This window comes from Paramacrobiotus metropolitanus, unplaced genomic scaffold, assembly GCF_019649055.1.
Source record: "Paramacrobiotus metropolitanus isolate TYO unplaced genomic scaffold, Prichtersi_v1.0 Parri_scaffold0000092, whole genome shotgun sequence".
NCBI classification, from domain to species: Eukaryota; Metazoa; Tardigrada; class Eutardigrada; order Parachela; family Macrobiotidae; genus Paramacrobiotus; species Paramacrobiotus metropolitanus.
In genome coordinates this window covers 509,136-580,057 of record NW_026570312.1, presented here as the reverse complement: position 1 = coordinate 580,057, position 70,922 = coordinate 509,136, and the positions used below count along the sequence as shown (strand labels likewise).

General features: G+C 44.7%; 6 protein-coding genes and 1 long non-coding RNA gene across 7 annotated transcripts; 2 read left to right on the top strand and 5 right to left on the bottom strand.

The window, feature by feature from the left end:
* Positions 1-13,197: 13,197 nt before the first annotated feature.
* On the bottom strand, positions 13,198-15,248 carry LOC129596563 (serpin B9-like). Its single transcript, XM_055493890.1, has 2 exons — positions 13,882-15,248; positions 13,198-13,671 (listed from the first exon to the last, which is right to left on the bottom strand). The coding sequence occupies exons 1-2, from the start codon at positions 14,978-14,980 to the stop codon at positions 13,490-13,492; spliced, it is 1,281 nt and encodes a 426-aa protein (XP_055349865.1). The 5' UTR covers positions 14,981-15,248; the 3' UTR covers positions 13,198-13,489.
* Positions 15,249-21,573: 6,325 nt separating this feature from the next.
* On the bottom strand, positions 21,574-22,344 carry LOC129596596 (uncharacterized). Its single transcript, XM_055493922.1, has one exon. It carries the CDS (start codon positions 22,342-22,344, stop codon positions 21,574-21,576), a length of 771 nt encoding a protein of 256 aa, XP_055349897.1.
* A 1,998-nt stretch (positions 22,345-24,342) lies between these two features.
* LOC129596560 (uncharacterized) lies at positions 24,343-27,600 on the bottom strand. The gene is made up of 5 exons (XR_008691454.1): positions 26,780-27,600; positions 25,703-26,161; positions 24,908-25,045; positions 24,731-24,851; positions 24,343-24,669 (listed from the first exon to the last, which is right to left on the bottom strand). It is a non-coding gene; the product is annotated as an uncharacterized LOC129596560 (long non-coding RNA).
* A 668-nt stretch (positions 27,601-28,268) lies between these two features.
* Positions 28,269-31,345, top strand: LOC129596594 (uncharacterized). Its single transcript, XM_055493921.1, has 2 exons — positions 28,269-28,368; positions 30,319-31,345. Exons 1-2 carry the CDS (start codon positions 28,269-28,271, stop codon positions 31,335-31,337), a joined length of 1,119 nt encoding a protein of 372 aa, XP_055349896.1. The 3' UTR covers positions 31,338-31,345.
* Positions 31,346-34,623: 3,278 nt separating this feature from the next.
* LOC129596555 (carboxylesterase 5A-like) lies at positions 34,624-37,792 on the bottom strand. The gene is made up of 10 exons (XM_055493874.1): positions 37,427-37,792; positions 36,798-37,362; positions 36,627-36,716; positions 36,296-36,481; positions 36,040-36,239; positions 35,797-35,944; positions 35,531-35,736; positions 35,207-35,342; positions 35,030-35,150; positions 34,624-34,968 (listed from the first exon to the last, which is right to left on the bottom strand). The coding sequence occupies exons 1-10, from the start codon at positions 37,613-37,615 to the stop codon at positions 34,791-34,793; spliced, it is 2,019 nt and encodes a 672-aa protein (XP_055349849.1). The 5' UTR covers positions 37,616-37,792; the 3' UTR covers positions 34,624-34,790.
* An 805-nt stretch (positions 37,793-38,597) lies between these two features.
* LOC129596603 (uncharacterized) lies at positions 38,598-40,095 on the top strand. The gene is made up of 3 exons (XM_055493928.1): positions 38,598-38,725; positions 38,945-39,358; positions 39,512-40,095. Exons 1-3 carry the CDS (start codon positions 38,667-38,669, stop codon positions 39,990-39,992), a joined length of 954 nt encoding a protein of 317 aa, XP_055349903.1. The 5' UTR covers positions 38,598-38,666; the 3' UTR covers positions 39,993-40,095.
* Positions 40,096-40,842: 747 nt separating this feature from the next.
* On the bottom strand, positions 40,843-69,669 carry LOC129596593 (nascent polypeptide-associated complex subunit alpha, muscle-specific form-like). Its single transcript, XM_055493920.1, has 11 exons — positions 69,233-69,669; positions 62,546-62,990; positions 57,190-57,708; positions 54,590-54,856; positions 44,926-45,410; positions 44,026-44,411; positions 43,800-43,960; positions 42,906-43,314; positions 42,205-42,345; positions 41,562-41,839; positions 40,843-41,484 (listed from the first exon to the last, which is right to left on the bottom strand). Exons 2-11 carry the CDS (start codon positions 62,954-62,956, stop codon positions 40,843-40,845), a joined length of 3,699 nt encoding a protein of 1,232 aa, XP_055349895.1. The 5' UTR covers positions 62,957-62,990; positions 69,233-69,669.
* Positions 69,670-70,922: the final 1,253 nt, after the last annotated feature.

Genomic DNA, 70,922 nt, shown 5'->3' with positions numbered 1-70,922 from the left:
AATACCGTTGCAAACAATGCCTGCGATTCGAATGTAATCCTGGAGAAGATAGAATATACTGTTCGGACTGCTGCCGAACATTTAACGGTGAAGAGTGTTTCAATCATCACCGCGCTGCTGGCTCGGGAGAAAACGGGATTACGGTATGTCAAACGCTATTTGTCTGTTCATCTTGCCAATCATTTGTCTCCAGAGCTTTTCGTACCACGGACCACGTGTGCGGTGAGATTTTTGCACGGTGTGCAAAGAACACGTAACAAATGACCATGTTTGCTACATTGAGCCCGAAGTCCTGACGGACCAGGATCTCGAAAAGCACGAACAGGCCCAGTTTCTCTATTTCGATTTTGAGACTTACCCGTGTCCGGAAACGGCACTTTTATTCGAACCTGGCCGTTATCCAAAACGACAACGGCCAGGAATGGATTTTTCCTGCCGACTCGTCCGATATCGGCCGGGATATAACAACAGAATTTTGCGAGTTTTTGTTTTCCGGATCATTTAAAACTTTTATGTCTTGGCCCACAACCTTCGGGCGTTCGACGGTTTTTTTGTTCTGAAATGGTTATTAAAAATGGGATAGTTCCAAAGCTCATAATGAACGGCTCAAAAATTATGCAACTGGATGTACCTGAATTTGGCATAAAATTTCGTGATACTTTAAATTACAATCCCCAATCGCTCGACGCTTGGGCTCAAGCGTTTGGAGCGACAGAGCAAAGGGTAAATTCCTCATCCGGTCAATCGCCCAGAAAATTTTGGCAAAATTATTCCCTATCCTAAAGGGAGGATTTCAACTATAGCTTGATGAATAACAAAGAAAGAAAAGACTTTATCAAAGGATTTTATCGAAAAGATCGGAGAAAAAGAAAGGGAAGTACAATGTCAACGAGGAGCTCGTCAAATACTGCAAACAGGATGTTAACACTCTACGCGTCTGCTCTCAAGAATTCCGAAAGTTGTTCATGGGTATTTCAGGCGGGCTTTGCCCATTTACTTCCGCGCTAACAATTGCGGGTATATGCCATTTTTCTGGCGCGCAGGATATTGGAAAAAACCTTATTGCTATTGTAAAAACCCTAGTCAGCGCATGCAATCAGTCAAATGTGGTAAATGGTTGTGCTACATTGAAGATGAAGGCAAAGCACTTGCAAGGAAAGAAGATTGGAAATTTTAGTGAGGCTATGACGAAGAAGCGGAAATTATTTACGAATTCTATGGCGACTTCTGGCACGGCAATCCCGCACCACGAACGCATATTTGTAAATCCTCATCTCACAAACGATGGAGGATTTGCATGCGGCAACCGTCCAACGGAAATTGCCCTTGAGCAAATGGGATACTCTGTTATTAAAATTTGGGAAAGCGAGTACGATCAGAAATTGGTAGACGATGAGGATTTTCGTGAAACAATAAAAGATATTCATGTTCACGCACCTTCAACCCCGCGATGCTCTATATGGCGGCCGGACCAACGGGACACGGTTGCATTATAAATGCGAGCCCGAGAACAAATACGGTACAACTAGTTAAGTAAAGATTATAATTTCAATTTTAATGAGAGTGTTTTTTTTAGGTTTGCCGATGTCATTTCGGAATATCCCTTGTGAATTCGCGGAAAAGATATCCAGTTGGCCCACACGTGCGAATTACTGCGGACTTTGATCCAAACTTGAAAATTATTGGACTATTTACCCGACCACTACCGCCCAAAAGTCTATGGTTACCTGTTCTACCTTACCGTACCGAAAATTAACTTTTCCGCTATGCCGGCTATGTGCTGAAACGCAATTTACGTCAGCACACAGACGCCGAAAGATCACTTACGGGCGTCTGGTGCTCTGTGGAAATCATTAAGGCACTATCCTGGGATATACGGTGGTAAAAGTCTACGAAATTTGGCATTTTCGAGTTCTCGCGAAGGTTTATTTAAAAGTACATCCAGCATTTCTTGAAATTAAAAACGGAAGCCAGCGGTTGGCCCTCTAATGTTAAAACAGAAGAGAAAAGCAGTATATGGAAGAATTTTTACTTCGAGAAGGTGCATCTATTGACGCCGAGAGTGGAACCTGGCTTCGCGCCCTTGCAAAGTTATTTTAAACAAGTATGTCTTCTGTTTCATTAGGTATACATTAGCTGAAATTGCTTAACGTTTCTATTCTCTTGTAGTTTTGGGCCGACTCGATGCGCGAGGATAGATTGTCTACACAGTTCATTTCCGAGCCCAAAGATTTTACGAACTTTTATTAAATGATGCGTTGAAATTCACAATATCGAATCTTCAGTGACACCGTTATTCAAGTTGCGTACAAGTCCAAGGAAGACTTTATTCCAGTTAACCCAAAGACTAATGTTATCCTTGCGGCGTAAGGTAATTAAATATAATAAATATGTTCTTTTAAAAATATTTATTGGTTGGATGATTTAGGTTCACGACGGCCCATGCCCGCCTTCACTTATACAATTATATGTCCGTTGACGTAACCTGATATATTTTGATACTGATTCCTTAATGTGGATTCATCGGCAAGGAGATCCTGAAGTTCCATTGGGAAACTACATGGGGACTTGACAAACGAATTAAATGATGGTGAATTCATCACAGAGGTCACCGTCTGCGCTCCTAAATCTTATGCTTATGTGACGAACAAAGGAAAGCATGTCTGCAAAGTTAAAGGTTTTACACTCAATCGAACTATCAAGAAAACACTTAATTTAAATACTTTCACTTCACTCTGGACGACCCTGACCTCAAGTGTACCCCTTACGGTATTCTTCCGTGATACGGCGTAATAAACGGACCCTTGAAATTGATGCTGTGGACCAGGTAAAGCGCTTTAAGCTTACCTATGATAAACGAAGGATACTGCCGACTTGACGACGCTCCCGTTCGGGTACGTCGACGAAAATAACGTTCCTGTTTGATTTTATCAAGCCTGCTGCTGCTGTTGTTGTTGCTGTATTGTCGCTATTGCGATAGGCAGAATAATATCGCCTACTAGAATTATTATCACCAGGATAATTATACAAGCCGCAGCAAGCGCTGAGAGCTGGCTTGTGTTTTCTTGCTGCCCATTTTGCAAATAACCTGGCACGACATCACTGGCGGTTCTGCTGACTGATGACTTAAATAGTATCGATGTCTTTGAACTATTGAATAATTTTGATTTTACTGTATTTTTATTTTGCTTACACTTAAAATAAAATAAAGATAAACAGATGCAAGACTTGGTTGATTTGGTTGTACAGCAGATTGAATATTATTCAGTAGCAGTATATACGTGATAAATTTTGAAAACCGAAATTGATTATCATGAAAAGTAAAAATTATGCTATAGAAAAATGTTTTTGCTTCACTGAATATTTTACGAAATCAGCTTACTCTGTTGGTCCCATTTTCCGCTTGACTTTGCCCTGCCCAGCCATATAGACTTGCGTTGTGATGCTAGCACAGTCGTAATGTCAGCCTGCAAATGGTTACACTGATATTTACAGCAGATATAACTGATCAATTGCTATAATACATTAAAATTATAATAAATTATTCAAATAGTTGACAAACGATTATTTAAGGTGAATTTTACTTTGGCGCTTGATATAGCCGCAGTCCGTTGTAATTGTGGTAAATTATCTGCAATTAAGACAGTTTAATGATACTAAAAATAAAATGCGGTAAACTAAAGGTATAGCATTAATTCGGATGTAACAATATTAATATTATGCTAGAACACAGAATAATTTGGTTCCGAATATTAAATTGTACCGTCGTAGACGTTCACGCAATGCTGTGTGTGTGGTCAGATGGTGTTCCTAATAGTATCGCTATCCCGCATGTAATAACCTGTAAATAATTAATTTCAGTCATTAATTGCATTCGGACTCATAAAGTACCTATAATATAATGTTCAATAATAATTAACAAGTCTTATAGTATGAAACAGAGAGCAAAAGATTAAAAGTTGATTTTAGGCAGAAAGAAAAATTTCGTCTAGATCAGTGTTGAAAATTTTCCGATAGAGCCAGGCAAACTTTACAAGTCCCGAAACTGTTTACTGGATTACAAAATCCTAATTCTGCACAAGTACAACAAAACAGAAAGTATTTAGTGTAAGCCTTCGGAGTATTAGGTAAAAAAAGTTAATTAGTACATAGTAATTAGACATAGAACTTACGGTGGAGTTCGTGCGGAAAAATGTGTAGTGCCACCAGGAACTTTTTCTGGCCACAGACGTACACGCACACGCTAAACAGACGCCTAAAGGAAGAAACGATATCACAATGGAACGGCCAGCTAGATCACAAACATCACCATTATACTTCATTCACAAGCATATACAACTCATATTTGTACGTACCTGTTAAATTTTCTAACGTTTAAGCGTAAAATTAGAGATATTGTATTTTAGGAGAATCGCAATCGAAAACGTATGCATTCCAATGCGATTGTTCAACAGAAAGTGATGGAACATCACGTTCCATCGTGTTGACAGTTAAAGATTTTTCTAACCTCATAAGTCTGTGCTAGTGAGAATGAATTCAGTCAGTCATCTCCAGTCTGCAACTTCAAGATTTCCAACAACATGGCCAGCCAGCAAAGCAACGAGATTTCATCCACCATTCCGGAGGACAGCGATCTTCCAGAAGAAATCCGCAGATTGAATCTGGATGCGGACACCATCGCGTTTTTGCGTCGTAGCGCTCAGCAGGCAAATTGTAAGTCGTGTTTATAAATTTTCTTAGCTTTTAGGTAATTAAATCATTTTTTAGTGCCTTTGGCATTTTTGCCTCAAATTACGCCCCAGATGCATGAAGAAATGAAACAGGCGGCCAAATGGAAGGCCGACTTGGACGACGATCTTTACATAAAAGCAGTTTTGACAATATCCAGTGTTTTGGCTTTGCCAAATTAAACTAGATATATGAAATAGGATGGCAAAGTAATTTTAGTAATTTGTTACTTGAAAACTGTATACTTGGTGATTCTGTGGCAATTCTTTTAATACGAAGGTAATTAACTAAATAAAATTCTCAGACGATAATCGGGCGCAGTGTGGCTTTGTAACGCATATAGGTAGCGGTACAAACAGGGGCGTTATAGGTAACAGTACAACCAGGCTGCGCAGCGAGGGGCAGGGGTGGGGGGGAACCGAGGAATGGCAGGAAGCTGGGCTGCGGAGGCGCGGTTGTGACGGACGCAGAGCTGTAGCGGATGCGGGCTGTGACAGATGCGGGCTGTAATGGACGCGGGGCTGAGAAATTGCAGGCCACAACAACGGACGATGGGGAATAACGACAAAAGCAGAGACGACGGGGTACCCGAGGAGGATTTTGGGATAGGCCACGCTGAATGCGACGGTAGACGGGGAAGACGGAAGCGTTGACTGGCGGACTCACAGGTAAGCCTAGTGCAGACTAATAAATGATTTTGCTTAATTCAGCATTTTTTCTGTACTTTTCCCCGTATTTTCTGTATTCTTTATTCTGACGGCAGTCTGTATGGCACTAAGAATTTCACAGAAATCTGCTCAATTTTCTTGGCTTAATTTTAATTACTTGTATTCGATTCCTTTCTATATCGGCCCCATGAGTTGGTTGATTGACTGGGCCATCCGAGGAATTTCCCGATGGACAATTAGGATGATGGCTTTGATCAGTATGGGAAAACGGAGGATGACTTGGAGGCCGCGCTGTTCAACATTCAGAATGCTCCTTCCAAATGCGTGTCACCGATCGACTGGGTTTTCATTCCCACAGCCGGAGTACTCGATTTTCCGACGGTGACAATGTACTGGATGTCACTGTGGGCCGCCAGCGGAATGGAGGATCGGTGCGCTTTGTGATGATGCTGGCAGTAGTTTTGTACAGCCAGCGCCCACAGGTGCGAAGTGTTTTACCAAGGATTACGCGTCATACAAATATTTTACGAATCGCCCTGCTTATTTAATATTTGCTGTTTAGCATTGAGGCACCAATTCTAGAAGTACTTACTTAAATGATTTAATAATTTATTTGTGCTGCTTCTTTGTAATCAATAGATTGCAGTTGCCATTAAAAGCGAAATTATCATCAGTTTCAGTGCAGTTTTCTTCTGTTTTTATTCTCGATTTATCGGTTAAGCATACGAATACTGCATTGATTACAGTTCACAGAAAGTTTTAATATTTGCATATACTCTGGCCGATGAACTGTACATTGGTGCTTATTCTATATTTTGTTTGTTTTTGTACTTTTTATTTTGTTTTCTGTTGTGTCACGACTGAGGCCGTTATTGTGCTGCGGCGTTAGGGATTTACAGTTTAAACAATCCAATAAAATTAATGGGAGAAAAAATGTTGAAGTTGCTTAATATCATCTACAAGTGTAATACCTATAATTTGCAATAATAATACAGCAGTTCTGCTTTAAAAATGGTCGTTTATTTCGTGCACGTTGTTTGCACCGTGTGCGCCATCCAGTTTTCCTAAGTTGGCTGTCGAACCGTTCTTACCTACGACTGCGATGCCGACACGTTGCTTCGATCATTTATTTGCCTAGATGCATTGAAATGCTGATTTTAAACGTGCCGAACTATATCGTAGCCGGAAATCAAAGTTGACATAACACTGATAGCAGTTCTCATGCGTGCTTCTTCTGCTTGACAGATCTTCGTCATAAAATCAATGCCCAACATAAACCGGACGATCTGCGTAGCCATCTGAACCATGCCCCATGAGAATGCAAAAGTTTCGCTGGAGGATACCGCGACGGCGGTGCGCCGGGTGAATGCCGACATCGCCAACGCACCACTGCTAGATGAGCCAACAAACAGCCACGGCTTTCGTCCCATTAAAAATAACGTGGCGTTCCCCGGATGAGGAGCGTCACATTCGGATACAGGACAATCCAGATTCCCCGGCTAGTATCAACATGGGGGAAGGCGGCGAAGCAGACGATTAAGTTGACCATGATCAACCGGCTGGGACCTGTACCCAACGCTTCCACGTCCAACGCACCGAGCAGTCCTCCCGCTCCGTGAGGATGGAAGCGACACGCTGCAAAATCGCCCGAAGCCGTTGGTTTTGCGCCAGTTTTACGGCCGCCCGCCGAATTTATTTGTTTATAATTTGTTTGTATTTTTTTTATTTTTTTATATTATTATGACGTCAATAACTGCAGTCAGGAAGTCCAGTGGATAACTGGAATACAAAATCGCTTTGCGGGACGCCCTTTACTACTCTACTACCATGTTCTTCAGCAAGCAACTGCCACTGTTCAAAGCTTCTCCTATTGCCAGAATCATTTCCCTGATATGTACGAGAGAAACCTTTGTACTAACGACACCGTCTACCCTGCTGATGGTGACAGTGGCGGACCGCTGTTATGTCGCACGTTCTTCGAAGGGTATAAAGTTTTCGGAAGCATTTCTTGGACGTAAGTGACACTATGTCCAGACTTATCAACTCACATTCTTTGTAGAATGGTTGCAGAATAATTTTCTTATGGCAGCCGTTTATAGCAAGGTGTCTTACCGCTTTAATCCAAAAGTGAACGCTTCAAGTTCAGAACTTTTACATCCGAAAATCAATTCTAATTCATTTAGTTGCCTATATTTGTTAAGCCCTTTTTCTGTATCACAGGGAGGAAGAAGGCGTGCCACTAGATATATCCTGGCGGTTCGCTTTATATCCCAAACTGAAACGGTATACGGAATTCATCAGAAGCCGACCTTCAGTGCCGAATATGTGCCTTTCCCGTAAGCAGTTCAAACGTCTTTATTACAAACCTAGTTAACCAACTATAATAAACTGAGAAATATTAAGGTGTACAGCATCCATTCATTCACAGCTCGTTATGTTGCTTGCTATTCCGAAATAAAATCATTGTGTTATGTTGTAGAAGATGGACGAATGTCGTAAAATCCACACCAGTAATTGGGATACTGATCAGTTACCATACCGCTGATGTCCTTTCGCAAAGCGGATGACAGATTTAATTTAATTAATTAGCCCATTGGACAAATGCGTAATAAGCCCAATGCGTTGAGAATCCACAGACCGTCTTTTTTACGATCTAGCATGGGATTTCATGGACTAACATCTTTTATGGACCTTATTATAATGTTCGGCCCATTTTATGTTGGTCAATTATCACTCAAATGCTTGACAGCTGTTTCTGCTTTAAGCTGATGACCTATTCAAAACAATTGTTGGTACTTCGGTTTCTTTACTGCGAGCAGAATTAACAAACAATAACTTCGACTTTTTTTCGTTAATTACGAGATGGTTGCTGTTGAACCACTCTGTAATAGCCGGCAGTGCACTTTGTAGTTTGCTAGCAGCCATCGCTTTCGTATCCGCTATGACATAGCAGATGGTGTCGTCGGCAAAACTTTCTAGTTGCACGCCTTTAAAGTCGGTTTGGAGAAAATCATTAATGTAAATGGAAAACAAGTTCGGACCGAAAATGGACCCTTGCGGGACCCCAGTTCGCACTTCCACCCAACGGGAAAAATGTTTGCCGGCCCGTACTCGCTGCATTCTGCCGGTTAAATATGAGTGAAACCATGACAGCGCCGATGATTTAACTCCGATATTTCGTAGCTTTTTCAACAGTGTGTCGTGGCAGACAGATGGAAAGGCCGCCTTTAAGTCGAGAAACAAAATCGCGACTGCTTTTTTTTGGTCAATGGCCGTTTTCCATGCTTCCGTCACTTTTAAAAGTAAAGTTTCGCACGAATGGCCGTTGCGAAAACCCGATTGATTAGGAGATAAAATACTATGTTCTTTAAGAAATTTAACCAGTTGGCTTTGTGCGGCTTTTTCAAAAACTTTCGAAAGGTTACAGCAGAGAAATCGGCCGCAAATCATTCAGACTGTTGGGTTGTTGCACTTTGGTAAAAGCAACTACCTCAGCCATTTTAAATATTTTCGGAAACGTGTTTCTCTTAAAGCACTGGTTAATTAGGTTAGCAGTCGGCACAACCAAAAGCGGGAAAATTTGTTGTAGAAGTTTATGCGGTACTCCATGAGGCCCTGCACACTTCTTTTTCCCGAGCATCTTAACAAAAATCTCGTTAACAACTTCAGCAGTTACGTATTCAAATTCAAATGATGCCGAGGTGTTTTCTTCAGGTACCCTAGCCGGCGGGTGCTGTGCACCATGTTCACCCATGGTAGCAAAATGGTTATTTAATTCCTCAAGATCGAACGGTACGTCATTATTCGGCTTACTTCTGTTCAACAGCTTGTTCAGCTCTCGCCAAACCAATGCCGAATTTTTGCGATTTTCGGAAAAGTACTTCTGTTTAGCGTCCTTGATAGCTAGACACAGTTCGCGCTTCAAACGTTTATAATGTCGATTATTACCCTGGTATTCCGGAGTATTTTTCGACATTTTTTTACGTTTATACGCGTCATCTTTTTCTTTGGCTAGCTTTTTAACTTTATCATTGAACCACGACTCTTCTTTCTGAGAAATCCTTTTTGATCGAATCGGAAAACATCTGTCGATTATTGCAAACAAACCACTAACAAAACGGCCCACTTCTTCATCGACATCGCTGTATTCAACAAAATCAGCGTACTTGCTGGTAAACGCGGCGACTTCACTTCGAAAATTTTCAATTTTCGTGTGTTTCCAGTCGCGAAAAAAAACAAATTTGTGCTCCGGTTTTTTGCAAGAGTATGCTGAAACCGTTTTGCACAGTCGATGATCTGAAAAATCGACGTCTTCTGCGTAACAGGACTTGTACAGATTTTTAGGGCTGCATAAAACATAATCAATTTTACTGGTACTTGTCAAAATGGTATTATCAGACTTTCTCAAGCGTTGAGCAACTCGAGTATTTCCGATTACCTTGTCTTCAAAAGAGAATTCAGCAACAAATTCCGTTAACACTTTCAGATACGGGCTGCTAGACATCGGCGAACTGTCGATGTTGAAATCGCCCATAAGAATGTGATCGCTATCCGGGTACTTCAAAAGTACTTCACGCATATGTTCAAACAAAACTTTCGTATCATCTGCATTACAATCGGGCTGGCGATAAACAGTTCCAACGATGATTTTTCTTTTCGAAATTTTAAGTTTTAGCCATAAACACTCAAACCCTTTACTGCGAAATTTTATTTCAATACGCTCAGCTGGGATATATTCAGGAACATAGCTTATAATACCCCCGCCACCAGCTTTGCCGTGAATGGCAGTCCTATCACTTCGGTACATACAATATCCAGGGATGAAGTATAATTGATCAGGATCACAGGAGCTAAGATGAGTCTCAGTTAAGGAAAAGAACTTGGACGAACCATCATCGGAGCACAGATACTTAGTAATTAGGTCAAGCTTAGCATAGCCGAAACCCTGAACGTTTAAGTGAAGAAACTCCACCGCATGATTAACTGCTAACGCCATGTCTCCTGCGCAACCGATTCCGCTATGTTTGATACCAGACGATAGAGAAAAACTTAATTGTTAATTCAGAACTGATTTCGAAAGAGTACAACTACTATAAAACGAGGAAAACCGACAAAACTTCTCTGGCTGGCCGGATTAAATTTAATCCACCAGCCAGCCAGCCAGATGCATTGTCTTGTCCTTTAATTCATGCTCACTGTTAAAACAATGCTTCCGAAAATAAACATGACGGAGCTATAACTACTTGAAGCACGACTTATTTGGCTAAGGCTGAATTTACCTTTTCATGCGCTGAAACTTATGGCATCAGAGCTCGCCTGCCTGTATTACGGAATCGAGCAGTCTTTAGACTAAATCTTTTATTAGCATCATTAAGCAAATCCGGTTTTATCGTCTCGTCTGGAAATGCTCTCGTTGCACCATTTTTTGTCTGAAGTCCATAGAGTAAGCAGTATCCAATAAAAGTACCGCTATTTGCACGTGTGTGAGTTCTTCGAATGCTGCGGTCAAAACGACACAATACGTGAGTAGTTTTAAAAATCAGCAAAAGGTGGGGGAAAGGATTAAGGAATAATAGCCAAGGGTATGCCAGGTGATATTTCTACAAACGATAGTTACTAATATTTTTCAACACAGCATGCAGTAATATGAAAGCGCCTCGGTGCTAACATATAAAAACCGCTACTGTGTGTCGCTGAGAATATCCATCCTAGCGCTGCAAGACAAACCATCCTGACTTACTTATTCGGACATTGGGGCATAAGGTACAAAAAAGCATTGATCGTTCAGTCCGGCGAGAACAATGATACGCACAATGAACCATAATAAATACAAGGGTGTTATACTCGTATCAATGGAGCCCGCCAGGAAACTGGTGGGATTGCTCGGGAGGAAGGTACACGAAGTTCGGCAGAAAGGTAGATGACCTTTGACAAAATGGTGGACGACTCGTTCACCTTTCTGCCGACCTTCGGCAGAATGGTGGATGCGATTTTATTGAACAACTACCGTCCTGCCGGCAGCATGCGCTGTCTGTTAATAATCACGGTTTCTTATTGCAACCACGGATTACGAAATAAATCTTTATTACTCGTACTATCGCCCGGTACGCCCGCCCGGACGGCTGGTAGTCGACTCACTGATGCTGTCGTGCAGGGGACCTTATGTATGGTCCCGGTCGGGGTGCGCTCGATGGTTCCGGGCAAGCTGATGTTGGGGCGAACCCGTGACAGGGTGCATGATGCCATGGTGATGTAATATTTCACCATCATGATGTAACATGACCGCACAGGAATGTGCAGTGCATACCGGCACGCCGACTTTCGGTGACTAATGGGCGGTGGTGCCAGTAATGATAGTGCCGTCACATCTTTCCTTTTGTTTTAATCAGAATAAGAAATTTAAAAATTATTGTCATGCAGCATCGGCATCCAGCAGGACGAGATGACTATATTACTACGTGTTACCCCCGCAGCAAGATAGATTCTGGTTCCTTCCTTTAATGCTCAAATTTTGTTCATTAAGAAGTAATGATGCCACCGGGCGGGCGTTTTTGAAAACCAGTATGGTTTTATTAAGGAACGACCGTCCAGGGAAAATGGAATTCCACGGATGGAATCCAATTTCCAAATCCGCGCTCCATGCGAGCGGCACGGATTTGGAAAATGGAAAATAGGAAATCCGTGGAATTCCAATTTTTGCTTGGAATTCCAGATTTCCTGTATTTGGAATTCCAAACGCACAGAAATGTTGGGGAAAAGAATTCAAACTGAATATTTTTAGTGTTTTTCAACGGGTAATTACAATTTTTTCTGCTTAAAAAAGTCGTCCTTGTTCTGGTACTACCCGGTAAAGAAAACAACGCACCAAAGATTTCGAAAAACGCAAGATTGCAACAAGGATACGCATGCATGACTCGTATAGTATCGGCCACAAGTTACCTGTGTCGATACTCGTTTAACCGCAATACATCAATGCTATACTGGTACTTGGTACTTGAAGTATGGTTTTACCATTTCGAAAGTAAGCAGAAAACAAACATGCATATCGAAAGTTAATAACTTCATACGTTGTTTTATTGTAGTCGCCAAAACTATCCCTCTTGGTTTTTTTTTGAATAGGTCAAGAAGTCTTCTTGATCTATGTGATAGTTTACAATACATGTATTCAAAAAGATAATTTGATTTCATTGTTCTATAGAAAAGATAATGGGTATTGCGAGATAATTATATCGAACAACCCCGTTCAGTAGCTAACTATCTGCAGTTGCCGAATCTGTACTACGAGTATACTGTATCTGTACTATACTCTAGACCGGTGCCGGTGGTATCATTCTGTACTATCTTCTAATACAAATAGTAAGATATTACTGCCTTGTTTACCCGTAGGAAAAGCAGATAGTTCTGTGCCCTTTTACTCTATTTAGAAGCTTGAATAAATTTCCAAGTGATGGAAGCGCAGTTATTGAGCAGCTGACGATAACTGAAATGGTGTTTTGTAAATATATACGTAAATAGATAGCTAAATAATGGTATTCCAACGAAAATAATGAAATCCTTGGATTTACGGAATTCCATTTGGATTTCCGTAAATCCACGGATTCCATGGAATTCCATGGCAATTTCCTTTCCAAATCCTTTCCACGGGCTCGCGCCCGTGGATTTGTCCTCCTTAGGTTTTATATAACGCAGTAACTAGATGCACTGACAAAATTAAACAGTGTGAATCAAGAACTTCACATTTTATTTTCAAGAATACTGTACATGTAGTTTTTATGTTTATTTTCCAGTGTGCTTTACATTTATTTTTACATTTATTTTCCAGTGTGTTTTACAGTTGCAATCATAAGCTCTGTGTCTTTTACAAATTAAGTTTTTCTGTGATGCGAGCAAACACCATTGTATGCAGCATACAACGAGATGGTACCGAGACACAACGGAGAAGAGAGATGACACAGAGATACAACAATTCAGAAGAATGGAGGAAAAGATATCATACGCAGTTTCCGGCCATAAAGAAGCAAATACACGATGAGCACAGATGTTTGTCCACAATTCGGACTAGCAGTTGCACTTTACTATCTGCAGGCTGCAACCTAATACAAGGAGGAAGCCGGATCCGCCACGCGTGCAATAAGAAGAGGAACATTGGCGATCTCGTTCCAGATGATCACTAAGAATGGTCTATCTACCACGAAATCTGGACCGGTTCCCGCAATGAGTGGCGCCAGGCGATTCCATTTAAACGCTGAAGTTGCAACGCCGTACTCACTGATGTCTGCAGAACAAACCGGCAAATTACTCAGAAACTGTTCAAGAATTTTGTTTGAGACTCCTTGTACAGTGAGAAATTCAATAAAATTTTATTTTAAATACAGTTTACTGTCAGCAAGGCTCATATGCGCAGAAGTGGATAACGCATCTACTGCAAAATATGCATATAATGCCGTATAGCGTTTGGTACTTGGGTAATAATTTTTTTACATACCTAAAACAATTTGCTCTCTAAATTCACTGATCGGCAGCGAGCCGTTTGCTGACGCATCGAGCCCATGGTCAACGCTTTCTGCCGCTGACTCATCGTACAACACACCCAATCCCATCGCGGTGAGCATCGGCTGCAGGTCGATACTGCAGCTGATGCGGAATTTCGGGAAAACAATGTGCAGCGGCAGCTCGCTGCTCTTCTCGCGCCAGCGCAGCAGCCGCTCCACCGTCAGCCGCTCTTCCAGCAAGCCTATCGTCTCGCCGCTGTCCGGGGGCGGTAGGAGCAGCATGACGCTGGACTGTCGGCCCTCCACGTTGAGGATGATCATCTGCGGGTCGCTCGGCTCGGCGTTTTCACGATTAACGCTGACGTTGTGGCAGCGCACGCCTAGCGTGAACTTGCAGACCATAAAATCCACCGTCTTCTGCACATTGCCGGGGCAGGTGAAAATTCTCGGTCCACCGTGAAACAACGGCCGCTCAAAGGCGCCGGTAAACTGGCAGATACTGGCCAGCTGAAGGTGTGGTGTGCGCCGTGTTGCTGCCTCGCGTATAACCAGATCAGCGTCTTCACTCTGCGCACTGTTGACGCCTTCTTCCGGAATTTTTTGAACCGACATTGCCAAATAATTCATTTTGGTCAACAACGTTCCTGATGGACAATATCGGTTGTCGTTATCGGCGCTAAGGTTTTCCTTCCGCAGTGAGAGTAGCTGGTACGTATCGTTGTAGAAAACAGCATTAACCATATTCAAAGCGCCGTTAGTGCTGGCAGTGTCCAGTGATGCTTGTAGATCATCGAGTGATCGCCCGTTGGGGCACAGGATATTGGTAAGTCCCAAGCGGACTTGCTCATCGACAATCGGCAGGATGGCCGTCAGAACAACCTGGACTGCGCACGGACACACCGCCAAATTCTCGTCATTAACGCGGGAACTGGCAGTGAGCGCTGTGAACATATTAACAGCGAAGCTATTCTCCAGGTTGACGGTGAAATCGTTGGTGTATGGTATCTCCCACGGGCGTTGTTTTGGCTCCTCTGATCCATGTGATGATTTCCGTTTGAAAAGCGATTTCGCGAACCTAACCAGCTTATCCATGAACGTCGGTTAGAGGAATTTTTTATAAGCACGGTATCACAGTGTTTAGTTTATAAACAAGATAACACGTCCAAAGTTTTAAAATCAGGAGGAAGCCTAATATTTCTATGTAAAGCAGGAAAATAAATCACTCCGTCTTATTCAATCAGCGCTGTTTGCTGCTACATAAAATATATCGTGCATGGGACTTGTGAAGAGGAGACGCCAGCGGAAGCACGAGTATGCTGCACGTCTCTTCGATACGTCTATGGCTTTCCTATGTGCATGCATAAAATTAATGCAGCCTGGCTATGTACTGTTTGTACTGTACTATGTACTGTAGCACCCGGTATTGATCGGTATTAACGATGTCTTAAATCCACGATCAATCCATGTGTATGAGTTATGTTGTCACTGGCTTTCAGTACAGAACCGTACGCGTACTCCGTACTTGTTGAACTACCGCTTAACTAACGCCGAGCAACATTTCCGGCGCAGTCAGTTTGCCATTTTTATACTGGCTGTTAGTACACAGAAAGCCCATGCGGCCATGCCTTCCAGCTGGCTGATACTCGTAGAAAGTTGTTTCATCTGTGAACAAGCACGCACTTTGCAGTCAAACGTACAAATTGTACGTTTGACTGGTTGAGTGTCACTAGGAAGTAAAAAATCATGCTGAGTTACTGAACAGTCAACACAGTCAGAGTACTTGTTAGTCATCACAGCTGAATTTTTTTGGTTTGTTTATAATTTTCTGCATGTTTTCCATGAATCGGATCGTTGTGTAATACGTTGTTTAACTTACCGCCCATCTGTAAATTCTTTCTTTACCCTTTCTGTAGCGGATGTGAGTGAGCTGTATCAGCCTGTATGTATGTATTCAAACTTTCTGTATGCACTCAGTACTTACTGCACTGCACTGCACATTTATTTTAAATCTGAGAATTGTAGGTGAATACACAGAAAAGCGCTTCTACATGTAAAACAAAGCTGGGAAGCCCAACCGAACCGAACAAATACAAAAACAAATGGGTTTACGGAACAAATAAGAAACCAATGTTGGTTGTATTACTGCAGCGAGAACCACAGACGAGGCCATCACACCCCCCCCCCCCGGCAGACAGCGGTTACTCTGCCCAGTAATCTGCGAGAGCTGGCGGTGTTGTTGGTGGAGATCATCCAGGCGTTGGATTCCATCCATCGCGTTCGTTGTCGCCGTCTATTCCAAGCATGGGACAATCTTCACCACGGGAGCCTACTTCCCTGGTGCGCGTGCGCGTATCCAGCGATTCGGCGGATTACGGTGCTGGGAAATTTCCTGGGCACGAGATGTACTGGGTGGCGGCATGCCTGCATGTTGAAATGCCGCAACAGCCGCACCAAACTGGTGGTAGTTAGGAAACTGCAACTGTATGGCGCTCGGCAGCTGTCCGCTGCTGCTTATCTTTGATAAGCAATGACCGTTTAGCACGGCCCTCTGTTTCAAACTTTTTGTGCAGCGACCAGAAACCGGCTTTAAGGACAGCAGTTCTAATTTAGCGATTATAAGTTGAAAAATTAGGGTTCTTTACATTGCATATTTACATCTCTTGACATTTAATGGAGTTTTGCTCATTTCATAACCCATTTCAGTCCGGCATTTCATCAGTCCTTTACCAATACAGAACGTTCCCCGAACAAATGCTGCATATCCTCGTTTCCCGTACCAATGCAATGCAAAGTTCCGCTTCTGAACTTGAGTGGACCGTTTCTCTTAATTGTGTTCGACCAAAGGAGCATTTTAGTACCGATGGCCTTACATTTAGCCCCCATACACCCATCGTTTCGCAACCTAGTGCGGAAAAAATAAAATCATCGCGCAAGTTGCGATGATTTCCGCCGCCATGGTAGAAATAAAGAACAAGCAGCAGTGCTTCTGGTCTTTCTTCGTTCCTCTCATGGCGGCGGCGCGATATAGAAGGCGTCCGGGCGTGATATGCATCAACGGCGCTACTACGTTTACGGCCCTGTGCGTTTATGGATATTTCATGTGAATTGTTTGTATTCCTTGCCTCGACGTGGCACGAAAAACTTTTGTACTATATGTGCTAGGATAGTATTTAGTTTCCGCTCCTGGGAATTTTCTACCTGGCCGTACTTTAGCGCAAGATCGGCGGTCTCATGCAGAGTCTGTACATTGGACTTGTATATTCTACAAGCTGCCGGTGATTAATTTCTTGCGTAAAGAGCGGGAGTAAGCAATAACCTCGATGTTGGCGGTCAGTACGATGGCCAAAGGCCACAACTTCACACAGGTATTGAATTGGCAAATTTAATACGATTCACCAATTCTAATGGTTTTTCCATCGTTATATGTTTGTATACGTTTTGATGCCTCCATTCTGCACCGCAGTATGTATACCATGAAGCTGTATTTTTCAATGCACCTTTGCGCAAAGAATTCATCACCGGGCTTGTGAACTCTGGTCAAATATAGCGGGCAAAACTAAGCGTGTGCCACGGTTCCCCTGTATTGCTGCCGTCACCCGCCTGGAGTGTGACGTTACGGAAATACATATGGTTAAATCTGGCGCGGTACATAAGTGCCATGTTTAGCCACAACGTAAAACTCCAGCCGGGTGACGGCAGCAATACAGGGTAACCGTGGAACACGTTTAGTTTTGCCCCCTATATGCATTTCAAATGTTGATTAAAATAAAAATATATTGCACAGTAAGTCGTAATTACTATGGTTAGTAAAGTACAGAATATGGACTTGTCAGACTAGGGTTGTTAATGGTGCGGTGCGGTGTACACCGGTGTGCTTTCGGTGCGGTTTTTACAAAAAACTGCACTTACCTTACCGGTGTAAGGCGAAAATCGCACCGGTCGGTGTGGTGAAAAACGAAAATTGCACCGCAATTTTTTACACCGCACCGCACCGGTACATACCGGTGTATCTGTAGCGCACGTCAGCTGAAAGTCCAAACAATTACCGACTTTATTATTCGTTAATCTCCACAACTTCTTGAAACTCCTTCACAATAGGATACCAAGATTTTAAACACATCAGCGCCTGCACTATGCCAGACATTAATCGGTTTCTGTCTTTCGTCAACAATTTCCCACTTCTAGAAAACCATCGCTCTGAGTCAACAGAAGACGCACAAACTCCAAGCACATCAATTGCTAAACCATGTAAACCAGGATAAAGTTTGCCGTTACGCTTCCAGTACTCCAGGACATCGCACTCTGGCTCTTTAGCAGCACCAAGGTATCTATCGACTTCGTTTCCTCCGTTCAGAGATCCGATGAAATTCTGTTCAGAAATTTCGAACGAACTGAGCCCGACAGTGACTGCACAGGAGCAACTGGCGCAACCGCTCTGCTGTAGTAGGCGTAGTATTTCTTTAACAAATCTAAAGAAATTACAATAAGCGAAAATCCAGTCTTCTTAAACCATTTGCATAAAAGTTACCTGTCGCTTCTTTGCGCTGCTCCGCGGTCTCATAAACTTCCAGCTTCACGCACGGGTCCAGCATCTGACACACAAATACGATCTCTTGATTCCAGCTATCCGCCTCGACTTCCAGTAACTTCTGACGCATTTTTTCAGCACAATCACGAATCCAAGACTTCTGCAAATCATTCCATTAGCGAGTAAAATTAAACTCATGGACCAGTCTGGTCCGTGGGTACGATGCCAAAATACGATGACAAAATAAGTAGTTATTACTGCTATGTAGTATAAAGAAATTATAGATACCGGTATCTAGCTGTGTGCTGGTAACAGCATGTACTATGCACGTTATTAATTCTGCTATATTTACTGTTTTAAATTCAAAGTTTATTTAGAATCAGTTATTGCTTACTAATGCAAAGTTGAATCGGCAGCTCTCAAAATGTAGGGATAGGGTTTGAAAACATGGTTTCGCAAAGTGAAAGGTTGGATACTTCGTCCCGGAGCAGTCACGCGTAACTTCGTCTAGCGGACTAAGCAGATCAATCAGACCTTTCACATCTTCCCACTCGGTTTCTGTTAGAATGTGCTTCTGTACGGCAGCCGATCCTTGGTTGGTCAAAAAGCGGCACAGATCATTTCTAGCAGCGTATGCTTCTACCAACATCTTTAGCGTACTGTTCCACCTTGTTTTTACGTCCATGGAGAGTTTGATATCTTTTCGCTTAATAAACGCACGGTACTGTTTCTTCGCTTTAGGCCTCTTTACGTATTTAATCATTTCGTGAATACGATGAACCAGTGATTCTTTGTCATTGAATCCTACATCCACAACGTTGTGAACAGCATGGCAGATGCATCTCAGGCGAAACTCCGACACTGTAAAATACAAACAAATTAGAAATTTACTGTCACATTCCGGACTAATCAAGTACCTAATGCCCACTATCATTGCTTCATATCAGCCTTTCATTTTCCAATATCATGTACCATTTTTTTATTTCGCTACCAAAAGTTCTGGATAACAATGATTATCTGCACCTGCACTTTGTTTTGAAAATCTTTTAGTGAAACTGTGATATTCTAATAATTAGCATTCAGAAATAATACGGCTAGAAACGACAGAGGCTTCAATTTATTTTTTTTCAATCAAAATAAGATAAGGAAATACGCATTCACTTATAACTGTAAAATTTAATTTTTTCATAAATAAACAAAAATTGCAGCTACAAATATTCCTACCTTGATCACCATTCCCCTGGTCCGCTCTCTCCAGACGCAGCGACAAATACAATTCCTCACAGAACGCTTTCATGTTTGCTGCTCCATCAACCGTAAAGCCGAAAGTCTTGTGAGCAATGCCGTAATCATTTAGTATGCCAAGTACAGCTGCCTTTAAGTTTGCCGCAGTGTGCTCAATGCCGGGATCTATAAAGTCGAGCAAAATCTGCGCAACAGTGTAGTCCGGTGTGATCCAGTGGGCAGTCACTGCCATAAATGCTTCCTGACCGACTGACGTCCACGTGTCCAGCGTGATACTGATTCTCCCAGGTGCGCTGATCAGTATCTTTTTAATCTAATAAAAATCAGCGTTGTAAGTATGCAGTTCTTTTTCATGATAATATTTTTTAAAAATATCGTCTAGTTATGCTAGAATTTAAAGCCACATACAAAGTCGCCATGTTGCATTTGCGTCGTGTAACACAAACAAATCATAAATCCAGTTAATCAGTGTCTTACCTTCTCTTTTATAATCTCATACTCACTGATCACATTTTCTTTTAACGTCTGACGGCAAGGCACTTTGTAAGCTGGGTTCAATTCACGGAACAGTTCTTCCAATTCTTCAGTTTCCACGATTCGGAAAGAAAGGTTTGCGGACACAATCAGGCGACGTAGCAGATTGTCAATTTTCTGCTGCTTTTTGCTGTCCAGTTTAGCAGGTTTAGCTAGAAATATTTCCGGAATGGTACGCTTCTTCCCTTTCTCTGCATCACACTTGCTCGGGTGCTTGGCTTTTACATGCGTCCATAAAACTGTCGTAGAGTTCGAGTCTTTGTAGTAAGTGGAGCAATATCGGCACACATACTTCTTCTTCTCATTATCCCGAATAAAATGTTGCCAAATCTCGGATTGCTTGCTCGAAGACGGTTTATGAGGTGTCCCGTCCGCAGAGACCGCGCTGGCAGGAGATGCTGGCACTTGAAGGCTTTCATCGTCCATCAGCTGATCACTACGGAGTGCAGCGCGCTCTGCGCTTTCCTCTCTATCGCGCCGGATTTCTTGGGATAGAGATAAGCCTCCTAAGGGCATCTTTGACGCCAACAGTATATATCGAGTGGTAAAAATTTTTATGAAGTGAAAGTTTCGAAACAGATTTCTTAAATCTAAAGATATTAATAACGAAAACAACTGTATAACGTAGAAAATTAACCCGTCAAACTCTTGCGCTTCACGTTTTCTTTCTTATGGCAGCCCGATTGTTGCAGCTGCGGCAATTACAGACATGCGCCCGTTGGTGTGAACCCAGCCCGCAGCTATATTTCATAACATTATTTGTTATAATTACAGTATCTTCGAATGACTTCGATTAACCGGTGGTTAACCGGTGTACATCAACGCGGTTACCCCAACGCACCGGTGTGTGCCGGTGTGGTTTTTTTCAAAAGCCGCACCGCCTGTACCAATTATTTTTCAAAATCGCACCGCAATTTTTCCAAATTGCACCGGTGCACTGGTAAAAAACCGCACCGTTAACAACCATATGTCAGACATAATCGCGCTGTAAGCGACAGACAGGATACATCAGGGCCGTAGCGAGGGTATAGGCGCACTGGCGCGCGCCTACCCCTCCTCGGCCAACTTTTGAATAATATTTGCGCCCGAAACTGGCGCACAGGCGCACGGGCGCGAAATTTCTAGATTTTTCAAAAGGCGCAGCGGGCGCCACTGGCCGTGCGCCCGTGGCGCAGATTGGATTTTGGCCGGATGTGCCTTGGTCTGACGTACGGCGATCAAGAACTATAATTGTCGTGTACGCTAAAACGATTTATTAATTTAGACTTTCAGCGCGCTATCCAACTGAGCAATTAATATTACAGAGGACAACATCATGAGTGTTGCTATGGCATACACTACACCTTCCTTTCTCAAAAAAAATAAGGAAAACGGCTCGTTAATCAAAAATATCGGTGTACTTGACTATCTCGTTAACATTATCCGGTTCTTCATAAACATAGTTGGATTTTCCACCACACATTCTTTGTAAGTGGCCCTTTACGCCACACTTATTACACGGCATATTTTTGTACCAACAATCTTTTACGAGGTGGCGTCCTCCGCATCCTGTGCACGTTACCCCTTTCGGTCCTTTGCCCCTTACGGCCATCACCCTTTCATCCTTCTCCTCCATTCTGCTTTCAAACTTTTGCGCATCGGCCAGCGCTCCCTCTATGCTGGTTGGCTCCCTGCTGTACAGGTGCTGTCGCGTCTTCTCCCGTTGGATTCCGCCCAGGAAAGCAGCTAGCAGCATCTCGTCCAATATCGTTCCAGTAAACTCACAGTTGATTGACTTCGCCCGGAGGCGGTTGCTGTATTCAACAAGGCTTTCTCCTTGTTGCTGGGTGAGACGGAAGAATTGTGACCTTTCGTAATGTTTTGATGTCTGCTTGACGTATAAGCGATCCAGCTTGTATATCAACTGCTCCACTGTAAACTCTTTAATCTTCTGCGGATAGCATACTTGGTACAGGGACTCGAAGGCTTTGCGCTCCAAACTTTCCACCAGTAAGTTGACTTTCTTATCATCCTGTACATCCAACAGGACGACGAAGTTGTCAAAACGCTGCTTCCATGCACCCCAGTCTGTGTTGTCTGGATCAAATCGCTCCATCGCAGAATGCGAAGGAACTGTCGCCAGAGCTGTCTGCGATCTCGTCGTAGGCATGGTGCAGTGCGTTATGGTATAACAATTCCCCTTTCCAATCTGACCGTAACTCAGAAATCTCTATCCATTCACGCCACTGTCGTGTACGCTAATACGATTTATTAATTTAGACTTTCAGCGCGCTATTCAACTGAGCAATTAATATTACAGAGGACAACATCATGAGTGTTGCTATGGCATACACTACAATAATAATTAAACTATTTATATTAATTAAAGCATTAAAGCCCCGCCTGTATATACGGGCGTAACGGGCGCAGGCTTCGAAATTTATGGGCACAGTGGGCTCAGACTGACCTTCGAAGCGGGCGCAAATGGCGCAGCCAAATTGCGCCTACCCCATCCCACGGACCTCGCTACGGCCCTGGGATACATAAATGAATGATTGAACATTTGTCCTGTTACCTGTAGCTGTATAATATTATGAGTAACCTCTATAACAACAGTGAGATAATCAGTAAAATAATATGTTTCCTGTTACGTCGTTATTAACAGTTAAACTAGCTATTATAGTATGAAGTAGACCGTAATAGATTAATACGAAAAACGCACACGGACTAATGCATGCCCCTGCTTTTAAAGTGAAGCGCTTTCGATAATATTAGTGCTTCTCATATGCCACTACCGCATACACGTAGCCGTCGTTGCCAGCGGCAGCAAGGCACCTTCGAGGTAAGGCATTTGTTGGTGCCGTAATCTTTTCCCGGGTTTAACCGGTGCTAGGTCTTGCATCCTCGATATTGTTATCATGTTTTTGAAGAATACAGGTAAATCAAAATACCGGCTACTATGGCTTTTGCTAAATAGGTAGGCGCTTGTATTCATTAAGCATTTATTCATCATTTATATATTATTATTTACTAAACATTCTTGATTATGATAGATCAGCATTTATGTATTTCCGCTTGCGATTGACAGCATAGTTTGTGCCTTAGTGGGGAACGCGATGAAGCTGTCCCTTAATACTTTCTGTATACCGTTTTCTTTATTTAATTTTTATTTTTTTCTAGCGACGCTGCTGACCACTACCAGTGATTGTACTCAAGCTGAATCAGGTGTGTTGCACAACTGCAAGTACAGAGTACAACACGTACAACGGAGTTGATACATATATGACTGTATATATATATGACTATATGACTGACTATATGACTGTATATGACTATATGATGACTATATGACTGTATATAACTATATGATGACTATATGATATATGATGACTGTATATGACTATATGATGACTATATGATATATGATGACTGTATATGACTATATGATGACTATATGATGACTGTATATAACTATATGATGACTATATGACTGTATATAACTATATGATGACTATATGATATATGATGACTGTATATGACTATATGATGACTATATGATGACTGTATATAACTATATGATGACTATATGACTGTATATAACTATATGATGACTATATGATATATGATGACTGTATATGACTATATGATGACTATATGATGACTGTATATAACTATATGATGACTATATGACTGTATATAACTATATGATGACTATATGATATATGATGACTGTATATGACTATATGATGACTATATGATATATGATGACTGTATATGACTATATGATGACTATATGATGACTGTATATAACTATATGATGACTGTATATGACTATATGATGACATATATGACTGACTATATGACTGTATATGACTATATGATGACTATATGACTGTATATAACTATATGATATATGATGACTGTATATGACTATATGATGACTATATGATGACTGTATATGACTATATAATGACTATATGATGACTGTATATAACTATATGATGACTGTATATGACTATATGATGACATATATGACTATATGACTGTATCTGTGTACCAGTAATTGCAAGACTGACTACAATAGGTGCATCGCTAGAAAAACTCAGCGCTGTCGCGTGACGCTTAACTTTTGAATATGTTAGTTCATATAATTATTATTATACGGGTATTATTAGCTCGTATTAACCATCCTCAAAGTCCAAGTAAAGTACTGTAACTTGCAATACTACGTAAAACTTCTTAGAAGTTTGGGATACGGATTCTCTATGTATTGTGACAATACACAGCGCATTGTGCTTTTCGCGTTAAGATGTTTCACTACGCTGCAGACGACCGGTTGAGTTGGCTGGTGTTGGTGGCGAGACAGGGCGTATTGGCCACCTCATCCCAGAAGCGGATCATCTCGACCATGTTGTGCGTCCCGAACTGCCACTGCGCCGCCTGGTTCAGCTCCATGTAGCGGCCGCCCTGGCTGAAGTCCGCGCCCGCCATCCGCCTGCATCATAATATGAACCTTTGTCAGGTTTTTCTCCTTCAAACGGAAGTTCAATACCTACCCGTTGTTAGCCATTTGCCGCAGCATCTGCCTCATACTGTTGGTCATCGCCGGGTTCAGTTGTACGCCAAAGGGCGACGGATTGCCGAAGATGTGCTGGATGTCCAGCGTGTGAAATGCCCCTGGAAGACAGCCCCGGTGACCTTTGCTGTGAATAGCAGTTAGCCAGGGAATTTACCTAGGCCGGTGTCGGCGTCGTATACGTGATGCGGAAAACCAGGCTGGACGGATACCAACCACCCGGCGGATGGCCGCGCTGAGTGTAGAACGCGGCCTCCTTGGCAGCGGGATAGCCGATTTGGGATTCACTGCCCAACTGCAAATTATCCAATACACTGATTCGGGATGATTGGAAAACGATCGAAATGGCTCATTTAGAGGAAGTAAAAGTCGCAGCAAAGTGTGGACAAATAACTCTGACTCCCTCTTCCGATCCTTTTGACCGAATTCATCTTTATACTAAAAGGAGAATATTTATATAGGGGGCAAAACCAGGCATCTTCCACGGTTCCCCTGTACTGCTGCCGTCACCCGCCTGGAGTTTGACGTTGTGGCTGAACACGGCGCTTATGTACCGCGCCAGATTTAACCGTATACTCCATACTCCAGGCGGGTGACGGCAGCAGTACAGGGGAACCGTGGAAGATGCCTAGTTTCGCCCCTTATATATTGATGCAAACAATGTACTTGGAAGAGCTTCCACAGAGCGGCTGGCGTGCGTCCCTGCTGGTCACGTTGAAGCGCTGCATGACACGCTGCGCCAGCGCGTAGTTGGGCTGACTGCACACCTGGCCGGAGCCGGTGCTGGTCAGCAGGAACTGCCGGGCAATCAAATCACACACCGATTCTAACGTCAGAGGCTGGTTTTGGTCGAACAAATTTGTAAAGGCCACGGGCGGCAATATACGGCTCGTAACTCTCAACGCTCGCACTTCTTCTTTACAGTTTTAACAATTATGGGGTGTTTACGTACACTGCAAAAGGAAAGAGGCCTCCTCTCGGAGCTATCCCGTTAGGATGCTGATCCCGGATGTGATCGTGGTCCACCACCAGTCCGTACATTTGCGTAATCTACGACGATCGATGGGAGACTATCAGCGTATCCGGGAAGTGACTGTGTCTTAGATTTCTTGGGTTTCTGGAGACGTGCGCTGATGCTAGGTCGTCGCATACACTCGCACGTCCGGCTAACTATGACACCGGCAGCATACAGGCGGCTTGCAACTGTTGCACAGACAAAATTACTCGCCAAGCTGGCTATTGGCTGAACAGCTAGCTCAAAATCACCGGCTGATGGTGTTTATCTACAAACGCCACCGTCAGTGTATTCAGCTGACGGACATCCACATCGACAATATTAGAGGCCGTCCACTCCCTGTGGCGGCAGCGCGTGGAATCACGAGGATCGGCACTCTTGGTACTGGTTCAGCGCCTGCAGACAGTAACGTGATCACCGGTCAATATGGGAAATTTTTACACTAGCACTCTGTTCACTACCTGGGCGGCGCATAGCTCCAAGCGTAAGTAGAGGATTTACACTTTTGGTAACCTACCTTCTTGTGGAAACCATTTTCACTATACCACAATTTGTGTTTTACGAAAACCTTGAAGCCGAACATTCTAACTGAAAGAAATTCAGGTACAGTACTTCCGGCGTTTGGAACCAATTGCAACCGCTCGGTGTGACAGCGTCATGGGAATTTTACAGTACATGTCTCTTTATTTTAAATCAAACTCAAACTGGCAGATTGTTGTATCTGTATGTTACTATCTAGCTAGGTTATAATAATGCGCTTGTGAAGCGAGAAGCGGCTCACGTACAGCGACAAAATCTTTCAAAGGATTTCAACGTATTGCGCCGTGGTGCAGTGGTACTGCCTACGCGGATCTACGACGTAGCCGGGGTTCGATTCCCCCATCGGCGCCTTTTTCAGCCGTTTCTCGGTTTCCCTCGGATTGCGCCCTGCTCAGACGCAGCTACTACATCACATCATGACAAAGATACACACGTGCCACAGTGGCCACCGCCATGGAGAATAACAGCTCGTACCTTCAAAATCATTTGATCGCCTTCCGAATCACCCTGACCATTCACCATTCGTGGAATGTATTCCGCAATCCAATCCTCAACGGGCTGACGATCCAGCGGCTTCTCCAGCACTAGATTCCTCTCGAACACATCCCACAGCTGTTGCTCCATCTGCTGACGCGACTGGACGTTGAGTGAGTGATGTGACACGAGCGCCGTCAAATTGTCATCTAGCGAGCCGGCAGTTTTTCCACACCACTCTGTCGCAGTCACACTGCACGACTAGATCAGCCGTTCGGCTGATCACCTCCTGGATACGATCCGTCCGTCCGCCGACGTCGCAGTCGTCGAACACCAGCACCGGCAGGCGTCCCGGTTTAAGGATGTGGTTGATCGGTGCGGAGAGTTGCCGAGCGTCGTACAGCTGCAGTTTGTGCACCACCACAAACTTAGTGGCGCTGCTGAGGCATTTCAGCAGGCACGCCGCCACCCAGTACATATCCCGATTGGGAAATTTCACCCCATAATTCGCGCCCTTGCCGGTCACGCGGACCTCGGGGAAGTAGGCATCCGTGGTGAGAAGAGCGTTCCACAGTGGACAGACGCGTCGACAGCGCCATCGCCCGATGGAGTCCAGCGACCGGAAGATCTCCACCAACAGCACGGGCGGCAGCCGCAGATTACTGCGCGCAGTAACCGCTGTTTGACGGGATGTGGTAGCATCGGCTTGAATTCTCGCTGCAGTGATGCAGATGCTCTCCTGTCAGAATCAACAGTAACTTACATTACCTCAGCCATCGCATCGCTCAATACCGAACGTTATACAAAGTACTTAACCGGATTACACATAATAAGCATGAGCCGTTTAGTTCCCATTCTTGTACCATTGTCTTGGGGATACCCACGCCCCACGTGAGTGATTTTATCATCACATAAAATATCACATTCAAGTTGATTCAATCATCTCTCATTTAATCGGATTTTAGCATTTAGCCACAAACCGGTGTAATTTTACCGGATTAATCATACTGATTATTGGGCCAGGTCAATTGCTCTGTGTAAGTCTTACGCGACGCGCAAGCGGCAGTCGGGTAAAAATTCATGACGTCACGGCGCGTAAGCAGGTAAACGATTTGATTGGTAGACCACAATTCTGGGATGGGTTTTCAGCTTACCCGTGCGTGTAACCGTTGCGCTTCGAAATCGAAGCGCAACCGTTACCCAAACTACGAGTAACTCGTAACTCTCCTGCACAGATCAACAAAATTTTTGTTTGTTTGAACCAAAAGTGCATCCAACGACCCAGATTGACACTCCTAAACTCAGAATTAACTTTTTTGATGTAGTACCACATTAAAGCATCAAAAATAAAATTTTCGGTTCCACTTCAGTTTTTCAGTTGTTCAGTTTCTTTCTTGCCACGGAAGCGTACTCGACTTACGATTGGACGATAAATTTTTCGCTGAGTCATGGACAGCTTTTTACGCGTTTCTCCGTTACCCGACGCGCAATGGTTACCCAGATGCAATTGACCTGGCCCATTAAATTATTACTATTATCCCTGCAAGCCGCCTGCATGCTGCCGGTGCCAGTTAGCCGGATGTGCGCGTGTGTGGTAGCGCGTGCCAGCCAGAGGCCGCATGGCGCGTGCCAGCCAAAGGCCGCAACAAGACGGCACCAGCCGTGTGGATCACTGATTCCCCCCATTCCAAGCTTACCTAATTCACATCTGCTTATGCGTTGTCATGTTTGCATGTTCTTGATGAGAACTCTTACGATGGTGCACATATGGAATGTGGCAATGGTTGTTCTCGTAGGCTATCATAGTTAGCGTTTACTGGTGGAGGTCAATTACATTTGGGTAAGCGTTGCGCGTCGAGTAACGGGGAAAAATGTGACGTAACAGCGCGTAAACAAGTAAACATTCTGATTCGCAGTCACAAAATCTGGGATGGGTTTTCAGCTTACTTGTCCGCGTAAGCGTTGCGCTTCGACGTCGAAGCGCAACCATTACCCAAACTACGAGTAACTCGTAACTCTTCTGCACAGATCAACAAAATTTGTGTGTGTTTGGGCCAAAAGTAAATCCAACGACCCAGAGTCACATTCCAAAACTCATAATTAACTTTTTTGACGTAATACCGCATTTACCACATTACAGCATTAAATATGAGCTTTTCAGTTTCACTTCGGTGTTCAATTTCTTTCTTGGCACGGAAGCGTACTCGACTTACGATTGGACGATAATTTTTTCGCTGAGTCATGGATAGTTTTTTACGCTTTTCTCCGTTACCCGACGCTCAACGGTTACCCAAATGTAATTGACCTCTACCACTGTGCGCTGTATGTGTTAGTCTACGAGTATGTTCGTTCAGGCGAGTGGAAGGATACGTGATTCCTGTCGGTCGTATTTAATCGCTTGTTAATGCTTTGCACATTATCATTACGATCATTACATTACACCGAATCTGGAGTTCAGTCTGTTATCCGTTATATATCATTAAAATGTTAACAACCAGTTATTGCACAGTGTACGGTTACGAGTCTATCTTCCCACTATTATCCCACTTATTGTCCAGTTAATATGTACTGTGAGGAGAGAAGCGGCTCGTGTACAGCGACAAAGCCTTTCAAGGATTTTCAACACTTTGCTCCGTGGTGCAGTGGTACTGCCTACGCGGATCTAACGACGTGTCACGTAGCCGTTCGATTACCCCATCGGTGCATTTTCGGTTTCTCGGTTTCCTTCGGATGCCGCTCGGCTGAGAGTACTATTCAACTAGTTATCCAATTATGACTACTTCGCTTACTCGCGTTCCGACCGCTTACACAGTATACTGTCTTTCACGTTCCGTCCGCCCGATCGCATTCGTAGCCCCTGCAGCGCGCGGCTACGTGGTAATTAGCAGCAGACTGCACTTTTCAGTTTATTTTTCCCCAGCATGTCAAATTACTAAATTTTAATCCTCCGAAGTATATTGTTACTTACCAGGACACATTTTACGGGTCCCAATTCAGAAAAATCTGATCTTTGGCATAAACATAGTATACCACCGTAGTACTTATATTTAAAAAATAATTTCAGCTGCTGACACTCAAAGGGCGTGGCCAAAACACAATTAAAAAGTAAGTAATACTGCATGTTATTACAATGCACTAGCGTTATATCCGCACAGGCTTTTTACAAAATAAGAGCGTATCAGGAAAGTTTCACCTCTTGCAGAAACGTGGTATTTTGCCACATTATGATTAATGAAAATTTTCATGTGCAGACGTTAAGACGACACAGTAGAAAAACCATTTTGTAGCTGCTATTCTTTGCAGTAGTGCAACAGTACAGTACGTACCACATACTGGCAATGTAACTGCATTCTCGATTTTGCTTTTTCTCACTGTGTGCAGTGTGCTCCCGAAACTTGTGATAAATATTAAAGTTCATTGTTTTTTGACTGTGCTGTAGTCGCACACTGTCATTTGGCAAAATATGAGAATTTCCTGATTTATTATTATTACATGTACTGATACAAAATTATTATTACATGTCCTTCCGGTTGCAAAAGGCGGTCTCGGAATAAGAAGTCTGGAGAAGCTTGCACTTCCGGCTTTCCTGGCCTCGGCTTACTCTGTGGCTACATTAACTTCAGAGATCGTTGATTTTCATCCGGAGACGTACTGCCTGGATGCCGCTGCAGAGTGGCAAGAAACAACCCAAAACGACCTCCCACCCCCTAATGCGAGAAAACTCCAGAAAGTATGGGATGAACCCATAGTCGAAAGCACCGTGCAACGGGTGCAAACGGCTATCGGGAATGACCTCTCCGGTCAAGCGCGGTTCTTGGGTGTCAGCACAAAGGAAAATGGAGCGTGGCTGGGAGCACTTCCAGCTGCCTCACTGGGCAATCTCCTCACCGATTCCGCGGTCAGAATCGCAGTGGGCTTACGCCTGGGAGCACCGGTCATTACCCCACACCGTTGTGTTTGCGGAGATTGGGCGGATGCCCGCGGCTACCACGCCCTCAGCTGCAAGAAAAGCCGTGGAAGAATTCCTACCCATAAATGTCTGAACGCTATTTGGAAGCGCAGTCTCGCCTCCGCCGGCTTCGAAAGCGAATTGGAGCCACTAGGTATCTGCCCAACAAATAACAAGCGCCCTGACGGCGTTACGCTGACACCATGGGAAAGAGGGCGAATGTTGGCATGGGATGCCACGTGTGTTAACACCATGGCCATTTCGCATATCGTGGCAACGTCTACACGTGCGGGAGCGGCGGCAGCACAGGCCGAGCAAAGCAAGGCGGAAAAATACCGGGACATCACTCCAAATTACCTTTTCAGCGCCTTGGGCTTCGAGACGGTTGGACCGCCCGGACCAGAAGCAACCCGCATGATGACAGTAGTTGGACAGAAGATTCAAGAGGAAACCGGCGAAAAGCGGGCCACAGAATTCCTGCGCCAGCGGATCAGCATCGAAATCCAACGAGGCAATGCGGCATCTATCCTGGGAACGGCACCGATGGGAGCAAATTTAGATCAAATGTTCTCTGTGATTAGGCCGCATGAGTCAGTTGATGCTGTGTAATAAGTGAACTCTCCTGAGGTTGTGTAAGAAATATATGTTAAGAAATTTGTAAAAAAAACTGATACAAACAGCTGTTAGAGTACTACGCTAGTGCAGTGCAGTACATACTACATAGTATGTAGTATGTATGCACTACTGCAAAGAATAGCAGCTACAAAATGGTTTTTCTACTGTGTCGTTTTAACGTTTGCACATGAAAATTTTCATTAATCATAATGTGGCAAAATACTACGTTTCTGCAAGAGGTGAAACTTTCCTGATACGCTCTTATTTTATAAAAAAGCCTGTGCGGGTATAACGCTAGGGCATTGTAATAACATGCAGTATTACTTAGTACTTACTAATATTAATTTTGTTTTGCCACACCCTTTAAGGTGAAAATTCGGTAAATAATTGCTTCGTCTCAGTATTGTATGTTATACTTTCATTTGATGTGTCACAGTATAACCTACTTTATAAAAAAGTCCGGTTGAAAAACAATCACCCATTCAAAAACTAACTGGGATAAACTGCTCCGGACCCGTGTCGTGAAAGTGTTTTCTTTCCCCTGAACAGGATGTATGGCTCGCAACTGCTCTCTACCCGTTCTGTCATGTCTGTCCAGAAGCACAAGTTGCACAACGCCGCACAAGACGTGGCCGCTTGCGCGCGCAGGCTGTAGTCAGGCAGACAGTCTTTGTGCGTTCACTTCAGTACTGTTAGCATGTTATTTATTTCAGGGTATTCATGTTTGTTCCATTACTGCATTAATATGGTTGTGTATGGTTCAATCATTAACGTCTTAAATGTTTCAAAATCACACCAAAGCAAAAGTGCAAAAAGAGCGACAGAAATCAGTCCACTCTGAGAGAAGATATAGCACTTTAAAAATTTTAAAATCGAATTAAGAAAAGCCGAAATTTTTTTCAAAAAATCTGTAACGTACACTTTTTACTTAATGTTATAACACGTAATATGTTCGCTCAGGGGGTATCGAAAATGTGAAGGAGTCGAATGCAGTTCGAAGAAAACCTTTTTGTTTACTGACCGGTGTTTACTGCGAGTCAATCGGTATTGTGCTGGTCATGGCACACCATTGGGTAGCAAAATCATTCTGCTCTTTGAAATCAGAAAGAATACCGTAATACACTGATGTGCCAAAGAATAAATGCGTCATAACCAACATGCTCTATAATTACCGTATTTTCACCTTAAGTGTCAGCAGCTGAAATTATTTCTTTAAATTTGAAGTGTGATGTAGTTGGCCCGCGCTTGCCTTTTTGTTATTTGATGGCTATTGCCTATTTCTTTAAATATGTATACTACGATGGCATACTGTGTTTCTGCAAAAGATCAGATTTTTCTGAATTTGGACCCGGAAAATGTGCATATAGTAGTTCATTAAAACCATAAAATGGTTAGTAGTTCATTTCTTTTTCGCAAACTGCTTATCGTTTTGCAAGTAAGTGGCCAGTAATTAAGTTACGAAAATTAAGTGACGAAGCGAAGTAAAGTATTACATGCAGTATTAGTACTGTAACCGTGAGTGTAACGGCATTACCAAACTGCATATTTCTGGCCTAACCAGGGCCCGATCTGACGATCCCCCCTCCCCCCGCTTACCAACAGTTTGGCTGGCACAGGAATACAGCTCTCACGCTGCAGGTACAGTATAGCTCCAGGTTACCCATGCCAAGGAACACTCCCCCATGGCGTTGATCCATTTCGCGATTGAAGACTTCACCCAGAACTGGACAATCGCTGGGCACAAACGTGGCCGGCAGCGGACACGAGCGGATGAGAAAATCACCTCGCTGCACCAGCCGCAGGCCGCCCTCCTTGCCCGCGGGCGGTGGGCGCACTTGCTCAAGGCCGACTAGTTCGCGGACGGTACCGTAGGGCCGTTGCACGTCCACCAATTCAAAATCCTCGTAGCGGTAGCTGTCAACGGGGACGACTGTCCCGGGATACCAGATCCAGACGCCGTCGGGATGACGCCGCAGCAGCACCTGCGCGTCCGCCGTCGGGCGCCTGAAGCACTGGTCGCAGCGGAAGATGCTCCCGTACGCTACCAGCTCCGAGCGCCGTTGCGGGCACTGGAAATCAATGATCAGCCCCGTCTCCGTCACGTTGATCACGCGGCCATAATGAAGCTGTCCGTTGATCAAGACATCCACGGCGTTCCATTCAATCACGTCGTCTCCGTAAGCCAGCATCGAAGTTGAAATTGTTTTCTTGCATGGAACTAGGCCCAGCTCGCGTGATTAACACAGACCGTCTAGTGCCGAGACTGCGAGTGTCCCGAAACCCTGGATAACGTCGTACATACTAGCCAAAGCCAGGCTGCTAAAATTTGTGGAGTTAAGATGTATGAAATGGTAAATACAAAGCCAAAACAACCCAGTTGTGATGATTTATGCCTGTGTTGGGTGAATCAGGGGATTCTGAGCGATAAGAAACTGACATTCCAACAGTTCACGTACTTTGCATGAGTAGCTGCCACATTGGTGTCATAGGTATTGCTAAGTACCTATAAGGCTATACCCTGTAAATCTACAATATGAACACGTTGGGTGGTAGTTTTTGACATAAAAGGGGATAAACGGGAGGAAATACATAAAAAGTAAACTGTAAACATTTAAACAAGATTGTAGCATTGCTGCTATTCCAGGAAAATCCATCAACAGGAACATTTTTGTAGCTAACCACCATCTTGGGCGGTTGCAGTATATAGTTGGAGCACGCTAACATAGCCACCGCTCGGGGCGAGCAGTGCACCTTCAAAAGGGCGCTTGTTGCTGTGCCGTGGCTTTAACCGGAACTGTTGAGTTTTGGTATTGTTATCACGTTTTTTGAAGGATAAAGATGGCTTAGGATGCCGGCTGCTGTGGTTAGGACGTATGTAGGTAGTAGGTAAGCGCTTTTCTTCGCTGATCATTTTGTTAAGCATTAATAATTTGGGATTGGGGACAGAGATTTTGGTTGTTTTTTCAATGTTTAAATTTTATCTGTGTAGTGTGCCCGCGCTTGCATATTGTTGTTTTGATGGCTATTGCCTATTAAGAAAATACCATTTATTATGCAATCCATGCAGAGATCGATCAGCAGTTTCGTATTTCCGTTTTTCCTGAGCACGCAGTAGCCCCGGCCTCCGCGGGATGAAGCTGAAAATTATTATTTATTTGTTTTTGTTTGTTTATTTGTTTTGCCGATGCTTTTCAGTTGGGAACCTTGATGTATCAAGTTTCTGTTTTTTTTGTGACGCTGTCACCAATGACGTTCTCAGGCTGCATAAACCGAAAAAATATTGACCCAGGTCAGAGCTGTAACGTAACGCTTGGCAAGGTCAATTTATATATTGCACCCCCACCCTCCCCCCTCTAAAATCAAACAGGGCAACTTGCATAAATTAAAACTTCTTAGAAGTTCAGAACGATTTAGTATACACTTCGCTTATCGCGTTAAGATGTTTCACTACGCTGCAGACGACCGCGTGAGCTGGCTGGTGTTGGTGGCGAGGCAGGGCGTATTGGCCACCTCATCCCAGAAGCGGATCATCTCTACCATGTTGTGTGTCCCGAGCTGCCACTGCGCCGCCTGGTTCAACTCCATGTAGCGGCCGCCCTGGCTGAAATCCGCGCCCTCCATTCGTCTGCAGCAGTACACACACCGCTGTCAGCCTGTTCTTTGTCAACCGGAAGTACAATACATACCCGTTGTAAGCTATTTGCCGCAGCATCTGCCGCATACTGTTGGTCATCGCCGGGTTGAGTTGTACGCCAAAGGGCGACGGATTGCCGAAGATATGCTGGATGTCCAACGTATGGAAGGCCCCTGAAAGACAACCTCGGTGACCTTTGAGGGGAACAGTAGGTGACAGATGGACCTACCTAGACCGGTGCCGGCGTCGTATGTGATCCGGAAAACCTGGCTGGACGGCTGCCAACCGCCCGGCGGGTGGCCGCGCTGGGTGTAGAAAGCTGCTTCCTTGGCGGCGGGATACCCGAACTGTGATTCACTGCCCAACTGCAAATTACCCAATACACTGATTCGGGGTGGTTGAAAAACGATCGAAATGGCTCATTTAAAGGAAGTAAAAATCGCAGCAAGGTTCTGACAAATAACGTTCTGACTCCCTCTTCCAATCATTTTGTCCGCATTCACCTTCATGATAAAAGAAGTATATTTATATAAGCAGATGCATGATAACATACCTGGAAGAGCTTCCATAGCAGCTGTTGGCGCGTATCGCTAATGGTCATGTTGAAGCGCTGCATAACACGCTGCGCCAGCGCGTAATTGGGTTGGCTACACACCTGGCCGGAACCGGTGCTGGTCAGCAGGAATTGCCGGGCGATCAAATCACACACCGTTTCTAGTGTCAGCGGCTGGTTTTGGTCGAAGAGATTCGGAAAGGTCACTGCCGATAAATGCAGCGGCGCTCACTTCAGAGTTCTCACAATTATGAGTGTTTACTTACACTGCAACAGGAAGGAGACGTCTTCCCGGAGATATCCTGTTAGGATGCTGACGGCGTTGGAGGGGTCTCGGGTTTCTCGTTGCAGTGCGCGGACCGGCAGATCCCGGATGTGATCGTGATCCACCACCAAGCCGTACTTTTGCGTAATCTACGACAATCGGTGGAAGATTGTTAGCATGCCCGGAAACTGACTATTTCTTAGATTTCTTGGGTTTCTTAGATTTTTAAAGCGGCTCAACGTACCCTGCCTTGGGAGGCGACGGATGCCGCCTGCGTGATTTGCTCCGCCGGCAACTGCTTCAAGCAGGCCACCAGTTGCGCCGTGGTGCTGCTGGAGCAGCCCACCGCGTTCCCGAAGGCGAAGGCCTCAGAGCGCGGATCCCGGATGTACAGGGTGTCCACCATGACGCTTCCGCTCATCATCACCGCCCCGCGGACCTCTCCTGCACACACCAGGACCTTATTTTAGTTATAACAAATTAGAAACGTTCTCACGTACGTCGGACATTGGGATCAAGGAGAAGCGCCGAGACCATGGTGGCGCCGGCGCTCTCGCCGAAGATGGTGATTGCGTTCGGGTCACCGCCAAAGCGCAAGATGTTGGCGCGGATCCAGCGCAGCGCCAGCTTGCAGTCGGCCACGCCGTAGTTGCCGCTGGCCACCCCGTCGGCGGTGCTCAGAAATCCTGTTTAAATTAAATTCCCGTCGTCAAAAAAATGCGGAAAAAAAATTATAATTAACTATTACTGTAGTACGAAAAAATTAAAAAGGAACTGTTTTAAATAAATTATATTCACACTAAGCATATTTAATAAATAGTTCCGACTCACCGAAAACGTTGACGCGATAATTGATGGTGACGATCACCGCGTTGATACTGTCGGCCAACGCGGAACTATTAAACGAGTCCTTGTCACCGGCTGTAAATAAATGAACAACGCAGAATTAAGTAGCAGTAAAATCCACATATCCAATGCCGGTAACAAGGAAATTATCATTACATTGCAATGCGCCGCCGTAAATGTACACCATCACCGGCAGCGGCGGCAGGCGTTCACCCCGGGGACCGTGCCCCGTGGGCGGGACGTACACGTCCAGATACAAGCAGTCCTCGTTCATGACCTTCGGGGCCATCATCGGGGGGACCATTCCCGACGGGGTCGTTCCCGAAGAGGGCATTCCGGGGAAGGTCATTCCTGGCGTGGTCATTCCCGGTGGGAACATCCCAGACGGAAGCATTCCTGAGGACATCCCCGATGAGGACATTCCTTGTGGGAACATCCCAGACGAGGGCATTCCAGAGGACGTTCCCGGTGTGGTCATTCCCGGTTGGAACATTCCCGATGAGGACATTCCGGGCGGGAACATTCCCGACGAAGGCATTCCCGAGAAGTTGCCTGATGAGGACATTCCCGGGGGGACCATTCCAGAGGAGGGCATTCCCGACGACCCGGATCCCGACGGGGACAGTCCCGGCGGTCCCATGCTCGCCTGGGGACACACCGGACCCTGCCGCGGCCGGGATTGGTTGGATAAATATGTGAAGTCAAAGTTCTCCATGGGTGGCTGTCCAAACACCGAGAACGTCAGCCGTATAATCAGGGATAAGGGAAGAGAAGCTGCCACGTACCTCAAAGCGGCGGGCCACGCCGTAACGGATGCCCAGATAGGCGTAGCCATACCGGCCGGGTTGCGACTGCGACGGAACAGCGTCGCCGTAAAACGTGACGCCGGACGGGAGTGTCACGTGGCCCTCCTGACCGGAAGTAAGGGAAAGGAACGTCCCGAGGATCAAAACAGGAATGTACGGTAAATACATTTATAGAGCGGGTAAATAAATTTCTAATAGAAATTAAAATGATTATGCTGGGCTGGCGTGCAGCGATCAGCTGTAGAAATAAGAGAGCGACTGAATTATAATAGCACAGGAAGTTACCGGCAATGCTGTTATAAGCGGCTCAACAGGTAGGCACATGCGTCAAATGCCGGTTGGGGTGTTGTGTGTGGAGTGTCAACAGTGTGACCGCAGCACGTTTTGGATTGTTCTGTTTGGCGGGGATGTGTCAGTCGCCCGTATGGAAATCTGCTTGACTCAGCAGCCGGCTTTTTTCCCGCTGCCACGGCATTCGGCGTATTACAGCTGGAATCCGGCTGGAATGCGCTGGCTAATGGAAACAACGTGCCAAGCCGGCAGTTTGGATGTTAATGTGGAAAACTCGAAAGTAGTTTGATATTACGCATCCATGTTGTTTGCCGCTTTGCCGCGCCGGTGTTGTGCAATTATTATACATGCAGTTATACGCCGTCTGTTCCCACTATAGTATGTTGATTGCTATAGTGGTAAACGCCGCGTCCGGTCAGGATAATAAGCACGAAAGAAAACAGCAAAAACTTATTATAAATTCCCGGGTTACGCCCAAGTCAAAGCAGCCGTAGCATTTACAACTACCGAGATGAAACAGTGGTGCCCGCTTTTCTTTAAATCCCGGATTTACCGGGAGGTTTGGTATTCTGGGAGATTACGATTTACGAGGGAGTTAGCAACCTTTGCTCATTACCCGTGTACAACATTAGAGCCACGTGAAGAACTCATTAAACATTACACGAGTATCTCTACGTACAACCGTAGCAAGCGGATTACAACCGACATTAATTTTAATGGGATAAGGGTTCACTGACGATAAATTACTCACTCCAAGCGCTGTACCGGCATGGACTGTGCGTGCGAGTTGTGCGACAAACACACCGGCTTGTCAGTTGCGATGACGACGCTTATTTACTGCCCGAGCTGCGGGCTGGCTTCGTGTCATGCCAGTTATTACAAACATTATCCTGGTGGAATAATTAACCTGTTAAACATCCAGAGCAGCATGCATATTCCTGTGGTCGTCCAAGACCAACGTTGCCGCTGTGACGCCGCACGTGAGATGTACGCGTATTACTGTTGTTTAACGGAGTGCGGTGACTTGACTAGCCGTAGTATATTTGACGTTCTTCGTGAATAGCGCCGAATTGTCCCCGACTTGGCTACTCAATAAACAATCTTTCTATCAATCAATCAGGATGCAGCAGCTGGTTGGCGATGCTTTGCGTCCAGCTGCGCCACCCTCGCCTTCCCCGTCAGAATTCCTTTTCTTTTTTTTTTCAGCACCGCGGACCGGGATTCTACCGAGGCGTCCAACCTGCAGCTCTCCAGGTTCCACGCCACTTCCGGTGTCCTGGAGAGCCTCTCCCTTCCGAACAGCTTGACCACAACGCGATTTATGCCATCCTGCACCCGCTTGCCCACCGGGGAGATCCTCCGCAAAGCGCGCTTGAACGACGCCGGCGTCGGCTGGATGTCCATCGCCCTGGACGTCCACCGTACTACCGTGACCTTTCGCCAGGTCCCGGTCGTCAACGATCTCCGCTTTCTCCGTTCACACCGACCAATGTGCGTCGGGGGAGCCGTATACGGATTCACGAGGGGGAACGTCGCCGACACGCGGTTTGTACGTGTGGATTGGCGCAGCGGAGAAACGGAGGATTTGTCGAATCCTCCGACTAACGGAAGCGATGTCCGGTTAGTCAATCAGTCACTACAAAAATATTTGTGAAAAATATTGTATAAAACCTTGTTTAAAACCTTGTATAAAACCTTGTATAAAAATTGATTTAGAAAATATCTTTAAAATAAAAAGTATTTTTAAATAAAATAATTCATGCTTTGTTTTAGGGGCGATTACGCCAGTGTATGCACGAGTGAGGGAATTTTCTATTGCGGCGGCTGGCACTCATCGTCGACCGCCAGCCGGGCGGCGGAGTTATTTAATCTCACCACTAAACATTGGACTACGCTACCGGAAATGTTGATAGCGCGACGCGAACACGCAGCGACCGTGGTGGACGAATTTATCTACGTCACGGGCGGTTGGTCTGACGACTGCTTAAGCGCTTGCGAGCGGTTCAACCGGCAGACGCACAGATGGGAGCGGACCGCGGATGTGCTCCAGCCGCGGTGTTGTCATGCCGGTTTTGTCGTCGACGGTCAGCTGTATGTGTTCGGCGGACAGAGCGACCGCACCGTGACGCCGGTCGACACCATGGAAGCGTACGATGCGCGGGCGGATAAATGGCGGGAAGTTCCGCTTCGGGATGAAAGGGATAAGGAATGGGCGGGGCCATCGCGTCGCAATCAAGTGACCATATGTTGTTAGTTGCTGGTTATATCGTTTGCAATTTATTTACATTTTCTACTGGTATTTAATTTTTTTTTGCATTTTATTTGCTTACATTTCCATGCAATCGACTCTTTTACTTGCATTTATTTCATATAAGTATCCAATTTATTGGCATGTTTTTGTATTTAATTATTCGCATTTAATTTGTTTAATTATTCGTAAAAAAAACTGCCATTTGTATATTAATTCGCCGTCTTGTTTGTATTTATTTATTTTCTCAAAATATATAAATTCGCGAATGGATCGGCATCAATGGCATGTAAATTTTAGTCGCATTTTTAATTTCTCTCATTTCACTAAGATTTTAACAGCATTTTCGCTGCTTTTTGTTTGCCTGTTTTTCCCATTTGTATTCGCTTTTATCTCCTTTTTTCCTATTATTTGAGTTTTTTTTTGCGCTTTATTCCCATTTTTTTGATAACATTTAATTCTATGGAATATAATTCGTATATTTGCCGATAGGATACTGTGAATTTTACAGCTTTTTAATTTTTTACTGATTAAAAAAGACTATAATTATTACTGTATTACGCGTTTAACACAAGAAGCCAAACGCCGGATTTGATTGTCGAATTTACTGATCAATTTCTCTCCAGTGTAACATTCCATTAAAGTAATGCGTAAGTAACTGTGCAAGGTAATACAAAGGGGCCAACAAAAGACTCTCTACTATTCCCATAATCTGAAGATCGTTTATCAATGGCAACAAGTGCTTCAAAACAAAAAACAGAGAAAAACACTCTTCCCAGATCAACGCTGCGCACCACCGTCACTTCCCTGTTCCTCGTCCATACACAACAAAAAAAGCGCGCCAAAACCCTTCCATTCAACTTTTCTCGCGTTCCTTCGAGCCGGCGCCGTCCCGTTCGCGTTCCCGTTCGCGTTCCTTGCGTTTCTCCCGTTCCCGGTCGCGGTCGCGCTCCCGCTCCCGTGACTGACTAGACCCGGACTTCCCGCGGGATAAATCGGTGGCGGTGGCCGGGGACTCCTTCCCGGTGGCCCCGCCCCCCGTCCCGTTGACCGGGAGGGGCGCCGCGGGGCCCCCGGACATCCCCAGTCCCGGGGGGGTCGCCAGCACCCCGGGGGGCAGGGACATCCCGTACAGATCCGGGAAGGGCGCCCGCAGGAGACTGGCCATCATCGGAGGCCCGCCGCCGGCGCCCCCCGGGGGCGGGAGGCCGTTACGTAATCGCAGCATCTCCCGTTCCATCCGCTCGCGCTCCAACGCCACCCGCGACCGCCAGAAGACGTCGGCGGTGGCCGGGGGCGGCCACATGTTGGCGAAGGGCGGGAACATGGACGCGGCCGACGCGGCGTTCAGCTGCGAGGACAGGAACGTCGGGAAGCCCGGTCCGGGGCCCGGGAGGTCCGCCGGCGGCGGTTTCCGCTCCGGGGTGGGCGGATTGCGGGGGTTGCGGAGATCCATGGCTTTGGCGGAGGGGCCGGTGCTCGGCGGGTGTCCGGCGTCCTTTTTGGGGTCGGCGGGGGCCGGGGGCGGGGTGGGCGCCGGGGGTTTGTCGGAGGGGGGCGCCGGGGTGCGTTTGCGTTTGGGTTCCCGCAGGTCACGGGTGTCGGCGTCGGAGGGGCGCTTGTCGGGGCGCGGGGGGTCCTCGGGGGCCGCGGGGGGCTTCTTCTCGCCGTTCTCTTTGAGGGAGGAGGACTGGCTGGCCCCGTGTGCGGGGAGTGGCTGGCCAGGCCCCCGAAGGCCATGGGGCGCCGCCAGGCGTCTTGGAGGGCCGCCGCCGAGGGGCTGGACAGGCTGTTGGAGAGGCTGGACTGCAGCATGTTCATCTCGCGCCCGCCCATCAGCGGATTGGATGTCGCTGGAAGAAAATTAGCTTTTTACATTTTATTTTCAATTTTCTCGGTTTCAGTTATTTGTTTCCGAATATTTATCATTTTTTTCTGATTTCCTTTCCAATAATTTACTCGTTATTTAAATGTTTACTTTTTATTAATCTTTTCATCGTTTTAATTATTTCTGATTTTTTTGTCGGAGACTTTAATATGCAGATATTAATAGACTTTAATATGAGATTTTATTTTAATATTTATCTTAATATTTTTTCATACATTGATTTTCTTTTCCCGATTTTTTTCCGCTGTTTATTGTCATATATTTTTCCCAAAATTTTTCTTTTTTTTTAATGGAAAAAAAGCTCCAGTAAACGCGGAGAAAATGACTTACGGAATGGGAGTCCGCTGAGCTGCGGGGGAAGGCCGTAGAAGGGCGGCCTTACCGGCCATCCGCTGGGCATGCGGGCCGCACCGGGCTGCAACAGACTGGACGCCAGATCCGCGCCCGGCATTCCCGGCCGGGCGAAATAACCTGCGCAACCAAACACACCGTTTCATACGCGAAAAACAGCCAGCTAAGCGACTAATAATAACACATTATCATTTCTCTTTTAAATTTTTTTTCTGTTCATTAACACCTAATTCATCAACAATTATTCTAGTTTAATAAACCGCTTTACTAAACGAACAATTGCAAAACAGGTCGGCACTTTTATCTCGCAAAAATATAAAAAATTTTATAGAGTGATTATTTCTTATTTACGTCTCGAAGAAAGTTCCTCGTTCTTTATAAATTATCTTAGTCAATAAGAAAATTTTAAAAAATCATAACTATTTTTTTAATCTTAACCTTAACTAAATGATTTTTATTATTTCATAAATACGAGTACAGGACATGAACGAAAATAGTTAGTCACAAATTCACAGCAACAGAATCCATTAACTTATTATTTATTTATATGTTTTTATTTAAGTTGTCTAATAAAATAGGCTATATGCCTTTTCTAACTTTTCTAGTAAAACAAGCTACAGAAAATTTAGAAAAATATAAGGAAAACAACGTTAATCTTGTTCAATAAACGGCCAACGTACTGGATGCGAAAGTGGCGGGCGTGGGAAGACTCAGCGACAGGGAATGCGACGGCGGCGGCGGCAGGGCGCCCATGTGCAGGGCCAGGCCGCGCGCCGACAACGGCAGCTCCTGGCCGGGCCGACCGCTGGCCACGGCGGCCGACAGATCGCCCAGGCGCAGCGCCTCGGCGGCGTTGTCGTTCTGCTGCTGCTGCTTGCGCTGGTGGTTGTAGATCTCCCAGGCGATGCGCACGTGCATGGCGCACCACTTGCCCGGCTGTTTGGGCGGCGGCGGGGCCACGGCGCTGGGCGGCGGCGGCAGCGACAGACCGGGGATGCCGCCGCCCGTCAGGGGGTTAGGCGGGCTGGCCAGGCCGTGCGGAAGCCCCGGCACCGGGAATCCCGGCATCGAGCCCGGCAGTCCTGGCAACTGTCCAACAAAAAGCAATTAAATAAGCGAAAAAGGATAAAAAATCTACTTAATATACGAGTATATTTTCACAGTTTTTTTTAATAGATCTGATATTTTCCAGCGGGGATAATTTATTAAATTGACAAAAAAAGGAATTAATTTTTCCTTTTTAAAACTTTAAATGGTTTTAAACATTAAACCAAAATTTTTTTAACGTTTTAAATAATTTTGAAAATTTATGAATTCATTTGAATAAAAAAATTTTACTACTATTTTCCAATGAGATAAATTAAAAACCAGAATTTCTTCTTATTTCTCAATCTAAATAAAACTGTGAAACAAATACTGCTGAATTTTATTTTTCTTGGTAAATAAATCAGGATATTCGCTAAATGAAAAATAAGTTTATAAGATATAGAAAATAAGTTTATAAGAGTAGATATCAGTAATTTAAATAAACAAAAAACTGCTGTTACTGGATAAGATAATAAAAAACTGCTTACGCCTGATGAGAAGGAAGGCATGGATGTCGCCACTCCGGAAGTGCTGAGGAAGGAATGCCCGCCGCCCCCGGGGAAGGCCGGACCGGGCGTGCTGACGGCCAGACCGCCGGGGCCGCCGGGCAGCGAGGGGAACCCGAAGAAACCGGTCTGCCTGTCAAAACCTGCGAAAAGTATAAGAAAACATGAGAAAACATAAGAAAACGCTGCACAGTCAGTTTTCCCTTACCGGAAGCCAGCATGGCCATGGGATTGGCCGACATGGCGGCGGCGAAGCTCATATTGGATCCGAGCCCCATCAGCGGCGAGGAGAACATGCTCCAGCGCGAGGACGCCGCCGGTCCGCCACCACCGGCCGCCGAGAAGGCCACGGAGGACAGCGGGCCCAGGCCGTGGCTGTTGCCGCCGGGACCGCCGCCCTGCGGGGGGAAGGAGGGGGACAGGGGGGCCACCGGGGGCGAGTGGAAGATGTGCGGCGTCAGGGGGTTGACGGGGTTGGGCGAGTGCAGTAGCGGGTTGAAGAGGCTGCTGCTGGCGCTGCGCTGCGGCGTCAGCGACACCGGGGCGGGGGCCGCGCTCGAGACCTGCGGGCTGGCGTGCCGGAGGGGTTCCGCTCTGTGAAAAAAATCATCAGAACACTGCGCAACATACAAAGATTTTTATAAAGGTCACTGGTTTCTTGGATTTCTACTGATTCATCAAAAAAATCATCAGAACACTGCGCAACATACAAAGATTTTTATAAAGTTCACTGTTTTCTTAGGTTTTACAGCTCTTCAATTTCTCGGGTTTCTTATATGTCTTAGGTTTCTTAGATGCCTTCATTCAATTTTTCCTTTACAGATACCACTTAAAGTTTTCAAAAATTAATTTTTCAAAATATTTTAGGTTATATTTTTGAGTTTCTATATTTTCTTAAAATTAAAATTCTTTTTAATTGTTTTAAATAGATTTGCTTCCCTAGATTTTCTCACACATTTGTATTTTTAATCTAATTTTTGTATTTGGCTTTTTTATATTTTTGTTTATTCTTTATATTTCTTATATTTCCGAGATTCTATAAGGTATAGAAGATTTTCAGGTTTGCTCGGTTTTTTAGGTTTTCTTAGGTTATTCGTAGGTTTCTTACCGTGCTATGACGGAGACATGGGCCGGCGTCTCGCTCTTCTCCTTATGCTCACTCTTCCCGCTCTCCTTATGCTCCTTCTCTCGGCTCTCCCGTCGCTGCTCCCGTTCCCGATCGCGGGAGGCCTTCTTCTCCTTGTGCCGGTGGTGCTTGCTCTTCTCGCGGTCCCGCTCGCGTCCCTCGCCGAGTTTATCGCGCTGCGCCGGCGACGCCGAGGCAGCCGTGTTGACGGTGACGGGCGGGCTCACTTCCGGTTTCGTTACCGGGAAACTGTTGCTGGTGGGCGGCGCGACGGGGGCGACCGCGGGACTGCCGACCAGCGCACTGGTGTCGGGCTGTTGCGGCTTCTGGCTGGAGTCGGCCAGCACGCGATGCGGCTCCTGCGAGCTGGAGGGGAAGGGACTGGACTCGGGTTTCTTGGTAATGTTGACCTCCAGCGGGAGGATGCTGGGCGTCACGGAGGGGGACACGCTGTCCTTGTTCTCACGCTGCAAGGGAAACCAATGAGCCTTAGCAACGATTTCTTAGGTTTTCTTAGGTTTTCTTAATCTTCCCGCACAAATAAAGGGAAAATACAAAATATACGTAAATATGTGCTATCTGTACAGGGTAACAGGCATATTGGTACTTCTATATATATGCGCAGTGGCCATCGTTCTGAGCGCTAACATCGCGATCGCTGTACCGCCTGCAACGCAGCCCGAACGGGAATTACTCCCAGCGCAGCTGTCGCGTGCGCCCCCGCTCCACCGGGTCCCCCACTCCCGCGGGACTGGCCCCCCGGGCGGCCAGTCCCCGGCACGCAGCCTGCGCCGGCCCTTTCCGCGCAACAGCTCCCGCGGGACGCCGTGCGCGCTGCTCATCACCCACGCGCGCGCGCGCGGTGTGGACTCCGTTTGCACTTTCAATCAACCGGTGCCTTCCCATACCACTAATTATCCCAGATTGTCAGTGCGCGCGCGCCTTCGTGCCGATATTAGCCCGGCCCGTACATATGCCTTAATGTGCGCCGGATAAAAGCGTCGTTAGCGGAACTGCGTGGATAGCTGTGCGGGAGAGAATACGCGGACGACAGGCCACACCGGAAACTATTCATCACTCTCCACTGCACAATGCCGGCAGCAGCACACAGCCCCCCAGAGTCATCTGCTCCCATTCTCTCTCCCTCTCGCTTCATCTCTCTCTGGCGCTGTTTACAGCGCATTTTTCCCTTCCCGGAACAGCCGCCAACACAGCCTGCGCTGGAGAGCTTAAACGCTCAGCAGCGGCAGCCGCGTTTAGAGGAAACCAAGCGCATCCGGCTATGGATGCTTGGCTGACCAGGCTTCTATCATTCCGTCACGCCCGACTGCCGATTATTAATATACAGCCAGTTACGTGCCGCGGCTAACGTAGTCATTTACGCTAACACAGCCGCGCTGCCACACAGCTCATTTCCCCTTCACACACTCGCGTAATTAACCGGCAATCAAACGCCGCACTGCACAACACAACAACCAGCCCACGCTTCTATCATGATACACAAACAAAGATTTGATACATTTCATATTACAACCATTTTTCCGTCTAACATTCGCAACACTTTTATGGCCGGACAGGCGTCGCATCAAAAAAATATGCACATGAGCGATTTCCTTCAGAGTAACCTGCATTCCTGTGGAAATCACTTTCCTGTCTAACATTATTTAAATTCTACAAAAATCTCAAAGCTGAACGTTGCAAATGAAAGAAATTCAGGGACTTCCGGTGCGTGAAAGCAATTGCAACCGCCCTGTACGGCAGCGTAATTTTATCTCGAATTTTTTTGGAAAAATCCCAGTCTTTCCCTTCTGATTTTCGTCCCAAAAAATTTCTCTGAACTGAGTGTATTAAAAAATTAATATTAAATAGGAGTTCAACATGCGCAAGAGTTGTTGGTATTTGAAGCCCGCTTACAAAAAACCAACCGATAGAAGAAAAATGCAACGTCAGTCGAACGTGAAATACTGCGCGGCGGTCATTTTTACCTGGCAGCAATCACGCCGTGCGACACCGAACCCTCCCGGTTCCCGCGCAGTGACGATCATCGCATTCCGTATTCCACGCCAGCGCGTCAACAAAGGTCAGAGGTTGTACACAGGCCGGAACCGGCGTGCGGATAATCCCGCACCTGATGATTAGCCGGGCACTGCGGCCCGCCGGCACTTGACACTGATGAGCAGCACCGCGCGGAGAAATTCACGCAATCTTTCTCAACTGCCATGCCATCACGCGGACGGGGAAAACACACTGCTCCCGCGCTGCCACTACAGACTACAGTCCAGCTTAGTGCGGCGGTTGGCAGCGGGTGAATAACGGCAGGCACTTGTGCCGGCGCGCTGAGTGGCCTGGTTAAGCTGCACGCATGAGCCGACCCGGCTGTAATATCGATGATGCCTCTCGTGGCTCTGTGCTAGCACACTATACAGTCAGTGGCAGTGAATTAAGGATAAGATGCACCGAGAATGGAATCCTCGCCAGCCTAAGCTAAATGCAAATTTCAAGTGCCCTCGCTGAACAGTCCATTACTGACGCATACACGCTTTCAAGGGCCGCTGTACAGTACACACTCCACTCGAGTGCCGGAGCGCCGTTTTCTGTACCAGCGGTTCGCGCGGCTCGACAACACCGCCGGTCCGGTTCGGGCCGTTCTTGTCGCTGTCACCCGCAAGGCGGACTAATTACGCGCTAATGACTGGCACACTTCAGTGTGCACAAAGCGATGAAAACGCGACAAACAACACGATTCACGGTCGCCATCGTGATTGAGTGCGGGAGAACGGGCTTAGTTCCCGGGACAGCCGCGTCTTCACGGGCACAGCCAAACTAACGTTATTCTCAAATAAATTCAACATGCGCTGATGCGCAAATAAGCGATGGGACAGCGCCGGCTTCCGGTCAATCAGCAGATAAACGTGAAGGCGAGAAATCGTCCGCAGATTATTCAAGTCAGACCTCTAAGACCGCTCTTGCGACAATGAAAAGAGCGGAAATATTGATTGAGAATTTGCTGTTATAAATACTAGTATGTTTATTTTTGGACCGAAAAAATGCAGGGACTTTACTGGGTCGGGGTGTTGTAAGCCAGAAGAGCAACCATTATATGGCGATCTGTTGAGACTCAATCACAACCGGAACATTTGTCCCGACCTGGCGTCCCGTTAATCGGGTTGCCGGCTTTTGATGCAGTAATAGTAATTTCTGGATGGAAGGGATTCACCGTGAATTTTTAATTAAATTTTAAGGCCAAGGAGAACCGCCGGCCAGCCGCAGCCCGACCGCGGCTCACTATCACCCGCGCGTTTTCAGCTATGCACACTGCGTGTGACTGTACGAGGGGGAGCTCATATTATAGACGCGGCTATTGAGAGCACCACACAGCCAGGCCAGCAACAAAATCAACTCGAGTCAACAATTTTCATCAAGTGCCCGTACTTGAAAGGGGAGATTTTCCTTAGTTTCTCATTTGGAGACAGCACTTCATGGCAAATCCACTCGGCAAATGAACACCCCTTTCAAATAAACACTTGGCCACACTTGACAAAATACCTACTTGCGAGAGAGCGGCTGTCTGCCGGGGCCGCTGGCTCTGCCACGGCACTGTACACACACTGCACAGTGCGTGCAGTCCCTAGGACACTCAAGCCGGCCCGACGGCCCAACCGCTCTCCCATGCATCACGACAAGTGCGCCGGCTGCGCCGAACACGCATTCGCCGAAAATGCAAATCGCATCGATCGGGAGGCGCTAATCAGTTATAAGAAATCCATGGAATTAAAATCAGCCCAATGACACCAACGATTTTGGATGTTTTTTCAATGTTTAAAATTCAGTCATCTGAATTACTGCAAATCGGTGATCACACCAACCGACCAACGTACCGGGTAAATCGGAGCGAGCGAAGCGCGGACCGACAACGGATGCCGGCAGCTAATGAGGCAGCCTGCTCAATCGCGTCAAACTGTCAGCGATATTCACACATAACAAGCATCTCCTCCGCTCTGCATCTCCGCGCGCCACAGACAGCCAAATGTATCCGCCACTCTGAACATGCGGGGCTTATTTTAGCCAAAGAAAACATCCGGATATGTCAGCGCGATCATTTACCAGCCGCAGCCGCTAACTACACTGTATCTAATACCCGGCAATATATAGCGCGCGGGCCGGCTATCCAAACAAATATATTGCGGAATGCACAACACATCAGCCTTTCCTATATAGTCCGCACAACACGTACACGTCCGTCGCAGTGGCACTTGACGGAGCGGGAAAGCCAGGGATAAGATTGACGCGGCAGCGGAGAAAACTATAATTTGATTGCCGCGACAAAGGGAAGATAAAAGGCACTTGAATAACAAGAGCAAGAGGCAGCGCTCTCCACGCCGCAGCAGCAGCAACTGCACGCTCAGCGAGTGGCCCGTGTAACCTGCACACAACGCCAGCTGAATCACCCGGGCGCTTGTACGAAGCGGAGCAGCAGCAGCAGCTGCAGCTAAGCACTTCACTCCCATCGCACACACACTGAACGCGCGCAAACCGATCAGTTGACACGGCCAAACAATCACATCTTCAGCCAACTTTACAGCCGCAGACATGGCCCAGCACAGCACATGTTCGATCTGTGCCGCGAGACTGCGCTGCATCGGAAAGGAAAGGGAGCGAACCGTCGCATTATACATGCGACACATTAGCCCGGACCGATCACATTAAGATTAACCAACAACTCAACATCCTCCCGTCGCGCGTCGGATATCTGCTTAACATGCGCTCCGATGACAAGCGTCGTTCTTAATTACACCGACCCGACTCAAGTGCATGTAATGCCTAATTTCAGACGCGAGCGGGTCAATACGCCGATCTATCTATCGATGAATTAGCATTAGCGCTACAATCACACACTATGTCGATAATAATGTCGCATTGATTTCCCGCGATTACAGCGCCCCCTTCGCCCGTACGCGCTCCCCGCTTAATAAGAGCAAATACCTCATAAAAGGCTTCCATTCTCAGCCGGCGATAAGCGGCCGAGACTAGAGCCGCGCGATAGAGAGAGGGAGGGAGAGAGAACGAGAGAGAGCGACGGCAGTGGATCAGAGTTAATTTTGACAATTGATTACCTGATGTAAACTGACAAATTCCCCTCTCTCTAACCGGCCGAATCAATACGGGCATCAAATGGCGCATACACAGCGCGCAGCGCGTTTACCTTCTCATCCGCAGCCAGCGGACTGTGGTGCAGCTGGATGACACTGCCGCCCCGGGCGTCCGCCGACGGAGGCTCGCCCCTGAGCCCCTCCAAGGTAGCTGGTCGGGGGCCCAATCAATCAGGCCCACAATTGAATATATCCCGTTAACATGTCAATTAATTTGTGCATATCCGCTTCATGGAGAAAAAATTGGCAGATTTAGTTGGCGATTCGACCAGACTAGAAGTCCCCTTGAAGTCTGCTCTTGTGCCGTAATAATAATAAGAATAATAATAATAATAATAAATGTGATGATGATGGGCACACGATGGCTTAATCAGCAGCCACGGATAACAAATTAACCGCCGCAATACGTCGAAGTAATCGACCGGGTTATTTGTACGCGTTGTCACGTTACACACCAACGTCGATATCGAGCGCGGCGGCGGCGGCTGGCCGGAGCGACAGCGGCGGCCCTCTTAAGTAAAGAAGCCAAAATGGATAATCATGCGACGGCTCTCTCAAAAAAGCCACAACGCCGCATCATAATAAAACGATTACCCGAGCAGGTTTCGGCTGGCAAGGTGGGCTCGCCGTGTGGAAAATAATGCAAGTGTGTACGTATACGCTCTCTGGCAGTGAGGGCTCTATCAATTTACGCTCCGCGAAAGCGATGCGATATATCGGCCGGGGTGCACTGTACACTGACACTCTATTGCGCATGTGCCGTTTACCAAAATAAAGCCAATCAATAAAAGCAACCGCAGAAAATGATACTCGCCGATCGAACGGCGCACACACACTCACACACACATACACACACACTACGCCCAGCTGCGACGTCACAAAGACAGCGCAGATATCCGTACGTTTATCGCTCGGGCATGTTAATGGCCCGTACATGTTCCAGCTGGCAGTCAAACTACACGACTTTCAACTGGATATTCCCACCGACCCAGCCCATCAGCTAGGCTCCCTTCCGGTCTACACGCTGCGGATATATCACAACCAGCGCATGATGGACGTCATCGAGGGAGAGAGTGTTTAATACAGCATGTCTGCAGCCGGCTCGTGTATATCAATCAGCCATCAAACCAGCAACATAAACACCAACAAACGCCATCGTTACCTAACGCTCTTTCTCCCTCTCTCTTTACTTAATGGATTCGCCTGCCGGGCTAGCGTCTTTCCTCTGACACAGGAAGAGCACCGGCTCACGGCATCCTACACGCTCATGAAAAACGACGTTCACACAGTCCTGCAATTCACGTCCACCATCTCCTCCAGCTTTTTTCCCTGTACCCTCGGCTAACGAACACAGCGCCTTTCTTCTTCCCCGCGCTTCCGTTCCACTGGCCCGGCCAGACAAAGGAAACGCCGGGTAAACGTCTATTTTTTCCCCTGTATCCCTGGCGCGAGGGGATGCAAGAGGGAGAGGCAAAGCCGGCCGGATAAGTAGCCAAATCATGGCGGCACGTAGCAGACCTCGGGGTCAATTCCCCGCTGATCGTTTGAGCCGCGGTCCATCCCGAGCGCCCGGCATGGTCCCGCTACGATCGATGCGTGTGTGCATGCACTGCACAGCGTTCATCGATGGCAATCGCGGCGATCGATAAAGGAAAGAGATCAATTGAATAAGCCATCATGTGCGGGCGCTGCTGCTGCTGCTATACAGCCATTACGGGGCCGGCCCGTAATGGCTGATAACTGTGCAATGATGCTAAGTGCGGAAGCTGCGTGGAAAAGTAGTACAATAACAGCGACGCAGCACAGGAAGCGGATACAGACAAATACAGCGCGCTCTCCCCTCCTCTCTCCTCTTTCTCTCCCCATCACCAACTTAACCGACCGACCCATGCCACCGACAGAAACGAGGGAACCCCGGCTAATGCCCGATCGATTTACAGCACAGGAAACACTTCCTGTCGCTGCGCACACGGATAATGTGTGTGCGCTGTGTGACTGGCCATAACGGATCGCCATTAAAAGCCCAACAACCAACCCATCACCAGCTCGTCAACCACCGCCCCGGATTCCCTGTCTCTCTCGCACGCATATCTCATTAAACCCATTTTCTCAAAATCCACTGACTATTTCGCTCACTATTATCTTTTTAATGGATATAAAATTAATCAAAATTTTCAAAAGCCAACGAACGGACAAAAATTTATTTATAAAACAAGTGCTACAAAATTCGATGCCTCATTAAAATAAAAAAAACTACTGCTAAAAAAATTATAAAAAAAATTTGGTAAAATTCAGTGCTTCGTTTTAACGCATAATATTATTTTTCAAATAAGCGCTTCTTTATTCGAGACCAGTCAGTTCCTGTTGCACACTGTTTGTTGATATCATCACTAAACTTACGAATCGTAACTGACCAAATTCCATTTTTCCCTATATTTTACGTTCATATTGCTACTGAGAAAACCAGCTCATCAAAAAATACAGCAGCACTTTGCGATTGCTTTATTCGGCTAGTTATTTCGAAAAAATATTCGAATTTTATTCAGCGAACTGTCTGGATAAAGCCCGCATTAGAAAGAAGCGCGAGCTCACTCGCTGGCGCCATCTTCCTGTTGGCGGGCGATGACAGATGGATCGATCGCCGCTGACACAATCAAATACACACACATTCCATCGACTTCTCTCTCCCGCTCGCGTTTTGAATGAGAAAGCGAAGCGGGGACACGACAGGAAGCAGCGCTATCCGGTAGCCTAATATTAGGATTTGCCGTTGCCGTTTGCCTTGTGTGCATGCGAGAGGGAGGGAGAGAGCAGCGACCGACTGCCTCGGCTCGCAGCCGGCCCCCAGCAGTGACAAAACGTTAACGTATTGATCCTACAATTCACTTGCGATTACTGATTGTCAAAGGATTAAACCGGCTCACAATAGCCGCCACAATTTCCGCTAATCCACTAACTTCACCAGAGATCTCCCTCTCTTCTGTCTATATCCTCTCTCTCTCTGACGGCAACAGCAGCCATAAGGGCTGCCTCATAGCGCAGCAGCCCAATGAGCGCCGGCTCCGTGAGTCACGCACACTGTATATCGCGCCATAATCGTCTAACGCGCGTCTAAATACACATTTAATGCTGGTAATCATTATTTAATTATTTACACCTGCCCGTCACAAGCGCTGCCAGCGACACTTTGTAGTTGCTTCTGATTAATTTCAACATACTGGCATATTTGGCCAATCACTTGACCCACAACAGCGTCGCCGATCGCCGGTTCCACAGTGAAAAGACTTTTTGTCTTCAAGCTGCTTATACACAAACCGGAAACCCGCCATACAGCGTCCCCCGAAGGCGATGCCATGGCAAACATTCTCAGTGTTCCACGGAACAATACAAGTGTCAGTTGGGGTGAGCATCATCATACTGTAATCCGTGGACTGATTCCTCTTGCCTGCCAACGCGCAGCGCCTCTGACATGTTGACACAGGCCAAATAAACTGGCTGACCACGCGCAGCCAAGCGTGCCCACTAGGTTATCCCGTGCTGCCGGGATTTGCTGTACTCTCCACGGCACAGAGAGAGAGTGGCTGGTGGGAAGCAGTCAAGCTGTCATTTTCACTGCCGGCAGGTTTACGACCCGCATATTATGCTGTACAATACATTTTCATCATCATCATCAATATATCCTGTCGCCCGGCATCATAACAACGCGCTCGCCTGTCAATAATCCGCAACTGCCCAATAGATACGTATCGTTCCACCTGTCTAGCGAATTAAAACAACCACCCGGTCTGGAGCCCTTAATTTTCGTTCTTGATTAATGAAAACATTTTTGGCAACCATGAATGCGCAGCCACCTGCCCACTTCCGCTCACGTACAAACAAGGTTTAAGTTTTTTTTCTGTTCGTATCTGCTTATGTAAACTGACGCTGCGGATCAAATTTATTAAGCACACACGCAGCTATCTACACATTCTCCTGCCTGCCTAACGAATTTAAAAAAAAAGCCACCTTTTTTTTCTACGATCTGGATCTCACTTTCCATCTCGATGCATGAAAACATTCTTGGCAAAGGCCTTTGCAGTCACCTGTCTACTTCCGCTCACGCACGAACACGGTTTATTACGTTTTTTTTATATTTATCAATTTATTTTGCAATATGTACAAAGCGAGCGCTTTTTTACAGATGTAAACTGACGCTGCGGATCAGTTTATCAAGCATACCCGCTGATACCTATCGCTCCACCTGCCTACCTAGCGAAATAAAAAAAGGCCGTTCTCTCTGCAGTAAAAACTCTAACTTTCGTTCTTTATCAATGAAAATATTCTTGATAAATGCCTTCGCGATCGCCTGCCCCACTTCGGCTTACGTACAAACACTTTAGTTGTCTGGCTTCATATGCATATACAGCCGTTGCGGATCACATGGCTATTTAGCAGACTAGAGTCTCGTGCGTTATGGGAATTAACCAGATAATTAAAAAAGCTAACAAACGACTTACCGTTGGCAGCGGGGTAGTGGCGCAGTTGCTTTTGGCCGTCAAACGCGCCAGCAGCGTCTCGTGCTTCCCTCCACCTCCTCCTCCACCGACGACCACGTCGTCCCGCGGATGGCTGGCGTCAAAGTCAAAGGGGTCCTCCTTCTTGACGTCCTCCTTGGCCAGCTCCACCGGCTGCATCAGGGGACTCGCAGCCGTCTTCACACCGCCCCCTGCATCACACTCGGGCTTCTTCTTCTTCTTGGCGGACACTTTGCACGCTTTCTTCTCCTAATCAAAACAAACCATATGTCTGCTGCTCAAACACAGAGACTGCTTAGCGCATCAAACGGCTGCTATTCTGCTGCGAAATGCAGTGCAATGGTGCGCGAGAAAAGCGTGGAGTTTTGACAAGCAGTGTGTGCCTAAACGTTCCACTCTCACTCTATGCGTTTCGTGTACTGTATCGACGGACATGAATAAGATGTCCCCCCAGGCCACGAGAAGGCACGTCAAGCCAGTGTATATACAACGACAGAAGCCCCGGCCTGCCTCGTTTCATTCAGCTGTGGCTCAGTGGATTGGATCAATCAGACAAGCCAAGAGAAACAGTCGTAACAACAGCCCATAAAACCTCTCTCCTCTCTCCCCAACAGCCTCTTGTCCACCGGCTGACACCTCACACAGCGCCAACGCCGATACGCGATAGCCAGATTAATCAACCGGCCTGTTTCTAACTTCTCTCTCTTCGCTGTATCGCAACCTGACGATCAGCGGCCACTCCATGCGCAGCCATTAGGTAATGCGGCTGCGCGGAACGCAACGCGCGGCTGACCTTTGCAGGGCTGAATGGATGCGCGCCGCGCCCCCGCTGGACAAACGGCCCATGTAACACGCTTTTTATGCCCGGCCGCCTGCTGGGCCGGGCTACCCGCAATCGCTCTGACAATAACCCAAAACCTCATCATTAAGCCATATGACCACTCAACCGTCGGTTCTGACTCGCTGCGGCTGAAATATCCACAGAGAGAACGAAATGACCTGTTTATGCCTGAATATTAGGCAGTAAAAACGATATTTCCAACTCACCGTCAGTTCCATTATTTTCATAACCGCGCTGGACATTTTAAATCACTTAATGCGGCAAATAAAGCAACCTTCGAACGTCTTAACTTTCGTTCTTGATTAATGAAAACATTCATGGCAAATGCCAGAGAAAATCCGGAAAATTCGCCGTTAAAGAGTAGAAAAATTCAGAATTAAATGGGCCATAATATACGCTGGAAATTTCGTCATAAAAATGATTTAAAAATCAGATTACAACCAACCACCGCAGCTGTTCCGTTGGCTGTTTAGCAGGCTAGAGTCTCGTGCGTAATCGGAATTAACCAGATAATAATCGCAGATTGATTATAATACAAAAATGTCAATACTCCAATGGATGACTAACTAAACCGAGATCGGCAGCGAGTGGGCATTTAGTTGTGCTGTTGGTATTGTAGCTGCGCAGGGCAAAGTGGCCTCTGTGCCGAGACCGGGCCGTATAATAAACAGTAAATGGAGTGTTATAAGTTGTAAACGAGGCAGTGTTCCCTGGGCCGGGCGGATAGTGTTACACGCATGTATCCTCCTCTCGATCGCTGAGAGAAAGGGAGCAGATCGATGCTGTCTGGCAGTGTGTGTGTGTGTGTGTCAGAGCTATCTCGCTTGGCGTAAACAGAGTGCGGGACGGACAAATGTTTGAGGTGGCAATTATGGAGCATCAATCAGGCATTCCTGGTCCCGGCTCCATTGCAGCTGTACACTGTATACAGTGCTCTGAAGAGCAGAAGGGGGATCTGCGATGAAAGGCCGGCCAGCGGAATGCCAGTAGCGTTGATGAGTGGAGATTTGTTTCATGCTTCATTGATCAGCGCTTCCTATTGCTCCCTCCGACCCAGTGGATCGGCGGCGACAGGGAGCTGTACTCCATCATTAGCCCGCGGCTATCTGGCCGCAATCGCGCATTACACAAACATATATACGCCCCAGACTGATTCCCGCCCCGTTCACCGCCCGCCAAACACGCTGCTAAACGCTCCTACCAATCAAGTTGTTTTGCCCGACAGATGGCGCATACGGCGTATTTCATGTCGCAAGGTTCCGAAAAAAATATCGGAAAAATCGGCGAAAAATTCGGGAAAGCTTAGCCGAAAAATCATGAGGATTTCAAGAAAAATCAGAACAGATTCGAGGAAAATTATCGAATAATAGGGGAAAAATACGAAAAAACCGATAAAGGTTATCACGAAAAATGAAAATAAAATCGGGAAAAGTTGAGAAACAGTCACTGAAAAACCGGAAAACTTAAGAAAAATTGAACGCACCGAAAAAATCGGGAAAAATATCAAAAATCAAGAAACCTATACAGAAAAATATACTCGAGAACTAAAACTATACTCGAAAAATTAATTTTGAAAAATCTGAGAAATTAGTTATAAATCGGGACCACCTCAAACGCCCAGAAAAATCAGGAAAATTTGTAAAAAATTGCAAACTTAGAAAACATCAGAAAATAAATAAAATTAGGACGAACATACGAAGAAAAATTCGGGGAAAAATCGGAAAAAAATGGGAAAACTTACGGTTGTCGAGGGAGCACCGCTCTTCCGCTCCGCCACCCCGTTCTCCTTCTTCCTGCACTTTTCGGGCTTCTTCTCCGGCGCTCCCACGGTCAGCACGCTCTCCGTCTCCGCATCCGCGTCCGACGCCTCGGATCCGAACTGGCTGAGACTGGGCGGTTTTTTCTTGGCCTTCCGCCGGTTCGCATTGACCACGGCGATGCGGTCCTCACCCATCTCGTCGTCTTCCTCTTCTTCCTCGTCCTCCTCCTCCTCCGGACTGGACGAACTGTCGTCCACCTCGTCCTCGCTCTCCAACTCGCGGTAGTTGATGCTGCGCGCCTTCTTGGCCGCTTCGCGCAGTCGCCGTTCGCCGGGTTTCCGGCGCGGTCGCAGTTCCCGCGTCGGCGTCGCCGTCAGAGCCGGTTTCTTGGCGGCGGGACGCGGCGCCGCGGGTTCAGCGTCCTGGGGAGTTACTTTGGGAGGTTCGTCTTTCTTCTTCTTCTTGGCTTCGTCTTCTTTGCGGCGCAGGCGCTCGTACGTCTGTCAGAGCAATAACGGGCATTTTCTTATCTTTTCTTAGGTCTTCTTATGTTTTCTTATGCTTTCTTAGGTTTCTTCTTATTTTATTTCATCGTAAAAAAATTCCAGATTCGAAGTGAACCGGTTCTCTTATTTTTTCGTATTTTATTTTGTTACCAAAAATTGGGAGGAAATGGTCGTAAGATCTGGGATCAAAAAAGAGAAGCGCGTTTTGCTACTTTTCTCAAGCAGCGTTTTATCTAAGCTATTGTTAAAAAAATGCTACGGCTGTTTTAAGTGCACCTTTTTTTTAACCAGAAAGAAGACAGATTTTTGGTTGTTTTTTAATGCTTAAATTTTAACTATCAAGCAGTCTTTTAGCGCCCAAAATTATTGCTATCTGGGTGGACATTGCCTTTATTAAATAATTATTTTTAAATCACAAATCAACGGACGTTTTTTCAAATCAACGGAACTTTTTTAAATCTCGAATCAGAGACCAATTTCATGATTCGCGTTTCCGTCAAATTTCCCCGGCAATTACTTACTACAGGATTTATCAAGGAAGAACAAAAGCAGCAACGAGCGTCGATATAGGGAATCGATACAAGTGCGGAGATAAAGGACGTGCGGCTAACGGTTACGAGCGGGAGATGCAATCGATAACATTGTCTAAGCGAATTAGCCCTAACACATCCTCACGCACTCCAACCCGCCGCAGCAACATGGCCGCGCATGCATTATTCACCCCGCTAATAAATATTCCCCAAATATCCTAATAAATATTCCCCAAATATCCCCCATCAAATCCTCCATACGCCCGGCGCCCTGTTCAACACGGCCAACTTCATCAACGCGACATTTCAACTTCCGCCGTTGGCGGACAAATGTCTGAACCGAAGCAGCGCGTTCGATAAGCGGCGAATAGAAGCATCAAATAACCGAAAACATTTTAATTAGTGCCCAATAATGCAGGCGTTTTGGGATACGCTCGTGCACACAGTAATCAAAAATTATAACAAAATTATTCTATTAAAATTGGCAGCATGATCATAATAAATCAAATTCGGTCAAAATTATAGCCGTTTTTTTAAAAATGATCTGAAATGAATCTGATTTAAACTGAAATTCGAAAATAATTGTCATACTGAAATCGGAAAATTTATTTTCCGCTTATTTTTTCTGTAACCAATAAAGAAATTACATGAAATATGAATAGTTACCGTTACGTTCTATTTTTTTTATTAAATCGGCATTTAATTTGAAAAACTTCTCCGTCTAAATGTAATCGAATAACAATTTTAAAAATAACATTTTTCGTATCAAATAATCGAAGCTCGAATGGATTTTTTAAATGAACTGATTTGAAGCTTGAAATGTGAAACGTCTGAAATTGTAACCTCAACTTGAGGTGCTTAACCAACAGAAATTCCACCGTGCAAAACGCCTGGGAATACAGCTGACTCTTTCTGGACGCTTTGGCAGGACGCTTACGCACAAAGGTGTACAAACGCCGGTACAGGCTGCAGTTGAGAAGTCAACAAGGCCCTGGATAGACAGCGGATGCCGAAAGGGAAGCATCCGCATCGATATTCCCAACAGAATCGATACGCTCGCCTTTCCCTGCTCTGTATCGAGCAGCGCACCAGAGGACACGTCAGGACAGCCGGTGACCGGCGGTCACCTGAGGACACGGGTTCTCACGCGCATATATAAGCCAGCGGCGGTGTCCTCAGGTGAACCGTGGTAGCGTGCGTAACGCTGCCTTCCCATCCACCAAATTTGCTTACAACTGACTACACATCAACCCACTTTCGCATGCATCAAAAAGAACATATCACGCATTAAAAAGCGGCAATTTTTTCGCTGCTGGATTATTCAAAAGTTGGGTAACTTTTATCTCATAAAATCAAACCAAAAAAGGAACAAAAAATTTCCAAACCATCCAAAATATTACCAATTAATTTCAGCAAATTTGGTTAAGTACTGTAAATCAACAAAAAAAAATAATATTCTTCAACGCAAAATCATCGCATTTTATTCATCTTCAATCTTCATCATCGTAGTGGCCATAATATATTTTTCCAGAACGCTAGAAATTATTCCATATGTTTACTAAACACTGTAATAAAACGGTGAATCGAATTCCAATAAAACCATTTTTTCCTTTTCCAATAAAAATCAATTTAATACAAGTATAATTATACCACAATTTTTTTAAATTTTAAATGACTTTCTTTAATCGAATTTACAATCGAATCGATTTTTATTCGAATTTTTTCCGAATCGAAATTAACTTGTACATTTTTTAATCGATTGCAGATAGTTTATTTTTCACCCCAAAACGCCATTAAAAATAAACAATTTCACGGGCAATAGATACATAAACTGCGAGTAGCGTTCACAGCGGAATGTCATAATTATGCGAAGAATCCTCTGCGCATGCCCACCCGCTTTGCTTCCCGATCCGGCATATCAGTATCACCAAATATGTGCGCTGTATCCGCTGCATATGTAACAGCGGTTAAGTTGTCCGATTACAGATCAGCGCCGATCGCTTATACGCCTCTAATTCGATCGTATGGGCCCAGCTTAATATCGCAGCGCGCAGTTTACGATGCGCAGATCAACAATTCCCCACTAAAGTGCCTTTATTAGCTGCCATAAAGATTCGGCCACAGCCAACACAAACACCGCACAGGCGGCGTATTACACACAAGTAACTGAATAAGCAGTCAGCTGTGCTGCTGTGAATCAAAACCGGCGCTATTCATTTCCATTCTTACAAATCAATTTTTGGCACAATATACTTATGCGCGCTACCGACCGAAAAGTATCATAATTTAAAGTTAAAATTCCAGCCGTTTTTGAAGAAGCAAAACTGGAATAAAATTTATTTAATATTTCTATTTCAATTTCGTCGAAAAATGTTCATTGTATGAATTTTCAAAATTATTTAAAATTTCTAAAATTCAAATAAATAACATAAAATACGTAAAGAAATTAGATAAAATATTAGCAGCTGATGGTAAAGCATAATTTTCAGCAGTCACCGCATATTTTTTGAAAAACGGTAATTAACTGGATAAATTTCTCGAAGTAAAATTATTCCAACAATAATAAAAAAAATTCAATTTTTCGTTTTAAGCCGTTTCAAATTCCAGAAGTACAGGTTCGATAATTTTTAAATAATTTAATTTGAAGGAGGACGCGTGAAACGATAAAAACAGCGCGTAATTCATCAAAAATTGACAGAAAAAAAAACATACCGCGAAAATGGCAGGGAAGAGTCCAGAAAAGCCAGCTGATAACGCGTCAGAAAAATGGAAGAAAATAATTACAAACTAAATTAAAAACGCTCGAATTTCAGTATCGAATACGAAGAAAATTCTGGGAAAATTTTCTAGGACAGATATCACAAGGAAAAAGCCAGGAACGGCAGTACTAACTGGAAAAACAGGAGGGAGAGAGAAAAAGGAAAGCGGAGCATCCGCCACACACGCAGCGCTTTCGTCGTGTCCCGTTTTTCCACACAAAGACGCGAGAGGGAGATAGATAGCGTGAAGCGGGTGTTGTCGGGGCAAAAACGCATTGACACCGGATAAACAAGTGTTGAAAAGGCGAAGGAAACGCCGCGGTCATGTTGGCTACAGCTACGGACTGTGCACTCGTTAGCTGGATCATCGATTGATTTCAATCGCTTACTCGATTAACATTCAGCAGCCCGTGCTGTGGAAAACGATGCCGACAAGCAGCGCACACCGGGCAGAGCGAAACGCACAAGCCCGGCTAAAATAACGATACAACCCGGCCAGTCCCGACCGATTCCCCGGCCCGCCCACCCCACTGCTTCCTGCTCCGGTTTTCGGATATACAGAGTAATCGCTCTCGTTCGCGTTTGTAACCTGATATTATAGTCAAAGCGCCTTCCTGTTGTTTTATAGTAAAATCCACAACCGAAACAATTTTTTTTTCACAAAACGGTGATTTGGCTACATTTCGGCCGATACAAATTCCCAATAACCTAAATATCAACGATATTCAGTGGAGTATCATTCTTTCAAAAATATTTATATATCGCGGTGCAAATTTAAAAAAATACTTAATAACACTCGAAAACTGCTTATTTCCACCGGCTTAAATTTTAAAGCCACGAATCTTCGCTACTTTGATCGATTGAAAAAATTCGAAAAAGTTGTTTAAAAAGACTAAAGATTTGCATTTTGCAGAAAAAAATTCTTATTCATTGCGGCTTTATTTTGAAACAATTTCCGCCAGTGCAAAACTGAAACTTTTTGGCAGCTTATCAATATTTTAAAGGCATAAATATTACTGACTGTGAAATTTTTATATCCAAGAACACCTTTCGGCAATTTGTTCGAGACGAAAAAATCAAAATAAAACCGTTTTGAAATAAACCAAAAGAAAACAAATATATTTGTTTTACTCATTACGGCATAGTATGTAGTTGACAGCTGCACGTTTTATCACCCGTACAAAATTACAGAAGTTCGTCCGCCTACTGTCTTCGGAAGAAAAGACAAATTAATATATTCAAAATATTTTTCGAATACTTTAAACTGAAGTACAGAAAACTGAGAAAGCATCAATAAAAATTTACCCCATAATAAACAATAAAAACATCCTACGGCACGAAAAAAACATTTCAGGTCTATAAAAATTCAGTTAAAAATACAAAAAATGCCAGTATTACTTTTAAAAAAATCTAAAATTTAAAAAAAAAACATCAAAATTAAAAAAGCTTCAAAAAGTACAAAAAAAAGCAAAAATACATAAACTAATATAAATAAAAATATTCTACAACAAAGAAACGCTATAAGACAACAACGCCACTCACATCGAGATCCTCCTTGGTGACGAAACTGACGATGGCGAATCCGTTGTGCAGCGGGTCGATGAGCAGCTCCTCGGCCTGGTGGTTCATCCGCGGGCGACTGAATTTGCGCCGCGTAAAGTCCCGCGGCGCCGCCGGCTCGGCGGAGGCCGCCGCCGCCGCACCGGCATCCAGTTTATTAGCGCTGCTCCCATCCTGCCCGGCCCCGGCCCCGACCGGACCGCTCCTTCCGGTTGGAATTTGATTCGCCACTTTGTCGGAAATCGCGCCACCACTTCCCGTTTTCCCGGCCGTCGCTGCTGTCAACGTTGATGCGGCAGCAGCGGTGGTTGTGTTGCTGGCGGGGGATTTGCGCGAGGAGATAACCACCGTTTTCTTCCGGCTCACCTTCCCGCCCGGCTTCTCCATTTTCATACCTTCCAGGCACACCGTCAATTATTTCACCAACCTGAGAGAAAATAACCCCGTCAAAAATTTTACCGGTATTTCTCACTGAACAAGTTTTCTCCAGTTAATTTACAATTTTTCTTATTTACTCCTCGTTAAAAGAAAATATTTTGCCAATTCCTGTTTTTTCCCCCAAATTTATCCTCATTGAAAACATTTTCCCAATTAATAACAAAATTCTATCCAGATTAATACCAGCCTTTCCCAATTAATTCTCATTATAAAATTATTCCCCAATTAGACAGAAATTCTTTCCAAATTAATCCGCGTTAAAGGAGAATATTTTGCCGATCAATAAAATTCTTCCCAGAGTATTAAGAAATTCTCTACCAATTAACCCTCAATAAAACAATTATCCAACTCAATAAAAATTAAAAATTAAACAATTCTTAGTAAATTATTCCTCGTCATTTTTGTCTTATTGTTTTCACATCCAAACGGTTTTGTGTAGTTCAAAATAAATTCTAACAAAATTCTTCTTGCACTCCTGAGTGACTCCTCCGCACCGAAAATTATGCCCAATTATTACCCAGCTGTAAAAAAGATTATTTCTACTGCTAACGATTTTCAAGAAATATTTTTAATTCATTTTTCATTCGTTTTAATGTATGGCTTCTTACTAATACGTGTCATTGTTTTTTCTCTGATACGTAATTTTCAGCGACAGTCTTCAGAATAATTAGACCGCTGTTTTTAACTGTTCCCAGATAATCGTAGGATTTTAACTATAACCATGGACAACACAAACATTTAAAGTGTATTTTGGTCTGTAAATTGCACACGGGCAATTAATATTAATTACTAGCAATGAGCCATCCATTTACTGCCAATAGCCGCCATTAATCCCATTTATCGCAACATTCAGCCGTCTTTATGGCTCTGGACAATTCATGCAAAAATGCCCCGAAATCATTGTATAATCCGGCTGCGGCGGATGATGTCAGCCAAAGTTAAACAATATTTCCCTGTCGATCATATTTTGCTTTGCAGTTTGCACCGGCCAACATGTGTACAAAGGGATTTGCTATCTATACACACATAACATAAACACGGAGGGCGTGACCGGCAACCGACACGGATTCCACCGACATGTGCGCTTAATTGTACGCTACAGACTCCTGTACTTTGCATCACAGCGACAAAGTTCAGCGGGGGTGCCGGCCCAGCGCCGGAATCCCTCTACACATGTAAATCACTCGCGCTGGCTTTCTTTCACTGGATAAACACGCTGGCTACTGCTCTATTCTCTCCGCTACAAATTCCGATTACGTCGACGTTGAAAAAGAGTACAGACTGCAGACAGAGTAGAGAGTCGAGACGCACAATCTGACCACATTCCATTCAAGGATTTTAAAAGCCTTTTTTTAAAAGATTTGAAAGGAAATAAAATCTGAAATGAAATTTTTAAATCGTATTTTCGAATTTCTTGTGTGAATTTCGAATTTCTTGTGACCGAATCCTAAAATTCTCGAAGCCAGTTCTGTACCTTCTTTCGAATTTGTACTCAGATCTGTTAATCTGTCCTAAATGTTTTTGTTAGCAGAAAAGTTTTTTTGTTCGACCAGACTTGAAGTCTCTTCGGGGTTGTCTGCTCTTATGCCGTAATAATAATAATAATAATAATAATAATAATAATAATAATAATAATAATAATAATAATAATAATAATAATAATAATAACATCTGGAATTAAATTTTTAAAGCGCAAAGTACTTTTCGAATTTCTTGTGTGATAAATAAATATAAATTTAAAGTAAATATAAATTTTTACTGATATATAATTTTTACTGATATATAAATATAAATTTTTACTGATATATAATTTTTACTGTATGTTTATTTTTAGCACTGCACTGCATTAAAACGACATTTATTTCGATTAATTTCTCCATCTAAATTTACGAGAATTAAAGTTCTCCTAAAATTCATCTCGTATTGGCGTGTTGTAATACCGGTTAAAAAAATTTAACTTCTGCGTTTCAAACCGTTCGAAATTGGAACGTAACAGATTTCTGTCTCGAATTCACTCTACACATTTTTTCTCTTTTATTAACAAATAAATTAAATGAAGTATGAAACGTTTGTATTTTATTAAATCAGCATTTAATTTCATGAAGCTGGAATTTCATTTACTTGGTTAAATAACAGTTCTCAAAAATTAAGGTTTTTTTTATTTTAAAAAGTGTCGCATATTTTCGTTTGATTTTGAAATGATTTGATTTGAAGATTGAAATGTGAAACGTTTGAAATGATGACTGCAACCCTGCCATTCAGGCAGTCGACAGAGAGACCGATATCGGATATCCCAAGACAGACCAGACAGACAGACACACAACAGCCGCGTGCAAGAAGACAGAGAGACTCAGACTACTGTTAACTGAAGTAGCCAGAGAGAGGCAGTGGGCCGCTTGAAAGAAGACAGAGAGACTACTGTTTATAGCCAGAGAGAGAGGCAGTGGATCAACTGCGCGGAGAGAGAGATTAGCGCTGACACGCAAATGGAATCCACACGGCCGTTTTGCGCGAACGAGAGTTTAGGGCTGTTTAGCCGAGTGTGGGACATGGACAACCCGCTGGGACGGATGTCGGATATCCCTTACGGCGGTGAAATGTGCTCCCCGATATTTAACAATTTCCCCGGCCGCTGCGGCCATCATTCTCGGGCAATAATGTTATACGGCACAGCACAGGCGTGCCACAGCATCATCATCCGCGTACAGCACATTCTCACAAGTGGCGCAGTGTTTTAAAGTGCAGAGAAGGGAGATAGATAGATGGGCGCTTTATGGCCCGGTCGGGGCTGCGTGACACAGCCACGCAGAATTTGTCGCAATATTAATGCGGCTGTGTGTAGTGTGATCGGTCTGTTAGAGGCAGAGATTAGCGCAAACGGATTGCTATGAAACACGCGCGCCATTACTGTAAGCAAATTAATTATCGTTAGCGCGCAGTTTGATGGAGACGAAACGCATCCGCAGCTCGTTCCACTCTCGAACAAAATCGCTAAGAGAAAAATCGTTCAAAAAAATATCGGAGCACACAAATCCGAAATCAATTAAATTTAAAAAAAAATTGGAACCTCGTAAATAACCTGATCCTAAATTTGTCTTTATAAACATTTTCAGTTTTTATATCCTAGGTGCATATCTTGTATAATTTAAAACAAAATAAGATTTTCAAATAATAATAAAATTTTCATAATAAAATAATATTTTCAAACAATAATAAAATTTTTCAAATTAAATTCTGATACCGTGTAAAATACTTTTAGATACTTCAAAATAAATACAAATAGAATATTTTAAATTTATCACAGGATAAATACCTTCAGATAATTTAAAATAATTACCAATAATTAATAAAAAACTAATGAAATATTTTAAATAAATACCGTACATTATATCACCGTATAATTGCAAAATCAAATGCAATTTAGAAAAACAAAGAATGAAAGAAGTTCAAAGAACTGATAATTTCCAGAAGGCAGAAATATCACGCTGAAAATATTTCTGAATTTTTTTGTTCGAGGAATTTGAAAGCGCCTGTTATCTACGTTTTGTGCAACATAAGCAAGGTGTGCTGTGAAAGCACAACATCTGCGCGTCGGCTGATTGGTACTGGAAACCTGCCAAGTCTGCGTCTGGCCTGTCCCTGTCTGACTCGGCTCTGCTGTGGCAGCGCAGTGCACTCGTGCATTGTCATCAATGAACTGCGACGCATCAATGAGCACAATCGACCGGGAAGAAAGGCTAATTAACGCCTAAAAGCCAACACTAGCAATCCAAACCAGCCATTCTAATTTTCCATCAAATCTCCATGCCTGCATTCCTTCTTCGGCGAACACACAGCTTGTGGATAAATTCCAGAAAAAAATTGTTTATTCTTAAATTACGAAGTTTAACGAATTTGCTGACAAAATTTTATAGAAAACAAATTCAAAGAAATTTTATATCGGAACGAGTGTGATCATTCAATCTAATATCAATCAAATCGAAGCGTTAAAATTGGAAAAGCTTATTAAAATTTTTTCCGTCTGCGCGAGACGTTAGAAAGCGATTATTGAATTACCGGCGACAAACCAAAGAAAACCACAGACCACAGAATTTTTCACCGGATGAATTAACTAAAACCATCATCGACGCATTCAGGCGCTTGACGTCAGAATTAACGCATTAATTGATTTATTTGTGCGCTTGCACAGCCTTACGTAACATAATCAACTGGAGCGAAAGATGCGATTTGTGGGACTGAAAATCTCCTGAATTTTTTTGCATCAAATACAAACAAAAAATTCGACGAGTTCAAAATACTTCGAAAATTTACGTAGTTTATCCATCCATTCAATTTTGATAATTAATTAAACAGCCACTTTATTTATCATGGAAAAAATCAGGGAAGGGAAAAATTTCACAAGGAAAAAATTAAAATAATGAGAAAATTCTCGTCCAATTTTCGTAATTAAACCAGAACATTACTTACCATTTCGGAAATTAAACAAAAAAAAAAGCTGAAAAGGAAAAACATTTTTGACAAAGAAAAACTAGGGAAAAATGGAAAAATTAAAGAAAAATAAACCAGAAAAAAAGGAGAAGTGTTTTTACAAGGAAAAATTCAAGAAAAATGTCCCAGCGATTTTGAATAAGAATCCCCAAGGAAAATCCAAGCAGTTAGGTATTTATTAATGCCGCAATATTTTTCCTTGTTAATTTTATTCATACAGCCATCCCTACGAGCGGGGGAAAGCAGCAGGTAAACAATCGTCCGAAGGAATCGCATTTCCACTTGAGATGCGACTGCTTGCAGACAACATTGCACAGCACAATGGCATCGTTATACGTTGCGCCAGCGCCCCTCCCGTCCTACTTAACCCGCGCTCCCAATTACCGATACACGGCGCCACCACGCCACAAATACGAGATATATCCAAATCAGCATTACCGCACACACACACACCAGCGGATTAGGTGCGAGACACTCTCCCCGTTCTCTCCCCAAAACACCCGCTAAATGCTCCCACTGCTCGGCGATCGATAATTACGAGTGGGAAAGCGGGTCTACTCGGTGTTTTTTCTATCCCTGTCTTTCTTCGGCGAATTCCGCCTACGCAGCAGCTTATTTCTTCCGCAAGAGATGCGGTCGGGAATTATGTCATTTCCACCGTGGTTATAACCCAAGGCGGCATTTCATAACCGCTGATTCATGGGATATTAATTGCTAGATGCGAAGAATCGTCTGATTGATTATTTCGTCAAAAAGGACAAGTTTCCTCTTAGCCAAAACGGACACGGATTCTCTAATCAAACACAAATCATCAGTGAATTTCAATAAATCCTTTAAAATTTTTTTTTTATTTTAGAAAAAGCCGCACACTTTTTTCTTGAAAATTAAAAAATGAGATTGGAAAAAATCCTCCGAAACTTTAATAAATTTTGTGTAAAAGGAGGGAAAAAATTAATCAAAAGTTAGAAAAAATTAATGATAAAAATGTAGGAAAAACAGGTTACTTTTCAAGTGCGACACTCGATCTCTCGGACCACTTCAATGTTTATTTTACTCACAGTCGACAAAACGGTGAATGCTTTCACTGGTGCTTGGAAAAAACCAAATTACACAGCTGCATTTTTTGTTGAACACTTCATTAAAACAAAACAATTCAAAAAAAAACATTCCTTTATTTTTAACATTTTTTCTGATAGCTACGGAGAAATTAACTAACACCGCTGCAGTTTCTAGTCAATACAAATTTTCGAAACCTTTTTTTTCAAAATTATTTATTTAGTAATTTTCATCATTTAAATTTCTAGGTATATTCATTAGCTAGCAACACTTTTTCTAATTATTTTATAATTTTTATCCTCAACATGTTTTAACATACTCATTTATTTTTAACATTTTTCATTTTTAACATTTTTTGTAGACAATTATTTGCTTAAACAAGTTTTACGTTTAACGTGCTTTGTATGAAAGAATATATTTTTTTTAAACAATTTTAGAATTCTTTGGAATTTTTATCCGAATCTTTACAATTCGAAACCTGAACGAACACGAAAAAAAGAAAAAAATTCCGATATTCTGCAGAACTCGATTTGCTTCAGAATCTACTAAATTTTCCAAAATCAAAAGATGAAACAGAAACCTAAGAAAACTACAAGCAAGAATCCTAGAATTTCAAGCTACCTGGGCAGACTAAAACCCCCGCGACAGCGAAGCACAACAAACGGCAAAACGAAAACTGTGACTTACCGAGACACGCGAGATCCATCACAGGCATCAGAGACACGAAACTTTCGTCCTTCAGATTCCTCACCAAACTCACAAACAAAGCAGAGGAGATCCACGTGGTCCCCACAAATCGCTGCCTGCAGTCGCCCCCCAACGCAGATCGACATCCACAATCACCAAAACGCTGAGGACGAAGAGCTGAACGCGCTGGAATGCCACTTGCACCAGCAGCGTTCCAAAATCAACAAATGCACGGTCGCATGTTGGAACGTGTTTGCATGCGCTGATAAGATAGCGATCCCCACCCACGCGCACCGCGCCGTTTACTCACCACAACATAGACTGGGGTAAAAATTAATCAAGGGATCAGGAAAACGCAGGCCATTCTGCAAGACCGAAAAAAGTTGACATTCGTGATTCAGCTGTGTGCTGTGCTGTGCTGTAGAGTAGCGAATCCGACCACGGATTTTATCAAGTTTTATCAATATCGCGACGCTCAGAGCGCAGTGAGCGCACTGGGTCAGTGAACCGCTTGAGTGAATCGCCGTGAACGGGCGGGACGGGTGGTGGAAGGGGCGGAGCGTGGCGGCTGGCAGTCACAACGCTGTGGGTTTCCATTGGTGCGGTCGCAGCGTAGCGGACCTAGCGGTGTTCCGTGGCTTCCATTGCCAGTGGAATTGGAATCGAAGTACGGTTTCTTTGTCTGCTGAGTTGTGTTCTGTGGAATCGCTGTTTTTTTCCGGATTTGGAGCGCTTGAACGGGTACAATCTGGACGCTGTGTTAGGGAACAGTGAGGTTTGGAGTTTTGCAAGTTTTGGTATTTTTTTCCCAGGCCGAATGCGGAAATTTGGAAAGATTATGTCGCGTTTGTACGTAGCTAAATCAAAATGTACCCGGTAACACACCACAACGTTTTTTTTTTCACTGTACGTCTTTTTATTCGCGTCAGTACACCACAACGTTTGTGTACATAGTACAAGTACTTGTACATGTAGCATAAATTACATGCATGAAAACTGTCGCTTAATTTTAAATTCGCGCATTCCCAAACACTTTCTGGCTGAGTTTCTTGAATTGCTTTCAGACGTTGTGTAGCCAAATGATTTGTATACGTTGGCGCGAAAACTATTTAGATGTGCAACAAAAAGGTTTAGGAAGTTATGGATGAAGGACACTCACAAATATAAGAGTACGAGGATGCACGCAGTCAAACCGACAGTAAATTTTTTCAGCGAGACCAACCGACAACCGTGCATATAGTGCAAGCGACTGCCAACCATCCACGGATGGCTGTCACCTGTTCCACGCATACAGTGCAAACGATACCTCCCTTTCACGGGTGGGTGTTATGTGAAAAAATAATTGGCCTGTGTGCGTGGTTGTCGGTTGGTCTCGCTGAAAAAATTCACTGTCGGTTTGACTGCGTGCATCCTCGTACTCTTATTTTTTAATTTTAGACTGAAAGAGCCTCGAAAGTCTCATTATGTACCGATCGTGTTCAGATTTTCCACCTCAAATCACTCTTGAATATACCGATCGTTATTGCACCGCAGCGCTGTTTTAGCATTTGTTTTCTAGCCAACTAGAAAATGAAATGAAATTCACAACTGTAAAGTTCATTTTAAAATTCTGGGAAAAAACGATTTTATGGTTTATACTCGTATGTTATGGGTTTTGATATGGGCATCCGCTCGTGACGTTATATTTGCA

Excerpts from the sequence above, each read along its gene's own strand:
- LOC129596563 (XM_055493890.1), bottom strand. The coding sequence starts at position 14,980 with ATGGATAAGCTGGTTAGGTTCGCGAAATCGCTTTTCAAACGGAAATCA. Across the intron at positions 13,672-13,881 it reads TAGAGAGCAAATTGTTTTAG|ACATCAGTGAGTACGGCGTT; the intron begins GTATGTAAAAAA and ends TTTGTTCTGCAG.
- LOC129596593 (XM_055493920.1), bottom strand. The coding sequence starts at position 62,956 with ATGAAAATGGAGAAGCCGGGCGGGAAGGTGAGCCGGAAGAAAACGGTG. Across the intron at positions 43,961-44,025 it reads CATGGCCATGCTGGCTTCCG|GTTTTGACAGGCAGACCGGT; the intron begins GTAAGGGAAAAC and ends TACTTTTCGCAG. Across the intron at positions 42,346-42,905 it reads GCCCGCCACTTTCGCATCCA|GTTATTTCGCCCGGCCGGGA; the intron begins GTACGTTGGCCG and ends TTGGTTGCGCAG.
- LOC129596555 (XM_055493874.1), bottom strand. The coding sequence starts at position 37,615 with ATGTATTTACCGTACATTCCTGTTTTGATCCTCGGGACGTTCCTTTCC. Across the intron at positions 37,363-37,426 it reads GCGTGGCCCGCCGCTTTGAG|CCACCCATGGAGAACTTTGA; the intron begins GTACGTGGCAGC and ends GTGTTTGGACAG. Across the intron at positions 35,737-35,796 it reads CGTCTCCTTCCTGTTGCAGT|TGACCTTTCCGAATCTCTTC; the intron begins GTAAGTAAACAC and ends ATTTATCGGCAG.
- LOC129596596 (XM_055493922.1), bottom strand. The coding sequence starts at position 22,344 with ATGCCTACGACGAGATCGCAGACAGCTCTGGCGACAGTTCCTTCGCAT.
- LOC129596603 (XM_055493928.1), top strand. The coding sequence starts at position 38,667 with ATGCATATTCCTGTGGTCGTCCAAGACCAACGTTGCCGCTGTGACGCC. Across the intron at positions 38,726-38,944 it reads TGTGACGCCGCACGTGAGAT|CACCGCGGACCGGGATTCTA; the intron begins GTACGCGTATTA and ends TTTTTTTTTCAG. Across the intron at positions 39,359-39,511 it reads ACTAACGGAAGCGATGTCCG|GGGCGATTACGCCAGTGTAT; the intron begins GTTAGTCAATCA and ends GCTTTGTTTTAG.
- LOC129596594 (XM_055493921.1), top strand. The coding sequence starts at position 28,269 with ATGGTTACCCAGATGCAATTGACCTGGCCCATTAAATTATTACTATTA. Across the intron at positions 28,369-30,318 it reads AGTTAGCCGGATGTGCGCGT|GCGGTCTCGGAATAAGAAGT; the intron begins GTGTGGTAGCGC and ends CGGTTGCAAAAG.